The 71,864-nt window shown below is 51.9% G+C and overlaps 2 protein-coding genes and 7 non-coding genes across 10 annotated transcripts; 8 read left to right on the top strand and 1 right to left on the bottom strand.

Moving 5' to 3' along the window:
- Positions 1 to 20,502: 20,502 nt before the first annotated feature.
- On the bottom strand, positions 20,503 to 31,319 carry MED22 (mediator complex subunit 22). Of its 2 annotated transcripts, none has more exons than XM_032980759.2 (4): positions 30,724 to 31,319; positions 29,211 to 29,291; positions 24,165 to 24,370; positions 20,503 to 20,737 (listed from the first exon to the last, which is right to left on the bottom strand). In XM_032980759.2, exons 1-4 carry the CDS (start codon positions 30,838 to 30,840, stop codon positions 20,518 to 20,520), a joined length of 624 nt encoding a protein of 207 aa, XP_032836650.2. In that variant the 5' UTR covers positions 30,841 to 31,319; the 3' UTR covers positions 20,503 to 20,517. The 2 variants fall into 2 exon arrangements, with proteins under 2 accessions (XP_032836650.2, XP_032836652.2); XM_032980761.2 differs by having other exon boundaries at positions 20,503 to 20,734.
- Positions 31,320 to 31,605: 286 nt separating this feature from the next.
- Positions 31,606 to 42,591, top strand: RPL7A (ribosomal protein L7a). The gene is made up of 8 exons (XM_032980758.2): positions 31,606 to 31,697; positions 34,913 to 35,039; positions 35,609 to 35,758; positions 37,268 to 37,408; positions 38,643 to 38,722; positions 39,901 to 40,031; positions 41,801 to 41,870; positions 42,400 to 42,591. The coding sequence occupies exons 1-8, from the start codon at positions 31,695 to 31,697 to the stop codon at positions 42,502 to 42,504; spliced, it is 807 nt and encodes a 268-aa protein (XP_032836649.1). The 5' UTR covers positions 31,606 to 31,694; the 3' UTR covers positions 42,505 to 42,591.
- On the top strand, positions 34,133 to 34,207 carry LOC116958242 (small nucleolar RNA SNORD24). The gene has a single exon (XR_004405328.2). It is a non-coding gene; the product is annotated as a small nucleolar RNA SNORD24 (small nucleolar RNA).
- On the top strand, positions 34,675 to 34,741 carry LOC116958246 (small nucleolar RNA SNORD36). Its single transcript, XR_004405332.1, has one exon. It is a non-coding gene; the product is annotated as a small nucleolar RNA SNORD36 (small nucleolar RNA).
- LOC116958244 (small nucleolar RNA SNORD36) lies at positions 35,378 to 35,459 on the top strand. The gene has a single exon (XR_004405330.1). It is a non-coding gene; the product is annotated as a small nucleolar RNA SNORD36 (small nucleolar RNA).
- Positions 36,495 to 36,569, top strand: LOC116958247 (small nucleolar RNA SNORD24). The gene has a single exon (XR_004405333.1). It is a non-coding gene; the product is annotated as a small nucleolar RNA SNORD24 (small nucleolar RNA).
- On the top strand, positions 38,335 to 38,411 carry LOC116958243 (small nucleolar RNA SNORD24). Its single transcript, XR_004405329.1, has one exon. It is a non-coding gene; the product is annotated as a small nucleolar RNA SNORD24 (small nucleolar RNA).
- Positions 38,867 to 38,945, top strand: LOC116958241 (small nucleolar RNA SNORD36). Its single transcript, XR_004405327.1, has one exon. It is a non-coding gene; the product is annotated as a small nucleolar RNA SNORD36 (small nucleolar RNA).
- LOC116958245 (small nucleolar RNA SNORD36) lies at positions 40,254 to 40,321 on the top strand. Its single transcript, XR_004405331.1, has one exon. It is a non-coding gene; the product is annotated as a small nucleolar RNA SNORD36 (small nucleolar RNA).
- Positions 42,592 to 71,864: the final 29,273 nt, after the last annotated feature.

Below are 71,864 nucleotides of genomic sequence, written 5' to 3'. Positions count from 1 at the left end.
TGTAGGTTTACTCTCCAACACACCACTGTGTGTGAGTGTGTTGGAGAGTGAATGTTGTGGGTTTACTCTCCAACACATCGCTCTGTGTGAGTGTGTTGGAGAGTGAATGTTGTGGGTTTACTCTCCAACACACCACTGTGTGTGAGTGTGTTGGAGGGTGAATGTTGTGGGTTTACTCTCCAACACACCACTCTGTGTGTTGGAGAGTGAATGTTGTGGGTTTACTCTCCAACACACCGCTGTGTGAGTGTGTGTTGGAGAGTGAATGTTGTGGGTTTACTCTCCAACATACCGCTGTGTGAGTGTGTTGGAGAGTGAATGTTGTGGGTTTACTCTCCAACACACCGCTGTGTGAGTGTGTTGGAGAGTGAATGTTGTGGGTTTACTCTCCAACACATCGCTCTGTGTGAGTGTGTTGGAGAGTGAATGTTGTAGGTTTACTCTCCAACACACCACTGTGTGTGAGTGTGTTGGAGAGTGAATGTTGTGCGTTTACTCTCCAACACACCTGTGTGTGAGTGTGTTGGAGAGTGAATGTTGTGGGTTTACTCTCCAACACATCGCTCTGTGTGAGTGTGTTGGAGAGTGAATGTTGTGGGTTTACTCTCCAACACATCGCTCTGTGTGAGTGTGTTGGAGAGTGAATGTTGTGGGTTTACTCTCCAACACACCACTGTGTGTGAGTGTGTTGGAGGGTGAATGTTGTGGGTTTACTCTCCAACACACCACTGTGTGTGAGTGTGTTGGAGGGTGAATGTTGTGGGTTTACTCTCCAACACACCACTGTGTGTGAGTGTGTTGGAGAGTGAATGTTGTGGGTTTACTCTCCAACACACCACTGTGTGTGAGTGTGTTGGAGAGTGAATGTTGTGGGTTTACTCTCCAACACACCGCTGCGAGTGTGTTGGAGAGTGAATGTTGTGGGTTTACTCTCCAACACACCTCTGTGTGTGAGTGTGTTGGAGGGTGAATGTTGTGGGTTTACTCTCCAACACACCACTGTGTGTGAGTGTGTTGGAGAGTGAATGTTGTGGGTTTACTCTCCAACACACCGCTGCGAGAGTGTTGGAGAGTGAATGTTGTGGGTTTACTCTTCAACACACCGCTGTGTGAGTGTGTTGGAGAGTGAATGTTGTGGGTTTACTCTCCAACACACCGCTGTGTGAGTGTGTTGGAGAGTGAATGTTGTGGGTTTACTCTCCAACACATCGCTCTGTGTGAGTGTGTTGGAGAGTGAATGTTGTAGGTTTACTCTCCAACACACCACTGTGTGTGAGTGTGTTGGAGGGTGAATGTTGTGGGTTTACTCTCCAACACACCACTGTGTGTGAGTGTGTTGGAGAGTGAATGTTGTGGGTTTACTCTCCAACACACCACTGTGTGTGTGTTGGAGGGTGAATGTTGTGGGATTACTCTCCAACACACCTCTGTGTGTGAGTGTGTTGGAGGGTGAATGTTGTGGGTTTACTCTCCAACACACCACTGTGTGTGAGTGTGTTGGAGAGTGAATGTTGTGGGTTTACTCTCCAACACACCGCTGCGAGTGTGTTGGAGAGTGAATGTTGTGGGTTTACTCTTCAACACACCTCTGTGTGTGAGTGTGTTGGAGAGTGAATGTTGTGGGTTTACTCTCCAACACACCGCTGTGTGAGTGTGTGTTGGAGAGTGAATGTTGTGGGTTTACTCTCCAACATACCGCTGTGTGAGTGTGTTGGAGAGTGAATGTTGTGGGTTTACTCTACAACACACCGCTGTGTGAGTGTGTTGGAGAGTGAATGTTGTGGGTTTACTCTCCAACACATCGCTCTGTGTGAGTGTGTTGGAGAGTGAATGTTGTAGGTTTACTCTCCAACACACCACTGTGTGTGAGTGTGTTGGAGAGTGAATGTTGTGCGTTTACTCTCCAACACACCTGTGTGTGAGTGTGTTGGAGAGTGAATGTTGTGGGTTTACTCTCCAACACATCGCTCTGTGTGAGTGTGTTGGAGAGTGAATGTTGTGGGTTTACTCTCCAACACACCACTGTGTGTGAGTGTGTTGGAGGGTGAATGTTGTGGGTTTACTCTCCAACACACCACTGTGTGTGAGTGTGTTGGAGGGTGAATGTTGTGGGTTTACTCTCCAACACACCTCTGTGTGTGAGTGTGTTGGAGGGTGAATGTTGTGGGTTTACTCTCCAACACACCACTGTGTGTGAGTGTGTTGGAGAGTGAATGTTGTGGGTTTACTCTCCAACACACCGCTGCGAGTGTGTTGGAGAGTGAATGTTGTGGGTTTACTCTTCAACACACCGCTGTGTGAGTGTGTTGGAGAGTGAATGTTGTGGGTTTACTCTCCAACACACCGCTGTGTGAGTGTTGGAGAGTGAATGTTGTGGGTTTACTCTCCAACACACCTCTGTGTGTGAGTGTGTTGGAGGGTGAATGTTGTGGGTTTACTCTCCAACACACCACTGTGTGTGAGTGTGTTGGAGAGTGAATGTTGTGGGTTTACTCTCCAACACACCGCTGCGAGTGTGTTGGAGAGTGAATGTTGTGGGTTTACTCTTCAACACACCGCTGTGTGAGTGTGTTGGAGAGTGAATGTTGTGGGTTTACTCTCCAACACACCGCTGTGTGAGTGTGTTGGAGAGTGAATGTTGTGGGTTTACTCTCCAACACATCGCTCTGTGTGAGTATGTTGGAGAGTGAATGTTGTAGGTTTACTCTCCAACACACCACTGTGTGTGAGTGTGTTGGAAAGTGAATGTTGTGGGTTTACTCTCCAACACATCGCTCTGTGTGAGTGTGTTGGAGAGTGAATGTTGTGGGTTAACTCTCCAACACACCACTGTGTGTGAGTGTGTTGGAGGGTGAATGTTGTGGGTTTACTCTCCAACACACCACTGTGTGTGTGTGTTGGAGGGTGAATGTTGTGGGTTTACTCTCCAACACACCACTCTGTGTGTTGGAGAGTGAATGTTGTGGGTTTACTCTCCAACACACCGCTGTGTGAGTGTGTGTTGGAGAGTGAATGTTGTGGGTTTACTCTCCAACATACCGCTGTGTGAGTGTGTTGGAGAGTGAATGTTGTGGGTTTACTCTCCAACACACCGCTGTCTGAGTGTGTTGGAGAGTGAATGTTGTGGGTTTACTCTCCAACACATCGCTCTGTGTGAGTGTGTTGGAGAGTGAATGTTGTAGGTTTACTCTCCAACACACCACTGTGTGTGAGTGTGTTGGAGAGTGAATGTTGTGCGTTTACTCTCCAACACACCTGTGTGTGAGTGTGTTGGAGAGTGAATGTTGTGGGTTTACTCTCCAACACATCGCTCTGTGTGAGTGTGTTGGAGAGTGAATGTTGTGGGTTTACTCTCCAACACATCGCTCTGTGTGAGTGTGTTGGAGAGTGAATGTTGTGGGTTTACTCTCCAACACACCACTGTGTGTGAGTGTGTTGGAGGGTGAATGTTGTGGGTTTACTCTCCAACACACCACTGTGTGTGAGTGTGTTGGAGGGTGAATGTTGTGGGTTTACTCTCCAACACACCACTGTGTGTGAGTGTGTTGGAGAGTGAATGTTGTGGGTTTACTCTCCAACACACCACTGTGTGTGAGTGTGTTGGAGAGTGAATGTTGTGGGTTTACTCTCCAACACACCGCTGCGAGTGTGTTGGAGAGTGAATGTTGTGGGTTAACTCTCCAACACACCACTGTGTGTGAGTGTGTTGGAGGGTGAATGTTGTGGGTTTACTCTCCAACACACCACTGTGTGTGTGTGTTGGAGGGTGAATGTTGTGGGTTTACTCTCCAACACACCACTCTGTGTGTTGGAGAGTGAATGTTGTGGGTTTACTCTCCAACACACCGCTGTGTGAGTGTGTGTTGGAGAGTGAATGTTGTGGGTTTACTCTCCAACATACCGCTGTGTGAGTGTGTTGGAGAGTGAATGTTGTGGGTTTACTCTCCAACACACCGCTGTCTGAGTGTGTTGGAGAGTGAATGTTGTGGGTTTACTCTCCAACACATCGCTCTGTGTGAGTGTGTTGGAGAGTGAATGTTGTAGGTTTACTCTCCAACACACCACTGTGTGTGAGTGTGTTGGAGAGTGAATGTTGTGCGTTTACTCTCCAACACACCTGTGTGTGAGTGTGTTGGAGAGTGAATGTTGTGGGTTTACTCTCCAACACATCGCTCTGTGTGAGTGTGTTGGAGAGTGAATGTTGTGGGTTTACTCTCCAACACATCGCTCTGTGTGAGTGTGTTGGAGAGTGAATGTTGTGGGTTTACTCTCCAACACACCACTGTGTGTGAGTGTGTTGGAGGGTGAATGTTGTGGGTTTACTCTCCAACACACCACTGTGTGTGAGTGTGTTGGAGGGTGAATGTTGTGGGTTTACTCTCCAACACACCACTGTGTGTGAGTGTGTTGGAGAGTGAATGTTGTGGGTTTACTCTCCAACACACCACTGTGTGTGAGTGTGTTGGAGAGTGAATGTTGTGGGTTTACTCTCCAACACACCGCTGCGAGTGTGTTGGAGAGTGAATGTTGTGGGTTTACTCTCCAACACACCTCTGTGTGTGAGTGTGTTGGAGGGTGAATGTTGTGGGTTTACTCTCCAACACACCACTGTGTGTGAGTGTGTTGGAGAGTGAATGTTGTGGGTTTACTCTCCAACACACCGCTGCGAGAGTGTTGCAGAGTGAATGTTGTGGGTTTACTCTTCAACACACCGCTGTGTGAGTGTGTTGGAGAGTGAATGTTGTGGGTTTACTCTCCAACACACCGCTGTGTGAGTGTGTTGGAGAGTGAATGTTGTGGGTTTACTCTCCAACACACCACTGTGTGTGAGTGTGTTGGAGAGTGAATGTTGTGGGTTTACTCTCCAACACACCGCTGTGTTGGAGAGTGAATGTTGTGGGTTTACTCTCCAACACACCACTGTGTGTGAGTGTGTTGGAGAGTGAATGTGGTGGGTTTACTCTCCAACACACCGCTGTGTTGGAGAGTGAATGTTGTGGGTTTACTCTCCAACACACCACTGTGTGTGAGTGTGTTGGAGAGTGAATGTTGTGGGTTTACTCTCCAACACACCACTGTGTGTGAGTGTGTTGGAGGGTGAATGTTGTGGGTTTACTCTCCAACACATCGCTCTGTGTGAGTGTGTTGGAGAGTGAATGTTGTGGGTTTACTCTCCAACACACCACTGTGTGTGAGTGTGTTGGAGGGTGAATGTTGTGGGTTTACTCTCCAACACACCACTGTGTGTGAGTGTGTTGGAGGGTGAATGGTGTGGGTTTACTCTCCAACACACCACTGTGTGTGAGTGTGTTGGAGAGTGAATGTTGTGGGTTTACTCTCCAACACACCACTGTGTGTGAGTGTGTTGGAGAGTGAATGTTGTGGGTTTACTCTCCAACACACCGCTGCGAGTGTGTTGGAGAGTGAATGTTGTGGGTTTACTCTCCAACACACCTCTGTGTGTGAGTGTGTTGGAGGGTGAATGTTGTAGGTTTACTCTCCAACACACCTGTGTGTGAGTGTGTTGGAGAGTGAATGTTGTGGGTTTACTCTCCAACACATCGCTCTGTGTGAGTGTGTTGGAGAGTGAATGTTGTGGGTTTACTCTCCAACACATCGCTCTGTGTGAGTGTGTTGGAGAGTGAATGTTGTGGGTTTACTCTCCAACACACCACTGTGTGTGAGTGTGTTGGAGGGTGAATGTTGTGGGTTTACTCTCCAACACACCACTGTGTGTGAGTGTGTTGGAGGGTGAATGTTGTGGGTTTACTCTCCAACACACCACTGTGTGTGAGTGTGTTGGAGAGTGAATGTTGTGGGTTTACTCTCCAACACACCACTGTGTGTGAGTGTGTTGGAGAGTGAATGTTGTGGGTTTACTCTCCAACACACCGCTGCGAGTGTGTTGGAGAGTGAATGTTGTGGGTTTACTCTCCAACACACCTCTGTGTGTGAGTGTGTTGGAGGGTGAATGTTGTGGGTTTACTCTCCAACACACCACTGTGTGTGAGTGTGTTGGAGAGTGAATGTTGTGGGTTTACTCTCCAACACACCGCTGCGAGAGTGTTGCAGAGTGAATGTTGTGGGTTTACTCTTCAACACACCGCTGTGTGAGTGTGTTGGAGAGTGAATGTTGTGGGTTTACTCTCCAACACACCGCTGTGTGAGTGTGTTGGAGAGTGAATGTTGTGGGTTTACTCTCCAACACACCACTGTGTGTGAGTGTGTTGGAGAGTGAATGTTGTGGGTTTACTCTCCAACACACCGCTGTGTTGGAGAGTGAATGTTGTGGGTTTACTCTCCAACACACCACTGTGTGTGAGTGTGTTGGAGAGTGAATGTGGTGGGTTTACTCTCCAACACACCGCTGTGTTGGAGAGTGAATGTTGTGGGTTTACTCTCCAACACACCACTGTGTGTGAGTGTGTTGGAGGGTGAATGTTGTGGGTTTACTCTCCAACACATCGCTCTGTGTGAGTGTGTTGGAGAGTGAATGTTGTGGGTTTACTCTCCAACACACCACTGTGTGTGAGTGTGTTGGAGGGTGAATGTTGTGGGTTTACTCTCCAACACACCACTGTGTGTGAGTGTGTTGGAGGGTGAATGTTGTGGGTTTACTCTCCAACACACCACTGTGTGTGAGTGTGTTGGAGAGTGAATGTTGTGGGTTTACTCTCCAACACACCACTGTGTGTGAGTGTGTTGGAGAGTGAATGTTGTGGGTTTACTCTCCAACACACCGCTGCGAGTGTGTTGGAGAGTGAATGTTGTGGGTTTACTCTCCAACACACCTCTGTGTGTGAGTGTGTTGGAGGGTGAATGTTGTAGGTTTACTCTCCAACACACCACTGTGTGTGAGTGTGTTGGAGAGTGAATGTTGTGGGGTTACTCTCCAACACACCGCTGCGAGTGTGTTGGAGAGTGAATGTTGTGGGTTTACTCTTCAACACACCGCTGTGTGAGTGTGTTGGAGAGTGAATGTTGTGGGTTTACTCTCCAACACACCGCTGTGTGAGTGTGTTGGAGAGTGAATGTTGTGGGTTTACTCTCCAACACATCGCTCTGTGTGAGTGTGTTGGAGAGTGAATGTTGTAGGTTTACTCTCCAACACACCACTGTGTGTGAGTGTGTTGGAGAGTGAATGTTGTGGGTTTACTCTCCAACACATCGCTCTGTGTGAGTGTGTTGGAGAGTGAATGTTGTGGGTTTACTCTCCAACACCCACTGTGTGTGAGTGTGTTGGAGGGTGAATGTTGTGGGTTTACTCTCCAACACACCACTATGTGTGTGTGTTGGAGGGTGAATGTCGTGGGTTTACTCTCCAACACACCACTCTGTGTGTTGGAGAGTGAATGTTGTGAGTTTACTCTCCAACACACCGCTGTGTGAGTGTGTTGGAGAGTGAATGTTGTGGGTTTACTCTCCAACACACCACTGTGTGTGTGTTGGAGAGTGAATGTTGTGGGTTTACTCTCCAACACACCGCTGTGTGTGTTGGAGAGTGAATGTTGTGGGTTTACTCTACAACACACCGCTGCGAGTGTGTTGGACAGTGAATGTTGTGGGTTTACTCTTCAACACACCTCTGTGTGTGAGTGTGTTAGAGAGTGAATGTTGTGGGTTTACTCTCCAACACACCGCTGTGTGTGTGTTGGAGAGTGAATGTTGTGGGTTTACTCTCCAACATACCGCTGTGTGAGTGTGTTGGAGAGTGAATGTTGTGGGTTTACTCTCCAACACATGGCTGTCTGTGAGTGTGTTGGAGAGTGAATGTTGTGGGTTTACTCTCCAACATACCGCTGTGTGAGTGTGTTGGAGAGTGAATGTTGTGGGTTTAATCTCCAACACACACGGCTGTGTGTGTTGGAGAGTGAATGTTGTGGGTTTACTCTTCAACACACCGCTGTCTGAGTGTGTTGGAGAGTGAATGTTGTGGGTTTACTCTCCAACACACCGCTGTGTGTGAGTGTGTTGGAGAGTGAATGTTGTGGGTTTACTCTCCAACACACCGCTGTGTTGGAGAGCGAATGTTGTGGGTTTACTCTCTAACACACCACTGTGTGTGAGTGTGTTGGAGAGTGAATGTTGTGGGTTTACTCTCTAACACACCAGTGTGTGTGAGTGTGTTGGAGAGTGAATGTTGTGGGTTTACTCTCTAACACACCACTGTGTGTGAGTGTGTTGGAGAGTGAATGTTGTGGGTTTACTCTCCAACACACCGCTGTGTTGGAGAGTGAATGTTGTGGGTTTACTCTCCAACACACCACTGTGTGTGGGTGTGTTGGAGAGTGAATGTGGTGGGTTTACTCTCCAACACACCGCTGTGTTGGAGAGTGAATGTTGTGGGTTTACTCTCCAACACACCACTGTGTGTGAGTGTGTTGGAGAGTGAATGTTGTGGGTTTACTCTCCAACACACCGCTGTGTGTGAGTGTGTTGGAGAGTGAATGTTGTGGGTTTACTCTCTAACACACCACTGTGTGTGAGTGTGTTGGAGAGTGAATGTTGTGGGTTTACTCTCCAACACACCGCTATGTGTGAGTGTGTTGGGGGGTGAATGTTGTGGGTTTACTCTCCAACACACCGCTCTGTGTGAGTGTGTTGGAGAGTGAATGTTGTGGGTTTACTCTCCAACACACCGCTGTGTTGGAGAGCGAATGTTGTGGGTTTACTCTCTAACACACCACTGTGTGTGAGTGTGTTGGAGAGTGAATGTTGTGGGTTTACTCTCTAACACACCACTGTGTGTGAGTGTGTTGGAGAGTGAATGTTGTGGGTTTACTCTCTAACACACCACTGTGTGTGAGTGTGTTGGAGAGTGAATGTTGTGGGTTTACTCTCCAACACACCGCTGTGTTGGAGAGTGAATGTTGTGGGTTTACTCTCCAACACACCACTGTGTGTGAGTGTGTTGGAGAGTGAATGTGGTGGGTTTACTCTCCAACACACCGCTGTGTTGGAGAGTGAATGTTGTGGGTTTACTCTCCAACACACCACTGTGTGTGAGTGTGTTGGAGAGTGAATGTTGTGGGTTTACTCTCCAACACACCGCTGTGTGTGAGTGTGTTGGAGAGTGAATGTTGTGGGTTTACTCTCCAACACATCGCTCTGTGTGAGTGTGTTGGAGAGTGAATGTTGTAGGTTTACTCTCCAACACACCACTGTGTGTGAGTGTGTTGGAGAGTGAATGTTGTGGGTTTACTCTCCAACACATCGCTCTGTGTGAGTGTGTTGGAGAGTGAATGTTGTGGGTTTACTCTCCAACACACCACTGTGTGTGTGTTGGAGGGTGAATGTTGTGGGTTTACTCTCCAACACACCACTATGTGTGTGTGTTGGAGGGTGAATGTTGTGGGTTTACTCTCCAACACACCACTCTGTGTGTTGGAGAGTGAATGTTGTGGGTTTACTCTCCAACACACCGCTGTGTGAGTGTGTTGGAGAGTGAATGTTGTGGGTTTACTCTCCAACACACCACTGTGTGTGTGTTGGAGAGTGAATGTTGTGGGTTTACTCTCCAACACACCGCTGTGTGTGTTGGAGAGTGAATGTTGTGGGTTTACTCTACAACACACCGCTGCGAGTGTGTTGGAGAGTGAATGTTGTGGGTTTACTCTTCAACACACCTCTGTGTGTGAGTGTGTTGGAGAGTGAATGTTGTGGGTTTACTCTCCAACACACCGCTGTGTGTGTGTTGGAGAGTGAATGTTGTGGGTTTACTCTCCAACATACCGCTGTGTGAGTGTGTTGGCGAGTGAATGTTGTGGGTTTACTCTTCAACACACCGCTGTGTGTGAGTGTGTTGGAGAGTGAATGTTGTGGGTTTACTCTCCAACACACCGCTGTCTGTGAGTGTGTTGGAGAGTGAATGTTGTGGGTTTACTCTCCAACATACCGCTGTGTGAGTGTGTTGGAGAGTGAATGTTGTGGGTTTACTCTCCAACACACACGGCTGTGTGTGTTGGAGAGTGAATGTTGTGCGTTTACTCTTTAACACACCGCTGTCTGAGTGTGTTGGAGAGTGAATGTTGTGGGTTTACTCTCCAACACACCGCTGTGTGTGAGTGTGTTGGAGAGTGAATGTTGTGGGTTTACTCTCCAACACACCGCTGTGTTGGAGAGCGAATGTTGTGGGTTTACTCTCTAACACACCACTGTGTGTGAGTGTGTTGGAGAGTGAATGTTGTGGGTTTACTCTCTAACACACCACTGTGTGTGAGTGTGTTGGAGAGTGAATGTTGTGGGTTTACTCTCTAACACACCACTGTGTGTGAGTGTGTTGGAGAGTGAATGTTGTGGGTTTACTCTCCAACACACCGCTGTGTTGGAGAGTGAATGTTGTGGGTTTACTCTCCAACACACCACTGTGTGTGGGTGTGTTGGAGAGTGAATGTGGTGGGTTTACTCTCCAACACACCGCTGTGTTGGAGAGTGAATGTTGTGGGTTTACTCTCCAACACACCACTGTGTGTGAGTGTGTTGGAGAGTGAATGTTGTGGGTTTACTCTCCAACACACCGCTATGTGTGAGTGTGTTGGGGGGTGAATGTTGTGGGTTTACTCTCCAACACACCGCTCTGTGTGAGTGTGTTGGAGAGTGAATGTTGTGGGTTTACTCTCCAACACACCGCTGTGTTGGAGAGCGAATGTTGTGGGTTTACTCTCTAACACACCACTGTGTGTGAGTGTGTTGGAGGGTGAATGTTGTGGGTTTACTCTCCAACACACCACTGTGTGTGAGTGTGTTGGAGAGTGAATGTTGTGGGTTTACTCTCCAACACACCGCTGCGAGTGTGTTGGAGAGTGAATGTTGTGGGTTTACTCTTCAACACACCGCTGTGTGAGTGTGTTGGAGAGTGAATGTTGTGGGTTTACTCTCCAACACACCGCTGTGTGTGAGTGTGTTGGAGAGTGAATGTTGTGGGTTTACTCTCCAACACATTGCTCTGTGTGAGTGTGTTGGAGAGTGAATGTTGTAGGTTTACTCTCCAACACACCACTGTGTGTGAGTGTGTTGGAGAGTGAATGTTGTGGGTTTACTCTCCAACACATCGCTCTGTGTGAGTGTGTTGGAGAGTGAATGTTGTGGGTTTACTCTCCAACACACCACTGTGTGTGTGTTGGAGGGTGAATGTTGTGGGTTTACTCTCCAACACACCACTATGTGTGTGTGTTGGAGGGTGAATGTTGTGGGTTTACTCTCCAACACACCACTCTGTGTGTTGGAGAGTGAATGTTGTGGGTTTACTCTCCAACACACCGCTGTGTGAGTGTGTTGGAGAGTGAATGTTGTGGGTTTACTCTCCAACACACCACTGTGTGTGTGTTGGAGAGTGAATGTTGTGGGTTTACTCTCCAACACACCGCTGTGTGTGTTGGAGAGTGAATGTTGTGGGTTTACTCTACAACACACCACTGCGAGTGTGTTGGAGAGTGAATGTTGTGGGTTTACTCTTCAACACACCTCTGTGTGTGAGTGTGTTGGAGAGTGAATGTTGTGGGTTTACTCTCCAACACACCGCTGTGTGTGTGTTGGAGAGTGAATGTTGTGGGTTTACTCTCCAACATACCGCTGTGTGAGTGTGTTGGAGAGTGAATGTTGTGGGTTTACTCTTCGACACACCGCTGTGTGTGAGTGTGTTGGAGAGTGAATGTTGTGGGTTTACTCTCCAACACACCGCTGTCTGTGAGTGTGTTGGAGAGTGAATGTTGTGGGTTTACTCTCCAACATACCGCTGTGTGAGTGTGTTGGAGAGTGAATGTTGTGGGTTTACTCTCCAACACACACGGCTGTGTGTGTTGGAGAGTGAATGTTGTGGGTTTACTCTTCAACACACCGCTGTCTGAGTGTGTTGGAGAGTGAATGTTGTGGGTTTACTCTCCAACACACCGCTGTGTGTGAGTGTGTTGGAGAGTGAATGTTGTGGGTTTACTCTCCAACACACCGCTGTGTTGGAGAGCGAATGTTGTGGGTTTACTCTCTAACACACCACTGTGTGTGAGTGTGTTGGAGAGTGAATGTTGTGCGTTTACTCTCTAACACACCACTGTGTGTGAGTGTGTTGGAGAGTGAATGTTGTGGGTTTACTCTCTAACACACCACTGTGTGTGAGTGTGTTGGAGAGTGAATGTTGTGGGTTTACTCTCCAACACACCGCTGTGTTGGAGAGTGAATGTTGTGGGTTTACTCTCCAACACACCACTGTGTGTGGGTGTGTTGGAGAGTGAATGTGGTGGGTTTACTCTCCAACACACCGCTGTGTTGGAGAGTGAATGTTGTGGGTTTACTCTCCAACACACCACTGTGTGAGTGTGTTGGAGAGTGAATGTTGTGGGTTTACTCTCCAACACACCGCTGTGTGTGAGTGTGTTGGAGAGTGAATGTTGTGGGTTTACTCTCTAACACACCACTGTGTGTGAGTGTGTTGGAGAGTGAATGTTGTGGGTTTACTCTCCAACACACCGCTATGTGTGAGTGTGTTGGGGGGTGAATGTTGTGGGTTTACTCTCCAACACACCGCTCTGTGTGAGTGTGTTGGAGAGTGAATGTTGTGGGTTTACTCTCCAACACACCGCTGTGTTGGAGAGCGAATGTTGTGGGTTTACTCTCTAACACACCACTGTGTGTGAGTGTGTTGGAGAGTGAATGTTGTGGGTTTACTCTCTAACACACCACTGTGTGTGAGTGTGTTGGAGAGTGAATGTTGTGGGTTTACTCTCTAACACACCACTGTGTGTGAGTGTGTTGGAGAGTGAATGTTGTGGGTTTACTCTCCAACACACCGCTGTGTTGGAGAGTGAATGTTGTGGGTTTACTCTCCAACACACCACTGTGTGTGAGTGTGTTGGAGAGTGAATGTGGTGGGTTTACTCTCCAACACACCGCTGTGTTAGAGAGTGAATGTTGTGGGTTTACTCTCCAACACACCACTGTGTGTGTGTTGGAGAGTGAATGTTGTGGGTTTACTCTCCAACACACCGCTGTGTGTGAGTGTGTTGGAGAGTGAATGTTGCGGGTTTACTCTCTAACACACCACTGTGTGTGAGTGTGTTGGAGAGTGAATGTTGTGGGTTTACTCTCCAACACACCGCTATGTGTGAGTGTGTTGGGGGGTGAATGTTGTGGGTTTACTCTCCAACACACCGCTCTGTGTGAGTGTGTTGGAGAGTGAATGTTGTGGGTTTACTCTCCAACACACCGCAATGTGTGAGTGTGTTGGAGAGTGAATGTTGTGGGTTTACTCTCCAACACACCGCTGTGTGTGTTGGAGAGTGAATGTTGTGGGTTTACTCTCCAACACACCTCTGTGTGTGAGTGTGTTGGAGAGTGAATGTTGTGGGTTTACTCTTCAACACACCGCGGTGTGAGTGTGTTGGAGAGTGAATGTTGTGGGTTTACTCTCCAACACACTGCTGTGTGAGTGTGTTGGAGAGTGAATGTTGTGGGTTTTCTCTGTAGATGTTACAGTGGGTTTACTCTCCAACACACCGCTGTGTGAGTGTGTTGGAGAGTGAATGTTGTGGGTTTACTCTTAAGCACACCACTGTGTGAGTGTGTTGGAGAGTGAATGTTGTGGGTTTACTCTCCAACACACCGCTGTGTGAGTGTGTTGGAGAGTGAATGTTGTGGGTTTACTCTCCAACACACCGCTGTGTGAGTGTGTTGGAGAGTGAATGTTGTGGGTTTACTCTCAAGCACACCGCTGTGTGAGTGTGTTGGAGAGTGAATGTTGTGGGTTTACTCTCCAACACACCGCTGTGTGTGTTGGAGAGTGAATGTTGTGGGTTTACTCTCCAACACACCGCTCTGTGTGTTGGAGAGTGAATGTTGTGGGTTTACTCTCCAACACACTGCTGTGTGAGTGTGTTGGAGAGTGAATGTTGTGGGTTTACTCTCCAACACACTGCTGTGTGAGTGTGTTGGAGAGTGAATGTTGTGGGTTTACTCTCCAACACACCGCTGTGTGAGTGTGTTGGAGAGTGAATGTTGTGGGTTTACTCTCCAACACACCGCTGTGTGAGTGTGTTGGAGAGTGAATGTTGTGGGTTTACGCTCCAACACACCGCTGTGAGTGTGTTGGAGAGTGAATGTTGTGGGTTTACTCTCCAACACACCACTGTGTGTGTGTTGGAGAGTGAATGTTGTGGGTTTACTCTCCAACACACTGCTGTGTGAGTGTGTTGGAGAGTGAATGTTGTGGGTTTACTCTCCAACACACCGCTGTGTGAGTGTGTTGGAGAGTGAATGTTGTGGGTTTATTCTCCAACACACCGCTGTGTGAGTGTGTTGGAGAGTGAATGTTGTGGGTTTACTCTCCAACACACTGCTGTGTGAGTGTGTTGGAGAGTGAATGTTGTGGGTTTACTCTCCAACACACCGCTGTGTGAGTGTGTTGGAGAGTGAATGTCGTGGGTTTACTCTCCAAGACACCGCTGTGTCTGAGTGTGTTGGAGAGTGAATGTTGTGGGTTTACTCTCCAACACACCGCTGTGTGTGTTGGAGAGTGAATGTTGTGGGTTTACTCTCCAACACACTGCTCTGTGTGTTGGAGAGTGAATGTTGTGGGTTTACTCTCCAACACACTGCTGTGTGAGTGTGTTGGAGAGTGAATGTTGTGGGTTTACTCTCCAACACACCGCTGTGTGAGTGTGTTGGAGAGTGAATGTTGTGGGTTTACTCTCCAACACACCGCTGTGAGTGTGTTGGAGAGTGAATGTTGTGGGTTTACTCTCCAACACACCGCTGTGTGAGTGTGTTGGAGAGTGAATGTTGTGGGTTTATTCTCCAACACACCGCTGTGTGAGTGTGTTGGAGAGTGAATGTCGTGGGTTTACTCTCCAAGACACCGCTGTGTCTGAGTGTGTTGGAGAGTGAATGTTGTGGGTTTACTCTCCAACACACCGCTGTGTGTGTTGGAGAGTGAATGTTGTGGGTTTACTCTCCAACACACTGCTCTGTGTGTTGGAGAGTGAATGTTGTGGGTTTACTCTCCAACACACTGCTGTGTGAGTGTGTTGGAGAGTGAATGTTGTGGGTTTACTCTCCAACACACCGCTGTGTGAGTGTGTTGGAGAGTGAATGTTGTGGGTTTACTCTCCAACACACCGCTGTGAGTGTGTTGGAGAGTGAATGTTGTGGGTTTACTCTCCAACACACCGCTGTGTGAGTGTGTTGGAGAGTGAATGTTGTGGGTTTACTCTCAAGCACACCGCTGTGTGAGTGTGTTGGAGAGTGAATGTTGTGGGTTTACTCTCCAACACACCGCTGTGTGAGTGTGTTGGAGAGTGAATGTTGTGGGTTTACTCTCCAACACACCGCTGTGTGAGTGTGTTGGAGAGTGAATGTTGTGGGTTTACTCTCCAACACACCGCTGTGAGTGTGTTGGAGAGTGAATGTTGTGGGTTTACTCTCCAACACACCGCTGTGTGAGTGTGTTGGAGAGTGAATGTTGTGGGTTTACTCTCAAGCACACCGCTGTGTGAGTGTGTTGGAGAGTGAATGTTGTGGGTTTACTCTCCAACACACCGCTGTGTGAGTGTGTTGGAGAGTGAATGTTGTGGGTTTACTCTCCAACACACCGCTGTGTGAGTGTGTTGGAGAGTGAATGTTGTGGGTTTACTCTCAAGCACACCGCTGTGTGAGTGTGTTGGAGAGTGAATGTTGTGGGTTTACTCTCCAACACACCGCTGTGTGTGTTGGAGAGTGAATGTTGTGGGTTTACTCTCCAACACACCGCTCTGTGTGTTGGAGAGTGAATGTTGTGGGTTTACTCTCCAACACACTGCTGTGTGAGTGTGTTGGAGAGTGAATGTTGTGGGTTTACTCTCCAACACACTGCTGTGTGAGTGTGTTGGAGAGTGAATGTTGTGGGTTTACTCTCCAACACACTGCTGTGTGAGTGTGTTGGAGAGTGAATGTTGTGGGTTTACTCTCCAACACACCGCTGTGTGAGTGTGTTGGAGAGTGAATGTTGTGGGTTTATTCTCCAACACACCGCTCTGTGTGAGTGTGTTGGAGAGTGAATGTTGTGGGTTTACTCTCCAACACACCGCAATGTGTGAGTGTGTTGGAGAGTGAATGTTGTGGGTTTACTCTCCAACACACTGCTCTGTGTGTTGGAGAGTGAATGTTGTGGGTTTACTCTCCAACACACTGCTGTGTGAGTGTGTTGGAGAGTGAATGTTGTGGGTTTACTCTCCAACACACCGCTGTGTGAGTGTGTTGGAGAGTGAATGTTGTGGGTTTACTCTCCAACACACCGCTGTGAGTGTGTTGGAGAGTGAATGTTGTGGGTTTACTCTCCAACACACCGCTGTGTGAGTGTGTTGGAGAGTGAATGTTGTGGGTTTACTCTCAAGCACACCGCTGTGTGAGTGTGTTGGAGAGTGAATGTTGTGGGTTTACTCTCCAACACACCGCTGTGTGAGTGTGTTGGAGAGTGAATGTTGTGGGTTTACTCTCCAACACACCGCTGTGTGAGTGTGTTGGAGAGTGAATGTTGTGGGTTTACTCTCAAGCACACCGCTGTGTGAGTGTGTTGGAGAGTGAATGTTGTGGGTTTACTCTCCAACACACCGCTGTGTGTGTTGGAGAGTGAATGTTGTGGGTTTACTCTCCAACACACCGCTCTGTGTGTTGGAGAGTGAATGTTGTGGGTTTACTCTCCAACACACTGCTGTGTGAGTGTGTTGGAGAGTGAATGTTGTGGGTTTACTCTCCAACACACTGCTGTGTGAGTGTGTTGGAGAGTGAATGTTGTGGGTTTACTCTCCAACACACCGCTGTGTGAGTGTGTTGGAGAGTGAATGTTGTGGGTTTACTCTCCAACACACCGATGTGTGTGTTGGAGAGTGAATGTTGTGGGTTCACGCTCCAACACACCGCTGTGAGTGTGTTGGAGAGTGAATGTTGTGGGTTTACTCTCCAACACACCACTGTGTGTGTGTTGGAGAGTGAATGTTGTGGGTTTACTCTCCAACACACTGCTGTGTGAGTGTGTTGGAGAGTGAATGTTGTGGGTTTACTCTCCAACACACCGCTGTGTGAGTGTGTTGGAGAGTGAATGTTGTGGGTTTATTCTCCAACACACCGCTGTGTGAGTGTGTTGGAGAGTGAATGTTGTGGGTTTACTCTCCAACACACTGCTGTGTGAGTGTGTTGGAGAGTGAATGTTGTGGGTTTACTCTCCAACACACCGCTGTGTGAGTGTGTTGGAGAGTGAATGTCGTGGGTTTACTCTCCAAGACACCGCTGTGTCTGAGTGTGTTGGAGAGTGAATGTTGTGGGTTTACTCTCCAACACACCGCTGTGTGTGTTGGAGAGTGAATGTTGTGGGTTTACTCTCCAACACACTGCTCTGTGTGTTGGAGAGTGAATGTTGTGGGTTTACTCTCCAACACACTGCTGTGTGAGTGTGTTGGAGAGTGAATGTTGTGGGTTTACTCTCCAACACACCGCTGTGTGAGTGTGTTGGAGAGTGAATGTTGTGGGTTTACTCTCCAAAACACCGCTGTGAGTGTGTTGGAGAGTGAATGTTGTGGGTTTACTCTCCAACACACCGCTGTGTGAGTGTGTTGGAGAGTGAATGTTGTGGGTTTATTCTCCAACACACCGCTGTGTGAGTGTGTTGGAGAGTGAATGTTGTGGGTTTACTCTCCAACACACTGCTGTGTGAGTGTGTTGGAGAGTGAATGTTGTGGGTTTACTCTCCAACACACCGCTGTGTGAGTGTGTTGGAGAGTGAATGTCGTGGGTTTACTCTCCAAGACACCGCTGTGTCTGAGTGTGTTGGAGAGTGAATGTTGTGGGTTTACTCTCCAACACACCGCTGTGAGTGTGTTGGAGAGTGAATGTTGTGGGTTTACTCTCCAACACACCACTGTGTGTGTGTGTTGGAGAGTGAATGTTGTGGGTTTACTCTCCAACACACTGCTGTGTGAGTGTGTTGGAGAGCGAATGTTGTGGGTTTACTCTCCAACACACCGCTGTGTGAGTGTGTTGGAGAGTGAATGTTGCGAGTTTACTCGCTCACACTTTTATCACACAAAGGCACTCGTGAACCCACAACATTTATTGACCCCTGTCGCCAAGTTTGCCTCGACCCATGGAGCCGCTTCCACTCTCCTCCCTTCACGAATCCTTTCGACGATGGGGGGGGGGGGTTAATGTGATAGGTAGGCTCAATAAGACAACAATAATAACAACAACATACATCAGCAGCAGCATCATCATCGGGAAAATCGCCTAACAATGACGACGATGATGATGATGATGGTGGTGATGTAATCACGAGCGCAACTGTGAATCTTGCAGATTTTCTCTCCCAACGCACACGACCGCTGGGGCCGAGGCAGTCAGCAATTGGCGCGTTTTGTTTTCGCGGCAAACCTTTACCGCTCGGCTGTGTCGGGTGGCGGAGGGTTTAACGACACATTTATAAGTGTACGCGATCCAGCCCCCCCCACCCCCCAAAAAAAAAAATACCTGTATTACAAATATACAGCAGGAGTCGGGATCGAACCCATGACCTCCTGTATACCGCGCGAGGTAGTTAACATCTCCTAGCCACCGTGATGATGTTGATGAGGGAGAGAGACGCAGACTTCAAATATACAGCAGGCGTCGTCAGGGTCGGGATCGAACCCACGGCCATCCTGTACACCGGGCGAGGGAGTTAACATCTCCTAGCCACCGTGATGATGTTGATGAGGGAGAGACGCAGACTTCAAATATACAGCAGGCGTCGTCAGGGTCGGGGATCGAACCCCCGGCCATCCTGTACACCAGGCGAGGTAGTTAACATCTCCTAGCCACCGTGATGATGTTGACGAGAGAGAGAGACGCAGACTCCAAATATACAGCAGCAGCAGGCGTCGTCAGGGTCGGGATCGAACCCACGGCCATCCTGTACACCGGGCGAGGGAGTTAACATCTCCTAGCCACCGTGATGATGTTGATGAGGGAGAGAGACGCAGACTTCAAATATACAGCAGGCGTCGTCAGGGTCGGGGATCGAACCCCCGGCCATCCTGTACACCAGGCGAGGTAGTTAACATCTCCTAGCCACCGTGATGATGTTGACGAGAGAGAGAGACGCAGACTCCAAATATACAGCAGCAGCAGGCGTCGTCAGGGTCGGGATCGAACCCACGGCCATCCTGTACACCGGGCGAGGGAGTTAACATCTCCTAGCCACCGTGATGCTGTTGATGAGGGAGAGAGACGCAGACTTCAAATATACAGCAGGCGTCGTCAGGGTCGGGGATCGAACCCCCGGCCATCCTGTACACCAGGCGAGGTAGTTAACATCTCCTAGCCACCGTGATGATGTTGACGAGAGAGACGCAGACTCCAAATATACAGCAGCAGCAGGCGTCGTCAGGGTCGGGATCGAACCCACGACCTCCTGTACACCGGGCGAGGTAGTTAACATCTCCTAGCCACCGTGGCGCCTACTTGTGGTGGCGCTGGGGAAGACGGAGGCCACACTTTTCGGACGCGGCAGAGTCGACTTCACGCTCGCACTTTTATTTCACAACAAAGACAGAGATCGCCCCCCGCAGCCCCTCACTGGAACCTCAACAGAACTGTCTGGGCAAGCGCTGTCAGCGAGCAGGGGCAGCGCCTATGAAGGCTACCGGCACCGTGGCACACGAGGGGGTGGGTGGCTACCGGCACTACCACGCCCGGCCGCCTTTGTCTCCCCAGTGGCGATGTTTACTACTACTACTACACACCGCTGCACCAGGTGCTCATTTGAGGCCTAGATGACCTCCGGGGGGAGGTGCCCAGGACCCTGTTCAGACAACGCTGCACTACCACGCTAACCGCTGCACTACCGCGCTAACCGCTGCACTACCGCGCTAACCGCTGCACTACCGCGCTAACCGCTGCACTACCGCGCCCCGCGTTGAACGACGTTCCATCGCAAACACCCCCCAGTGTGGTCACGCTGCCTCCAAGTAAGCCCTCCCTGCCCTTCTGTGTATCCTGCCCTTCACTACCCCACACCTATCCCTCACCGCTCTGCTCATGTCCCCTCATCCTGCCCTGCCCCTCTCTGCCTTGTCCCTCTCTCTACCCTTCCCTGTCCTGCCCCTCCCCCTGCCCTGCCCCTCTCCCTACCCCTCTCCCTACCCTTCCCTGCCCCTCTCCCTACCCTTCCCGGTCCTGCCCCTCCCCCTGCCCTGCCCCTCTCCCTACCCCTCTCCCTACCCTTCCCTGCCCCTCTCCCTACCCTTCCCTGCCCCTCGTCCTGCTCCTCTCCCTGCCCCTCGTCATGCCTTTCCCTGCCCCCTGTCCTGCCTTTCCCTGCCCCTCTCCCTGCCCCTCTCCCTGCCCCTCGTCACGCCCTTCCCTGCCCCTCTCCCTACCCTGCCCCTATCCCTGCCCCTCTCCCTGCCCTTCCCTGCCCCTCTCCCTGACCCTCTCTCTGCCCGTCCCTGCCCCTCTCCCTGCCCCTCGTCACGCCCTTCCCTGCCCTACCCCAACCCTGCCCCTCTCCCCTGCCCCTCCCCGTCACTGTGCGTGCGAGGGCCTCCCGTCCCCCAGGCTGCCGGGCCCTCCGCCGCGTGGGCCCAGGAAGGCCGCGGGAGCCGTGGCCCCGGTGGGGTCGCCCCCGCCCACCCCCCCCACGCCGCCGGGGCCCTGAGAGCCGCGATCACCGCCCGGCTCCCCTCCCCCCCCGCACTGCGGAGGGCCTCCCTCGGGGCCTGCGGGGGGCTCTGGGATCCAGCTGCTGGAGGATGGGGGTGGGGGTGAGGTGAGAAGGTGATGAGGCCAAGTTTGGTCTCTCCCACTAAACATCATCATCAGCAGCGTCATCGTCAACAGCGTCATCGTCAGCAGCGTCATCGTCAGCAGCGTCATCGTCAGCAGCGTCATCATCAGCAGCGTCATCATCAGCAACATCATTATAAGCAGTAACAACATCATCATTAGCAGAAGCAATTCATGCGCCCCGCACCTGGAGTAGAACATAGACACACACACATCACTCATACACACAGACACACACATCACTCATACACACAGACACACACATCACTCATACACACAGACACACACATCACTCATACACACAGACACACACATCGCCCCCATACATACACCCACCACATCACCCATACATACAGATGCACACATTACCCATACACAGACGCACACATCACCCATACACAGACGCACACATCACCCATACACAGATGCACACATCACCCATACACAGATGCACACATCACCCATACACAGACACACACATCACCCATACACATGACCCATACGCAGACGCACACATCACCCCTAAACAGACATCACCCATACACAGACACGCACATCACTCATACACACAGACACACACATCGCCCCCATACACCCACCACAACAACAACAACCGCCATTCGCCACTAAGTGGCGGTGACGTCACCACGACGCTTGTGCCAGGCTATGTGCACCCTGAGGCCACGTGAAGTGTCGAACGCCCGCGGGCAGGAGGTCACGGGGCAGACCCAAGTGCCACGGGTCGACTGACTAAGATGACCGAGATGACTGGCTGATGCACCACCTGTGCCCCCTACTGTGCCAACCTGCTGTGCTTTAGCCACCCGGCGCTCCGCTCGTTGTTGTGAGCGTCGCTTCTCCGCCCGCCGTTGTTTTTGGAGGGCGACTGCCTCCAACTGCCCAATAGCGTCCTTCACTAGCCTCCTCCACAGAGGCCGATCTTGACACCGCTGGTACCAGTCATCGGCAAGTCCACTCAGCTCCACGTCCTCCTGTACCACGTCACTCCATCTCTTCTCTAGCCCGTGCCGCGCCCATTTAGCCCCCTCGAGCCGGCCGAATAAAAGCTGTTTCGGCATGGGGTGGCTGGGCATGCGGGCTACATGACCCAGCCAATGCAGCCTTGCCTGCCGGAGGAGCTCACAGATGGGACCTTGCTCAGATCTTTCAAAGATTTGTGAGCTCCTCACACAATCCAGCCTGGTTAAACCCAGGATGGATCGTAGGTAGGCCAGCCTAAATGTTTCTAACCGGCGAAGATGTTCCATTAGGGGGGTCCACGTTTCGCAAGCGTAGAGAAGGGAGGGAATGACCGTGGCCGAGAAGACCTGAAGCTTAGTGTGGAGCGACAGACCAGGTAGCTTCCACACAGCGTTACGCAACCAATGAAAAGATATTGCCGCTCGACTGATTCGGAGTGAGACCTCTGCTGTTAAACTGGGGCCGGTCATAAGCACACTGCCCAGGTATGGGAAACTCTCCACTCTCTCCACAACTGCCCCATCACCGATTGGGAGTTGTGGGGGTGGAGTGTCCGATGGTACAAAATACCCAGGCAAGTGCTTAGTTTTGGTTGGGCTATTGGTAAGGCCCCATCTCTTAATGGCACGCTCCAGTCTCAGCAGCAGCGTCTCCAACTCCTCCTCTGAATGAGCAGCTATTACCAAATCATCGGCATACATAACGTGGTTGAGCAATAGGGAGCCATCCCTTGACCGCACCCGGGCATCGATCAGCCTCCCATTATATCTGTACAAAATAGAGATTCCCCCGGTACAGCTATTGACGGCTTCACGAACTACGTGGTCAAAATAGATTTAAATAATGTGGGAGCCAGAGGACATCCCTGTCACACCCCAAGGTGTACAGGGAATGGCTCTGACTCCCGGCCACGTAGTTTTACCCGGGCCCGCTCACCATCATGAAGGTCCTTAATGATCGTGAGCAGAGGGTCAGGTACTCCAAAAGCACGAAGAACAACCCAGAGCCCAGGCCTACTAATGGTATCATAGGCCTTGACCAGGTCAATCAAGCAGAGATGTAGGTCTTGCTGGAATTCCCTACACCTCTGCTGTAGCAGACGGACAGAAAATATGGCATCTGTGCAGGACCGCCCTTTCCTGAAACCGCATTGGGGCTCCGCAAGCCTCTCCTCAGCGTGCCTGGCTAGGCGATGTTGAATAATCCTTGCCAGGACCTTTCCCGGCACACTGAGGAGTGAGATGTCCCTGTAGTTGTTACAGTCTGTGCTGTCCCCCTTCTTAAAGAGGGGTACCACCAGGGCATCCTTCCAATCCTGCGGAACCCATCCAGTGGTCCAGACTTGTTATGATGTCATATAGGGCAGTCTGTGCACAAACGCCACCCTCCCTCAGCATTTCGTTTGGGAGATCATCTCTACCCGGTGCCTTTCCTGGTCTCAGACTCCGGATCGCCTTCAGTACTTCCTCAACAGATGGCACCTCAGCCAGCCACTCACAGGGGGTGACTTCTTCCAATATTCGAGGCATTGCAGCCTCAGCAGGGTCATCCCCACTTTGTGCCACGATGTTTTCCTGGCTGAGGGATTTCCCCTCCCCCAGGACCTCACAGAAATGCTCACATCACCCATACACACAGACACACACATCACCCATACACACAGACACACACATCACCCAGACACACACATCACCCATACACACAGACACACACATCACCCATACACACAGACACACACATCACCCATACACACAGACACACACATCACCCATACACACAGACACACACATCACCCATACACACAGACACACACATCACCCATACACACAGACACACTCATCACCCATACACACAGACACACACATCACCCACACACACAGACACACACATCACCCATACACACAGACACACACATCACCCATACACACAGACACACATCACCCACACACACAGACACACACATCACCCATGCACAGACACACTCATCGCCCATACACATATACCCACCACATCACTCATACACTTATACCCACCACATCACCCATACATACACCCACCACATCACTCACACACACACATATCACCCACACACACAGACACACACACACATCACCCATACACACAGACACACACATATCACCCACACACACAGACACACACACACCACCCACACACACAGACACACACACACCACCCACACACACAGACACACACACACCACCCACACACACAGACACACTCATCGCCCATACACATATACCCACAACCTCACCCATACACACACCCACCACCCACACACAGACACGCAAACACATACAGACACTCACAATCACCCCCCTACCCCGTACTTCTCCCGCTCCCCGCCGCCACCCAGCCCCCCGCCCACCACGTCCACCCCGCGGCACCTGGAGTAGAACTCCTCCTCGAGCTCGTAGAGGTCGGTGGCGATGTCGTCGCGCAGGGACACAAGCTTGCGGTCACACTCTTCGTGCGTGGTGCGCAGGTGGGCCGCACGCTGGGCCACCGCCTCGTTCACTGCAGCAAAGTCGTTGAGGATCAGGAACTGCTTCAGCTCCGACACCAGCTTCGTCAGGGACTCGCCCGCCCTCACCTGGTGGGGGGGGGGGGGGGGTGGGGGGGGTGCAGGTGGGGGGCAGGTGAGGTGGGCAGGTGGGGGTAAGGGTGGGAGGGGGGGGGGGAGTGGGTGCAAGGAGGGGGAGTTGTCGGTGAGGGAGATACATAGACTCACTACTATACACTACACTATAAACTACATACTACACGGCACCACTATTATACACTATAAACTACGTACTACACGACACCACTACTATACACTACACTATAAACTACGTACTACACAACACCACTACTATACATTACAAACTACATACTACACAACATCACTACTATACACTACACTATAAACTACGTACTACACAACACCACTACTATACACTACACTATAAACTACATACTACACAACACCACTACTATACACTATAAACTACATACTACACAACACCACTACTATACACTACACTATAAACTACATACTACACAGCACCACTACTATACACTTTAAACTACATACTACACAACACCACTACTATACACTACACACTACACAACACCACTACTATACACTTTAAACTACATACTACACAACACCACTACTATACACTACACTATAAACTAAATACTACACAACACCACTACTATACACTCCACTATAAACTACATACTACACAATACCACTACTATACACTACACTATAAACTACATACTACACAACACCACTACTATACACTACACTATAAACTACATACTACACAACACCACTACTATACACTACACTATAAACTACATACTACACAACATCACTACTGTACACTATACTATAAACTACATACTACACAACACCACTACTATACACTACACTATAAACTACATACTACACAATACCACTACTATACACTACACTATAAACTACATACTACACAACACCACTACTATACACTACACTATAAACTACATACTACACAACACCACTACTATACACTCCACTATAAACTACATACTACACAATACCACTACTATACACTACATACTACACAACACCACTACTATACACTATAAACTACATACTACACAACACCACTACTATACACTACACTATAAACTACATACTACACAACACCACTACTATACACTTTAAACTACATACTACACAACACCACTACTATACACTATAAACTACATACTACACAACACCACTACTATACACTACACTATAAACTACATACTACACAACACCACTACTATACACTTTAAACTACATACTACACAACACCACTACTATACACTTTAAACTACATACTACACAACACCACTACTATACACTTTAAACTACATACTACACAATACCACTACTATACACTATAAACTACATACTACACAACACCACTACTATGCACTACACTATAAACTACATACTACACAACACCACTACTATACACTTTAAACTACATACTACACAACACCACTACTATACACTACACTATAAACTACATACTACACAACACCACTACTATACACTTTAAACTACATACTACACAACACCACTACTATACACTACACTATAAACTACATACTACACAACACCACTACTATACACTTTAAACTACATACTACACAACACCACTACTATACACTACACTATAAACTACATACTACACAACACCACTACTATACACTTTAAACTACATACTACACAACACCACTACTATACACTACACTATAAACTACATACTACACAACACCACTACTATACACTTTAAACTACATACTACACAACACCACTACTATACACTACACTATAAACTACATACTACACAACACCACTACTATACACTTTAAACTACATACTACACAACACCACTACTATACACTACACTATAAACTACATACTACACAACACCACTACTATACACTACACTATAAACTACATACTACACAACACCACTACTATACACTACACTATAAACTACATACTACACAACACCACTACTATACACTACACTATAAACTACATACTACACAACACCACTACTATACACTACACTATAAACTACATACTACACGACACCACTACTATACACTACACTACAAACTACATACTACACAATACCACTACTAAACACTACACTATAAACTACATACTACACAACACCACTACTATACACTACACTATAAACTACATACTACACAACATCACTACTGTACACTATACTATAAACTACATACTACACGACACCACTACTATACACTATAAACTACATACTACACGACACCACTACTATACACTACACTATAAACTACGTACTACACAACACCACTACTATACACTCCACTATAAACTACGTACTACACAACACCACTACTATACACTCCACTATAAACTACATACTACACAACACCACTACTATACACTCCACTATAAACTACATACTACACAACACCACTACTATACACTACACTATAAACTACATACTACACAACACCACTACTATACATTATACTATAAACTACATACTACACAACACCACTCCTATACACTACACTATAAACTACATACTACACAACACCACTACTATACACTACACTATAAACTACATACTACACAACACCACTACTATACACTACACTATAAACTACATACTACACAACACCACTACTATACACTACACTATACACAACATACTACACAACACCACTACTATACACTATAAACTACATACTACACAACACCACTACTATACACTACACTATAAACTACATACTACACAACACCACTACTATACGCGACATGACGCAACTAGATTGAAAACTCATTTGTTTAGAACTGCTTTTTGTTGTTGTTATGACTTCGTTTGTTGTCCATCGACACCCAGATCCGCAGACTCACCACACAGAGTCCCATAGACTCAGCGACCCATAAACTCACCACACAGAGACCCATAAACTCACCACACAGAGACCCAGACTCACACAGAGACCTCGACTCACCATAGACTCAGAGACCCATAGACTCAGAGACCCATAAACTCACCATACAGAGACCCATAGACTCACCACACAGAGACCCAGACTCACACAGAGACCCAGACTCACCATAGACCCATAGACTCATCACACAGAGACACATATACTCATCACACAGAGACACAAACTCATCACACAGAGACCCATAGACTCATCACACAGAGACACATATACTCATCACACAGAGACACATATACTCATCACACAGAGACACATACTCATCACACAGAGACCCATAGACTCATCACACAGAGACCCATAGACTCATCACACAGAGACCCATAGACTCATCACACAGAGACCTATAGACTCAACACACAGAGACCCATAGACTCATCACACAGAGCACACAGAGACCCATAGACTCATCACACAGAGACACACAGACTCATCACACAGAGACACATAGACACATCACACATAGACCCATAGACTCATCACACACAGACCCAGACTCATCACACACAGACACACAGACTCATCACACAGAGACACACAGACTCATCACACACAGACCCATTGACTCATCACACACAGACCCATAGACTCATCACACAGAGACCCATAGACTCATCACACAGAGACCCATAGACTCATCACACACAGACCCATAAACTCATCACACCGAGACCCATAGACTCATAACACAGAGACACACAAACTCATCACACAGAGACACATAGACACATCACACATAAACCCATAGACTCAGCACACACAGAGACCCATAGACTCAACACACAGAGACCCATAGACTCATCACACACAGACGCACACACACACAGACTCATCACACAGAGACCCATAGACTCATCACACATTGACCCATAGACTCATCACACATAGACCCATAGACTCATCACACACAGACCCATAAACTCATCACACCTAGACCCATAGACTCATCACACAGAGACACACAGACTCATCACACAGAGACCCATAGACTCATCACACAGAGACCCATAGACACATCACACAGAGACCCATAAACTCATCACACCTAGACCCATAGACTCATCACACAGAGACACACAGACTCATCACACAGAGACACATAGACACATCACACATAGTCCCATAGACTCAGCACACACAGAGGCCCATAGACTCAACACACACAGACACACAGACTCATCACACAGAGACCCATGGACTCATCACACATAGACCCATAGACTCATCACACAGACCCAGACTCATCACACACAGACACACAGACTCATCACACAGAGACACACAGACTCATCACACAGAGACACACAGACTCATCACACACAGACCCATAGACTCATCACACACAGACCCATAGACTCATCACACAGAGACCCATAGACTCATCACACAGAGACCCATAGACTCATCACACACAGACCCATAAACTCATCACACCGAGACCCATAGACTCATAACACACAGACACACAGACTCATCACACAGAGACCCATAGACTCATCACACACAGACCCAGACTCATCACACACAGAGACACAGACTCATCACACACAGACCCATAGACTCATCACACGCAGACCCATAGTCTCATCCCACACAGAGACACAGACTCATCACACACAGACCCATAGACTCAGCACACACAGACCCATAGACTCATCACACAGAGACACACAGACTCATCACACAGAGACACACAGACTCATCACACGATGCACCCGTGGACCGTGAGTGGCCTGGGTAGGTGCTTCCAGCTCGCTGACGGCACTTGCCCCGACCCGTCCTGTTGAAGGCTACACGGGGGGTTTGGGGAGGGAGGGGCGGCACCTTTGTCTTTGGGTTAGCTGCGTGGGCCTGGGCCACGATTGGCCGGTGCCGGTGCCGCCACTCACGATGTTCGACGCGCGGACGTGCATCTCATAGTGGTCCTGCTCCGACTGCGTGGTGCGGGACACCTGGCTCTCCTCCTCCACCTGCCGGGGGGGTAGGGGTGGTGGTGGGGGGGACAAGTCAGGTATGTCGGCGCCACGGTGGCCGTCTGGAACGCTCTTCCCTTTCGATGTCAGGAAGCTCATCGAGATTGACTCTACGATACACCCGTAGACTCAGAGAGACCCACAAACTCATCACACAGAGACCCATAGACTCACCACACAGAGGCACATAGACTTACCACACAGAGACCCATAGACTCACCACACAGAGACCCATAGACTCACCACACAGAGACACAGACTCACCAAACAAATGCTCATAGACTCGTCACACAGAGACCCATAGACTCACCACACAGAGACCCATAGACTCGTCACACAGAGACCCATAGACTCGTCACACAGAGACCCATAGACTCACCACACAGAGACCCATAGACTTGTCACACACAGACCCATAGACTCACCACACAGAGACCCATAGACTCACCACACAGAGACCCATAGACTCGTCACACAGAGACCCATAGACTCACCACACAGAGACCCATAGACTCGTCACACAGAGACCCATAGACTCACCACACAGAGACCCATGGACTCACCACACAGAGACCCAGGTCTTCTCGGCCACGGTCATTCCCTCCCTTCTCTACGCTTGCGAAACGTGGACCCCCCTAATGGAACATCTTCGCCGGTTAGAAACATTTAGGCTGGCCTGCCTACAATCCATCCTGGGTTTAACCAGACTGGATTGTGTGAGGAGTTCACAAATCCTTGAAAGATCTGGGCAGGGTCCCATCGGTGAGCTCCTCCGGCAGGCTAGGCTGCGATGGCTGGGTCATGTAGCCCGCATGCCCAGCCACCGCATGCCGAAACAGCTTTTGTTTGGCCGGATTGAGGGGGCTAAGCGGGCGCGGCACGGGCTAGAGAAGAGATGGAGTGATGTGGTACAGGAGGATGTGGAGCTGAGTGGACTTGCCGATGACTGGTACCAGCGGTGTCAAGATCGGCCTCTGTGGAGGAGGCTCGTGAAGGACGCTACTGGGCAGTTGGAGGCAGTCGCCCTCCAACAACAACGGAGGGCGGAGGAGCGACGCTCACAACAACGAGCGGAGCGCCGGGTGGCTAAAGCACAGCAGGTTGGCACAGTAGGGGGCACAGGTGGTGCATCAGCCAGTCATCTCAGTCAGTCGACCCGTGGCACCTGGGTCTGCCCAGTGACCTCCTGCCAGCGGGCGTTCGACACTTCACGTGGCCTCACGGTGCACATAGCCTGGCACAAGCGTCGTGGTGACGTCACCGCCACATAGTGGCGAATGGCGGTTGTTGTTGTCTGTGTCAGTGTGTGTGTGAGCGTGTGTGTCAGTGTGTGTGTCACGGTGTGTGTGTGTGTGTCACGGTGTGTGTCAGTGTGTGTGTCACGGTGTGTGTCGCGGTGTGTGTGTGTCGGTGTGTGTGTCAGGCTCACCTTGGCCGTCTTGACGATCTCCGCGAAGTTGTCCAGGATGGAGCGGACGTCGTCCTTGAGCCGCTTATTAAACGACTGCAGCAGCGCCTCCTTGCTCTGGGGCAGCGCACGCGACATCTCGGGGCAGCAGCAGTGGAGAGAGCGCGGCTCTCCCTCAGGGCAGCAGTGGAGAGAGCGCGGCGCTGCTTCAGGGCAGCAGTGGAGTGAGCGCGGCTATCAATGAGCCTCGCGCCGCCATCTTACCTAGGGGTGGATGGGGGGCGGAAACAATGGGACCCCACCCATAATGCAATGTGCCAGGACCCTTTTTATTTTTACAATTTAATTGTTAAATATATTCATATTGTCGATTAGTCTTCTTTATCGTGATGTGAATATCCACTGATAAGGTGATCGTTCATATCCAATTTTATAAAAAGGTTTAATCGGTCAAAAATATATCGTTTTATTTTTATCAAGAACCCCAATGGTTGGAAAGCAGTCTCCCAACTCTTAACATCCACTCTCTCTCTTCTTCTGGCCTCGTCTCTATGTGAAGAATGATAAGTAGGGCCGTCGCACGAAACGCCGCCTTCACTTCGCCTTTATCAATATTGATTTGAAGTTTTTTTCATCAATGTTAAGGGGGGTGGGGGTGGAGGGGGGTTAACCGACCTAAGATGGCAGTGACGTCACCACACAGCGACCCGCACGTGGTGAGAATTCACAGTCCGGGGCCCCCCTCCCCTCCACCTTACACCCCCTCCCCCCTGCCCCTCATCCAACAACGAGAGTACCGCGTGCAATAAAAAAAATATCCGCTTCTGATTGGACAAACCCGGTCCACGTGCCCGCGCTCAGCCAATCGCAAGGGGGGTGGTTGTCGTCTCGCGCGCAGCACCCCCCTCCCTCCCCTCACACACTCCCCCCACCCTAACTACCCCCTCCCCCACCCCCTCCCTCTACCCTCTCTCTCTCTCCGCGCCGCCATCATGGTGAGTAGTCGCTGCTGTGGCGGCGCTCTCCTTCTCGTTCCCTCACGCGAAGTCAATCCGCCGGCATCCGTCCCCTTCCCGCGTGCCGCCGCCGCCGCGACGCCTCTCCCCGCACGCCCCGAGTTCTCCGCTACGTTCCCGAGTCGATATATTTTGTTTTTTTTATTTCGTGTTCGCTCACGCGGCGATGGCGGAGGAGGCCCGACACGCCTCGCCCGTTTCTCTCTTAGCTGGCGAGTGGGGTAAACTTTTTTGTTAAAATATTTTTTTTGTTTGCCCTTCTCTTGCGATCGCGTTGCCGTGGTCACCTAACATCGCGTGAGGGTAACTTAATGCGCGTGGTAACTGGTTATCCTGTTGGTGGTGTCATTGATTAACACTGCCGTGGTGAATAGGATAACTGGTGGGTTGTGATGTGAGGTAACTTACACGTGGGGTAATTGTGTGAATGGTAACGTTTGCTCTGGTAACGTGGCAGGCTTGGGTAACTGCAAATTGTGTGAAGGTAACACTGCGGTGGTGACTAGTAGGGTAACTGGTGTGATGTGAAGTGAGGTAACTTACACGTGGGGTAACTGTGAATGGTAACGTTTGCTCTGGTAATGTGGCAGGCTTTGGTAACTCCAAATTGTATGAAGGGAACACTGCGGTGGTAACTAGTAGGGTAACTGCTGTGATGTGATGAGGTAACTTACACGGGGTAACTGTGTGAAGGGTAACGTGGCAGGCTTTGGCAACTCCCAATGGTGTGAAGGTAACAGCCATGGTGAATAGTAGGGTAACTGGTGTAATGTGAGTTGAGGTAACTTCCTCGTGGGGTAACTGATGTGAAGTGAGGTAACTTACACGTGGTAACTGAATGGTAACGTTTGCTCTGGTAACGTGGCAGGCTTTGGTAACTCCCAATTGTGTGAAGGTAACACTGCCGTGGTTACTAGTAGGGTAACTGGTGTGAGGTAACTTCCACGTGGGGTAATTGTGTGAAGGGTAACGTGGCAGGCTTTGGCAACTCCCAATGGTGTGAAAGTTACACTGCCGTGGTAACTAGTAGGATTACTGATGTGAAGTGAGGTAACTTACACGTGGGGTAACTGTGAATGGTAACGTTTGCTCTGGTAACGTGGCAGGCTTTGGTAACTCCCAATGGTGTGAAGGTAACACAGCCATGGTGAATTGTAGGGTAACTGGTGTAATGTGAGGTGAGGTAACTTCCTCGTGGGGTAACTGATGTGAAGGGAGGTAACTTAGTAGGAGTCTCTGTATTTGGCCCGCGTATTTCGTGTTTTCCACAGACTTAGAAAGCTCGCAACAACTCTCGCTCTCTCCGCGGTGCATTCGTGATAGACGACGTTTCGGGCTATGGCCCTTCATATCCGCGCGCGCACAGTATTACTGATTAACGTGTTAGGGTTTTCCTTTTGTTGCGCCACTTTGCCAACCCAGCAACACAGCACTTGCCCACAACAGCCTGGATGTGGGAAGCGGTGGTGTAGTAGTGCGCTATGAATCCGGCGACCCGGGTTTGATTCCCGCTCACGGCCTAACACCACCACCGAGTGACGATTATCTGAACCGGTCCTGGGGCCCCATCCCCTAGGTCGACTCGGCCTCAAATGAGTACCCTGGTGCGCGGTGTAGTAAACATCGCCACTGGGAAGACAAAGGCGGTCGGGCGTGGTGCTGGCCACCCCACCCTCCTCGGCGTAACGTTCAGGCCTTCATAGGTGCTGCTCGCTAACAGCACTTGCCCCTGCAGCCTGTAAAGGCTTTACGCGGGGGATCTTTGTCTTTAACTTTGGATGAATTTCGATTTAAAGCTTTCGTGACTGCAAGGATTCATCTTTGGTTCTTTCGGTAAAGTCACGTAGAATGAGAATAAAATAATACATTAATAGTATTAGACAGACAGTCTCGTCCCTTCACCTGATGAAGGCCGCTTGTGTTGTGGCCGAAACGTGAGAATTTTATTGTGTTATTTTGTTGTATTAATTTATTACTTTATTCTCATTCTACTTGACTTTACCGAAAGAACCAAAGAAGATTTGTCTGGATGGCTGGGGTCATGTAGCCCGCAATGCCCTACAAACAGCTTACGTTCGTTTTAACACGTCGGCTTTTGCGACAAATATCAATGATACCGGGTTTTTTTGTGTGTTGGGTCGCGTACAAATATATAAATGCGTCCACGTTTCGCTGCCGCCTGGTGAAAGCTAGTTGTAATAACCGGCGAAACGTCGTTGCTCGGATTGTAAATGTCGTGGCTTGGCTCTCCGACCACACAACAGGCGTTGCTGTACTAGTGACGAATTGGCCACGTGACGAACCTTACTAGTTTGGCTGTGTGGTGGGTGGACTTAACGACACATTCGCACGCTATGACCCACAAAAACCTGTCTCCGCCGCCGTTTAAATCGCGAGCAAGTGGCGGAGGGCGGTGCAGATGATGCTACTGAATATTTGCTAACGGAGGTTTTGATGACGACACCATAACCACCAAGATCTCTGATGCCCGCCCGCGCCCACCAATCAAACCCCACGGCGGGGAGGCTGTTCGGCCGCCACGCTCGCCGAAACTACGGAACGAGATTTGATTGTGCCGGCCTTACTACATAGGCGTGCTGCTCGTTTGTACTCGTGCCCCCTGACTAACCTAGGCTTGGGTCGAACGGTCCCCCCTCCTCGATTCGACGGGACCCCCCCCCCCAAATCAGCGGTCAACATTGAGCCCTTGGCGAGCCGAGGCAGACCGAATAAATACTTGGAATCGCGTGCGTCAAAACTTGGCAACAAGGGGCGTTTTAAAGACTGATCAAAGAGATTTTTGCCGATTCGATTTTTTTTGTTTTACTTGTATGCTGCACAACGGTGTTACCGCCCAATACGGCCCCTCTTGTTACACACACACAGGTAACCACTAGGCGAGAATCGCGGCGTTGCGCGCGGTTCAGACGCCGGTGCAGCAGCGAGGCTGGGTGGGGAGCGATGTCATTCACCTGAATCTCCCGTGTGGATCAAACCCGATGAGCTTTTTAACCCTGAGCGCGGCCCACAAACAACGCTGCCCGCTGCCACCTCCCACACCGTGTGTCTCACTTTTTGCGGGGAAGCTCGCGCGTCTAGATGCAGCTGCTGGCGTGGCGACACCCAACAGCTTGACTGAGCCACCCTGTACCGACCCCTCCCGTCCCTTTGCCATCCCCTTCCCCCCCCCCCAGCCCAAGGGGAAGAAGGCCAAGTCGAAGGGGAAGAAGGTGGCGCCGGCGCCCTTCGCCGTCAAGAAGCATGAGGCGAAGAAGACGGTCAACCCCCTGTTTGAGAAGCGGCCCAAGAACTACTCCATCGGTAACTACGACTCCCACAACTCCGTCTCCTTTCTCCAACATCTCCCCTCTCCATTGTTCATTCCCTCCATCTCTCTGCCTCCTCTCCCCTCCATCTCTCTCCTCTCCTCCATCTTCCCTCTCCTGCTCCCATCTTCCCTCTCCTCCATCTCCACTCCTACATCTCCTCCTGCTCCATCTCCCCTCCTACATCTCCTCTCTCCTCCAGCTTCCCCCCCACCCCCCCCCCATCGTCTCTCACCTCGCTTGGTGAAAGTCTCGCCTCCTGTGCAGCAGCAGGTAGAAGAAGCCTTGGGGGGGGGGGGGTGGCCATGGGTTGTCGGTGGTGGGAGCAGGGCTGCGCGATGATGTCAAACAGAATTTCTTCACCTGAATCTCCCGTGTGGATCAAACCCAAACGAGCTTTTTAACCCTGAGCGCGCCCCACAAACAACCCCACCACCGCCGCCGCCTCCCCCACCGCGTAGGGAGTGTGCCCCCCCCGGTGTGGGGTGGTGGGGGGGGGAGAGGGGTGGCGTGCGGGGAGGCGCGTGCTGATGCAGTTTGTCCCCTCGTTTAACCGTGGTCCAGGCCAGGACATCCAGCCAAAGCGGGACCTGACGCGGTTTGTGCGCTGGCCTCGCTACGTGCGCCTGCAGCGCCAGCGAGCGATCCTCTACAAGCGTCTGAAGGTGCCCCCGGCCATCAACCAGTTCACACAGGCCCTGGACCGGCAGACGGGTAACTATCGCCATGACCACCGTCGCCGTCATCACCGTCGCCAGTGTCGTCACCGTTGCTTCACAATCATCTCCACACCATCATCGTCTTCACACCGATGTCACCACCGTTACATCGCCATCGTGACCACCGTCACGTCAACGCCGTAAAATTTTCATTCATTCTATTTATTTTTTTGAGTATTAGACTCGCCCCCACTAAAGTTCCATGGCAATATAAATCAAACTAAGGTAGTCCTATCTGTAAAATCAAGACACGCATATGTAAAAATGAGAGGACACGCTCAAGGAAAAACTAAAAGGGAAAAAAAAGATCCTTGCAGAGTCTCCTGAACAGTTTTGGTGCTCGGAGCCAATCTGAGGGGCGGTGGAAGGAGGGTACCGGATCTTAGGCGCCACACTCGAAGCCCCTACTACTACCGCCCAGCTCAGAATGACAAATTATAGGTTGAGCTAGCCGGGCCTGGCCTGAGGAGCGCACGGTATGTATCTAGCAGACGGTAGTCTGGGGGGCCAGGACCCCAAAGACGTTTTGAGCTTTGCAAGCCATTGCAACTAACTTAAATTGCTCGCGATAGCTGACTGATGGCCAGTGGAGATGACCGGGAGGATCGCATCGCACACAATGACCATGTCACCACCGTTACTTCTCCATCCTCCTCCACACCACCGTCGTATTCACAGCGGCGTCGCCAATGTCGCCTCCGTTTAAATCGCGAGCAAGTGGCGGTGGGCGGTGCAGATGATGCTACTGAATATTTGCTAACGGAGGTTTTGATGACGACACCATAACCACCAAGATCTCTGATGCCCGCCCGCGCCCACCAATCAAACCCCACGGCGGCACTAGCGGGGGAGAGAGAGGGGAGGGGGGGGCGGCCGCCGCACTACGGAACGAGATATATTGCGAGCGCGTAGTTTGTGTGTGGTGTGTGCATGTCGTGCACAGTGCGTGTGTATGAAAGTGCGTGTGTGCAGTACACGTGTGGTGTGTGCGTATGGTACGTGTGTAGTAGGCGTGCGAGTAGTGTACGCGTGCATTTCGTGTGTAGTAACTTGCCCCCAAACAGTCTCATTTAACTTCTTTGGTTCTTTCGGTAAAGTCCCCTACGGGGAGGGATTCCACACATCCTTAAGATCATTCAACAGACTTCGGGATAAGAAGGCTCAACTAATCGAGTCTCTCACCTTTCTGAAGAGATGCCGCGACTCTAAGCTTAAAGGCCGTGATCTGAACGTGGCTCTTTCACTCCAGCGCTGTCCTACCAGACAGTCTCGCCCCTTCACCTGATGAAGGCCGCTTGTGTTGTGGCCGAAACGTCGTGAGAATATTATTGTGTTATTTTATTTTATCAATTTATTATTTTATTCTCATTCTACGTGACTTTACCGAAAGAACCAAAGAAGATAAATCATTGCAGTCACGAAAGCTTTAAATCGAAAAGTCTCATTTAAATGCGACACGGGGGGGGTGGGGGGTGGGTGGGTGAATCTTTGGCGGTGCGCGCAGCCACGCAGCTGTTCAAGCTGGCCCACAAATACCGCCCGGAGACCAAGCAGGAGAAGAAGGCGCGCTTGATGGCGCGCGCCGAGCAGAAGGCCGCCGGGAAGGAGGACGTTCCCACCAAGCGACCCCCCGTGATCCGCTCGGGTACGCACCGCACGCTCGCCGCACGCGTGCGTGTACCGCACACATGCGTGTACCGCACACATGCGTGTACCGCACACATGCGTGTACCGCACGCTCCGCATGCACGCACTGCACACGGGCATTACACGCATGTACTACACGTGAACTGCACACGCACACACGCTCACACTACACACGCACTCTACGCACACACCACACGTGTACTGCAGACACGCACTACATACACGTACGTGCACTACGCACGGGTGTCGCACGCACGTACTTACACACGAACTGCACACGCACACACTACACACGCACACTACACACGTACTATACGCGCACACCACACGTGTACTGCACACACGCACTACATACACACAAACCACACAACACACACGCCACCTATGTGCAGTCCAGTCAATATTTTTGTTTGCATAGACGTGGCACCTTTGTGGTGCAAGTCTGCGACTCGAAGCGGCGTTCCCACATTAAAACTCAACGTATAAGTAGCACATTCTAAACAATGACAATAAATTAATGTGTTGACAAACTATGTTTAGTGCTCGGGGATTAGTCTTTGTTTCTGGCGAGATGTTGACTACCTCGCCTGCTGCTATGCAGGAGGTCGTGGGTTCGATCCCGACCATGACGATGCCTGCTGCTGCTGTATATTTGGAGTTTGCGGCGTCTCTCTCCGTGGTCGCGTGGATTTTCCTCCGGGTCCACTGGGGTTTTTTTTTCTTCCCCCCTCCACATTTCAAATCGTTTGGAATCTACGAGGGTTTGGCCGCTGTAAGTTTTCCACGCGATGATGAGCCACTCTCGCTGAGCTACCGTTTGTGGTCGCTATGCAGCGTAGCCTAGTGCGCCTTAACCTGGTAAAATAAAAATTAACAAAAAAAAGTTTAGCGGAGCGCGGACAAGAGTGGCCTCGGGCGCGCGGTTGCAGATGATGCCACCGAATATTTGCTAGCGGAGTCTTGATGACGACAGCCTGGTTACCACCAAGATCTCTGATGCCCGCCGCCTGCCTCCTTGCTGCCAACCGCCAGCAGCGCACCGACCGTGTGGCGTTTGGCAACCCCGCGCGCACGCACGCACTCACTCGCTCACTCGCACACGCGCGTGCCCGGCGATGGGTGCCGCCTGTAACGCCTCGCATCTCCTCGTCTCCCCCGTGTGCGCGCGTCCCTCCCGTGTGTGTCCGCGTGTCTCCCCCTCGCCCCGTGTGTGCCCTCGCGAACGCGCGCAGGAGTGAACACGGTGACGACGCTCGTTGAGAGCAAGAAGGCGCAGCTGGTGATCATCGCCCACGACGTCGACCCCATCGAGGTGACGCTCGCACGCCAGCGCCGGCGCTGTGTCTGTAGCGGGTGGGGGAAGGGGGGGGAGGAGCGGTGTTGGTGAGAGTTGAGTTTGGCCGTGTTGAGAAGGTGGGGGGGGGGGGGTTGGTGGGTCGTGGTGGGAGCAGGGCTTGCGCGATGATGTCACTCAGAATTTCTTCACCTGAATCTCCGTGTGGATCAAACCAACGAGCTTTTTAACCCTGAGCGCACCCCACAAACTCCACCACCAACAGTGCCACCACACGTGTACCCCCCCCCTTAGTCTTTACGCCCGTGTGAGGTATCAGAAGGGATTGGCGCTTAAGAGGGGAACCGGAGCTTAGAACGAGGGTGGGGTCACGTTTCAAGAGCACAGAGGGTGTGACAACTACAGCCGTGTGTGTGTCGGTCATCTTAGTCGGTCAACCCCATGGCACCTGGGTCTGTTGAGCGTTCGGCTGGTGCTGCTCGCTACTCGCTTAACAGCACTTTCCCCCAACATTCTGATTGGGCTATACGGGGGATTTTTGTCTTTGTGACACAATAAAGGTGTCAGTTTTTGTGCCAGTTAAAAGGGTAAAACCTATTCCTATATCTTGTTTCTGGCAAAGGAGGTCTCATAATGTTAATGCTCACCCCGAGCCCTCAATACTCTGATAGTGCGCTGTTTTTGAGTTGTATGCCTTTTGGCGTCTTCTGGTCCAACACCAATGGAGACTAGGCTCTAAGAAAAGCTGTTTCGGGTGTGGACCAATCAAATTCAAGGACAGTGCATATTATTATCAGAGTTGTCTTTTTTGTTTGCATTTTGACTACTTGTGTTGTGGTTATTGCAAACATGATGCCTTGAACAAAGGTGTCAGTTTTTGTGCCAGTTAAAAGGGTAAAACCTATTCCTATACCAGTAACGTAGAGTTTGGTTCCCGCTCATAGCCACCAACGCCAGTTGAGGGTTTTCCGAACCGGTCCTGGGCCCCTCCCCTAGGTCGACTCGGCCTCAAGTGAGTCCCTCGTGCGGTGTGCGTAGTGAACATCGCCGCTGGGGAGACAAAGGGGGCCGGGCGTGCTGCTGGCCCCCCGATAGGTGTACCGCTTACTCGCAGCACTTGCCCCGACAGTCTTGTTAAGTGTACACACGGGGCACCCTGGTTGATGGGGGGGGGGGGACCCTTTGTCTTTGTGCAGCTGGTGCTGTTCATGCCGGCGCTGTGCCGCAAGATGGGCGTCCCCTACTGCATCGTGAAGGGAAAGGCGCGCGTGGGGCGCCTCGTCCACCGCAAGACCTGCGCCGCCGTCGCCTTCACCCAGGTCAACCCGTGAGTCGCCCGCTCGCCCCACCCACTCGCCCAGTCACCCACTCGCCCGCTCGCCTTCACGCAGGGTCACCCGTGAGTCGCTCGCCCGCTCGCCCACCCGCTCGCGCACCCGCTTACCCACCTGCTCACCTCCATACCGCTCCTCCGCCCGTGAGTGGCTCGCCGCGGCCGGTCGTAGAAGCAGCCCCCCACCCCCCCCCCCCCCCCCCGGTTGCCGGCTCGTCGTGCTGATGAGGACTTTTGCGACCGAATCTCCATGTGGGTTCTCGAGCTTTTTAACCCTGAGCGAAGCCGTACGCACCCTGGGGGTAGGAGGGGGGGGGAGGTGATGTTCCCGTACCCCTGCTTGGTAAAATGTGTGAAAAATAGCTTCATAGCTCACCGGATTGGTCCAGGAATAAATAAATATAGATTCCGAGACGTGCGTGTGTAGAGCTGGCACCTGAACTGGTTATGTCCGATCGCAGACTGTCGTCCTCGTGTCAGTCACAGCGGGGCTGATGGGGGGGAGGGTGGTGGTAGCCCGAAACATTTTTCTTAAGCGGCAGTGGAAAATAGCCCGTGGACCCCCCTCCCCCCCCGGTACTAGCGGTGTCAAAGATCGGCCTCGGTGGTGGAAGGCGGCTAGCGAAGGACGCTGCTTACCCGGGCAGTCCTGAGGCAGTCGCCCTCCGGCAGCAAGAGCGGGAGCCCTGGGCGAGTGAATCCGCAGCGATGTTGGCACAGTAGGGGGGGGGGGAGGGGCACAGGTGGTGTGTGCATCGTCGTCCAGTCATCTGTCAGTCGACCCATGGCACCTGGGTCTGTCCAGTGACCTCCTGTTAGCAGCAAGCCATCGATACATCACGTGGCCTCGGTGCACCTAGTGTGGCACAGGCGCCGTGGTGACGTCACTGTCACTTGGTGCCGAATGGCGGTTGTATTGGTGTTGGAGTATTTGGGAGTGTTTTCTTGAGTGGTGGTGTAGTAGTTGGGAGTGTTTTCTTGAGTGGTGGTGGTGTAGTAGTTGGGAGTGTTTTCTTGAGTGGTGGTGGTGTAGTAGTTGGGAGTGTTTTCTTGAGTGGTGGTGGTGTAGTTGGGAGTGTTTTCTTGAGTGGTGGTGGTGTAGTTGGGAGTGTTTTCTTGAGTGGTGGTGTAGTTGGGAGTGTTTTCTTGAGTGGTGGTGTAGCAGTTGGGAGTGTTTTCTTGTGGTGGTGGTGGCGGTAGTTGGGAGTTTTCTTGAGTGGTGGTGTAGCAGTTGGGAGTGTTTTCTTGAGTGGTGGTGTAGCAGTTGGAGTGTTTTCTTGAGTGGTGGTGGCGGTAGTTGGGGAGTGTTTTCTTGAGTGGTGGTGGCGGGAGTGTTTTCTTGAGTGGTGGTGGCGGTAGTTGGGGAGTGTTTTCCTGAGTGGTGGTGGCGGTAGTTGGGGAGTGTTTTCCTGAGTGGTGGTGGCGGTAGTTGGGAGTTTTCTTGAGTGGTGTAGTAGTTGGGGAGTGTTTTCTTGAGTGGTGGTGGCGGTAGTTGGGGAGTGTTTTCCTGAGTGGTGGTGGTGGCGGTAGTTGGGGAGTGTTTTCCTGAGTGGTGGTGGTGGCGGTAGTTGGGGAGTGTTTTCCTGAGTGGTGGTGGTGGCGGTAGTTGGGGAGTGTTTTCCTGAGTGGTGGTGGTGGCGGTAGTTGGGGAGTGTTTTCCTGAGTGGTGGTAGTGGTAGCAGCGCTGGTGTGGGAGCAGTGGAGTGTCGTGAGTGACGGGGGGGGGGTGTGGGTTGCGTGCGTGGGTGACTGCCGTCGCGCAGGGAGGACAAGGCCGTGCTGGGCAAGCTCGTGGAAGCCATCAAGACCAACTACAACGACCGCTTCGACGAGGTGAGCACGCAGACACGGAGAGGGGGCGGACGAGGTGACGCTCGGTCGGTGGTTTACACAGACACGGAGGGGGGGCGGACGAGGTGACGCTCGGTCGGTGGTTTACACAGACACGGAGGGGGGCGGACGAGGTGACGCTCGGTCGGTGGTTTACACAGACATTGAGGGGGGTGGACGAGGTGACGCTCGGTCGGTGGTTTACACAGACACGGAGAGGGGGCGGACGAGGTGACGCTCGGTCGGTGGTTTACACAGACACGGAGAGGGGGCGGACGAGGTGACGCTCGGTCGGTGGTTTACACAGACACGGAGGGGGGCGGACGAGGTGACTACTTGGTTGGGGGCAAACAGACGAGGTAGCGAACGGTGCAAATCGCGGGGATGGGGTGGTGGGAGACAACAAACTGTGAACGCACGCACGAGCAGTTTGGCGCGGCAGACGAGATGACGCAAGGCGCGCGCGGAGGAGTCGGTGACGGATGTCGTTTTCCCCCGCACCTCCAAAACCCACCACCGCCTCCGCCGTCAGATCCGGCGCCACTGGGGTGGCGGCATCAACGGCGCCAAGTCGCTGGCGCGGATCGCCAAGCTGGAGAAGGCCAAGGCCAAGGAGCTGGCGAACAAGCTGGGCTGACGCTCGCCCGCCCCGCGCCCCGCCGACGCCACGCTCGCCCTCCCTCCCCGACCGTCCGTGAAGTCAATAAAGACAGGTTTCTCCCAACTGGCGTGCCTCCGTGTGCGTCGCTCTTGTGCCGTGAGCAGGGTGGGTTTGGTGTGGTGGTGGTGGTGGTGGTGCTGTGGTGTGGAGTGGTTGAGTGGAGTAGAGTGGAATGTGTGGAGTAGAGTGGTGCGGGCAGTGTGGAGTGGGTGGTGTTGGGAGAGTGTGGGCCGAGTGGAGTGTGTGGGCAGAGTGTGGAGTGAAGGAGAGTGGTGTGGCGTGTGCAGGCGTTGTGGAGTAGTGGAACAAGTGGTGTGGAGAGGAGAGTGTGGGCAGAGTGGAGTAGGGTGGAGTGGTTGTGGGCAGAGTGGAGTGGAGAGTGGGCAGAGTGGAGTGCAGTAGGGTGGAGTGGTTGTGGGCAGAGTGTGGAGTGAAGTCGAGTGGTGTGGCGTGTGCAGGCGTTGTGGAGCAGTGGAACAAGTGGTGTGGAGAGTGTGGGCAGAGTTTGTGGAGAGTGTGGGCAGAGTTTGTGGAGTGTGTGGGCAGAGTGTGGAGTGTGTGGGCAGAGTGTGGAGTGAAGGAGAGTGGTGTGGCGTGTACAGGCGTTGTGGAGCAGTGGAACAAGTGGTGTGGATAGTGTTTGCAGAGTGGAGTGGAGAGTGTGGGCAGAGTGTGGAGTGAAGGAGAGTGGTGTGGCGTGTGCAGGCGTTGTGGAGTAAAGTGGAGCGGGTGGAGTGTGCGGGCAGAGTGGAGGCGGAGTGGTAAGAAGCACGTGGTGCGGGTAGTGTTGACGTGGTGCGAGTGTGCGTGGTTGTCTTTGTGTGTTGCTGTGAGTGTGTGGGGCGGTGGGGCAGCGGTCAGCACACCCGCGCTACGAACCGGGCTCCGATCCTCCTCTAGATACACTCGGCCGTAAGTGGAGTAGCCGGTGCAGTAAACGTCGCCCCTGGGGAGACAAAGGCGGCCGGGCGTGGTGCTGGCCACCCCCACCCCACCGGTGTGCCGTGCCGGCCTTCATAGGCGGCTGCTAACAGCACTTGCACCAACGTCCTGTTCGAGGCTACATGGATCAGTCTGTGCGAGCGTGTGCTTTTGAGCGGTGACTTACAAAGTCGTGTTGTACTGCACTGCACCCCCCCCGCATCTATGCTCCCAAACCACCTTGAACCCTGCCACTGATCAACGTGGTTGAGGTATGGTGGAGCAACCGTGCAGATTGAGGGAGGGCATCATCCAGCAGTGGAGTGAACCACGGCTGCTGCGCGAGCCACTGAGCAGTGGGTAACGCTACAGAAACCATCCAGCAGTGGAGTGACCACGGCTGGTGGTGGTGACAGCCGCTGCGCCGTCGGTGGCTCTCGTACAGAGGTGGGATGAGTCGGAGGATGACTTGGGAGAGAGAGACAGGACGACTTGAGAGAGACAGGACGACTTGAGAGAGAGGACGACTTGGACAGAGACAGGATGACTTGAGAGAGACAGGACGACTTGAGAGAGACGGCGACTTGAGAGAGACGGCGACTTGAGAGAGGACGACTTGGAGAGCGATAGGACGACTTGAGAGAGAGGACGACTTTTAGAGAGAGGACGACTTGGGAGAGAGAGACAGTACGACTTGAGAGAGACAGGACGACTTGAGAGAGACAGGGCGACTTGAGAGAATACGACTTGGAGAGCGATAAGACGACTTGAGAGAGAGGACGACTTGAGAGAGGATGACTTTGAGAGAGAGAGGACGACTTGGAGAGGGAGGATGACTTGAGAGAGAGGACGACTTGGAGAGAGACAGGACGACTTGAGAGGACGACTTGAGAGAGAGAGGACGACTTGGAGAGAGACAGGATGACTTGAGAGAGAGGACGACTTGGAGAGAGACAGGATGACTTGAGAGAGGACCACTTGGAGAGAGAGAGAGGACGATTTGAGAGACAGGACGACTTGAGAGAGAGGACGACTTGGAGAGAGACAGGATGACTTGAGAGAGGACGACTTGAGAAAGAGGACGACTTGGAGAGAGACAGGACGATGAGAGAGAGGACGACTTGGAGAGAGAGAGGATGACTTGAGAGAGAGAGGATGACAGGACGACTTGGTGAGAGAGAGAGGACGACTTGGAGAGAGGACGACTTGGAGAGAGGACGACTTGAGAGAGAGGACGACTTGGAGAGAGAGGACGACAAAAGACGACTTGGAGAGAGAGAGGACGACTTGAAGAGAGAGAGGACGACTCGGAGAGAGAAAGAGGACGACTTGAGAGAGAGGACGACAGAAGACGACTTGAGAGAGAGAGAGGACGACTTGGAGAGAGAGAACGACTTGAGAGAGGGAGGACGACTTGGAGAGAGGACGACAGAGGACGACTTGGAGAGAGAGAGAGGACGACTCGGAGAGGGAGAGAAGACTTGGAGGGAGACAGACAGGACTACTTAAGAGAGAGGACGACTTGGAGAGAGAGAGACAGGACGACTTGAGAGAGAGGATGACTTGAGAGAGAGAGGACAACTTGAGAGAGAGAGGACGACTTGGAGAGAGAGGACGACTTGGAGAGGGAGGACGACTTGGAGAGAGAGGACGACTTGGAGAGAGAGGACGACTTGGAGAGAGAGGATGACTTGGAGAGAGAGGATGACTTGAGAGAGAGGACGACTTAGAGAGAGGACGACTTAGAGGACGACTTGAGAGAGAGGATGACTTGAGAAAGAGACAGCACGACTTTAGAGAGAGAGGACGACTTAGAGGGAGAGAGGACGACTTGGAGAGAGACCGGATGACTTAAGAGAGGACGACTTGGAGAGAGAGAGAAAGGATGACTTGAGAGAGAGGACGACTTGGAGAGAGACAGGATGACTTGAGAGGACGACTTGGAGAGAGAGACAGGACGACTTGAGAGAGAGGATGACTTTGAGAGGACGACTTGAGAGAGAGGACGACTTGGAGAGAGACCGGACGACTTGAGAGAGAGGATGACTTTGAGAGGGACAGGATGACTTGAGAGAGAGGATGACTTTGAGAGAGAGAGGACGACTTGAGAGAGGATGACTTGAGAAAGAGACAGCACGACTTGAGAGAGAGAGAGGACGACTTGAGAGAGAGGACGACTTAGAGAGAGACCGGATGACTTGAGAGAGGACGACTTGGAGAGAGAGACCGGATGACTTGAGAGAGGACGACTTGGAGAGAGAGACAGGATGACTTGAGAAAGAGGACGACTTGGAGAGAGACAGGATGACTTGAGAGGACGACTTGGAGAGAGAGAGACAGGACGACTTGAGAGAGAGGATGACTTTGAGAGAGGACGACTTGAGAGAGAGGACGACTTGGAGAGAGACAGGACGACTTGAGAGAGAGGATGACTTTGAGAGAGACAGGATGACTTGAGAGAGAGGACGACTTGAGAGAGAGGATTACTTTGAGAGAGACAGGATGACTTGAGAGAGAGGACGACTTGGAGAGAGAGAGGACGACTTGGAGAGGGTGACAGGACGACTTGAGAGAGAGGACGACTTGAGAGAGAGGACAACTTGAGAGAGAGACAGGATGACTTGAGAGAGAGAGGACTACTTGAGAGAGAGACAAGATGACTTGAGAGAGAGGACGACTTGGAGAGAGAGAGAGGACGACTTGAGAGAGAGGACGACTCGGAGAGAGAAAGGATGACAGGACGACTCGGAGAGAGGACGACTTGGAGAGAGAGAGGACGACTTGGAGAGAGGACGACTTGGAGAGAGAGAGAGGACGACTTGGAGAGAGAGGACGACTTGAGAGAGGACGACAAGACGACTTGGAGAGAGAGAGGACGACTTGGAGAGAGAGGACGACTCGGAGAGAGGACGACTTGAGAGAGAGGACGACAAGACGACTTGGAGAGAGAGAGGACGACTTGGAGAGAGGATTACGACAGAGGACGACTTGGAGAGAGGATGACGACAGAGGACGACTTGGAGAGAGGATGACGACAGAGGACGACTTGGAGAGAGAGAGGACGACGACAGAGGACGACTTGGAGAGAGAGGATGACTCGCCAGGAGGAGGAACCAGAGACGAGTGGGGAGGCAGCAGCAGCCACGCGGTTGATCCTGGCAAGGTGCCTGATGCTGATGGCTGTAACCACCAGCGAAACGTCGGACTATCCACACGCAGCAGACACCACACGCACCACACACGCACCACACACGCACCACACACGCACCACACACACACACGGCACACAACACACACCACACACACGCAGCAGACCACACACCACACACACACCACACACGCACCACACACGCACCACACACACAGCCCACACACGCAGCACACACGCGCAGCACACACGAACCGCATACACGGCACACAACACACACCACACACACGCAGCAGACCACACACACACAGCACACACCACACACACACCACACATGCAGCACACACGCAGCTCACACACACGAACCGCACACACACACCACACACGCACCACACACACACAGCACACAACACACACAGCGCATACACGCAGCAGACCACACACACAGCACACACCACACACACAGCAGACACCACACACACTACACACAGCACACACACCACACACAGCACACCACATACACCACATACACCACGCACAGCACACACCACACACAGCACAGAGTACACACAGCACACACACAGCACACACCACACACACACACCAGACACTACGAATAAAAATACAATCTACAGCGTGCCCTGGGGGCTACGTGTGAATGTGTCACTCGCTTCATGCTGCCTGTCACTCACACACTCACACTGCCTGTCACTCACACTGCCTGTCACACTGCCTGTCACACACTCAGCCTGTCACTCACACTGCCTGTCACACACACTCAGCCTGTCACACTGCCTGTCACACACAGCCTGTCACACTGCCTGTCACTCACACAGCCTGTCACACTGCCTGTCACACTGCCTGTCACTCACACAGCCTGTCACTCACAGCCTGTCACACTGCCTGTCACACAGCCTGTCACTCACACTGCCTGTCACTCACACTGCCTGTCACTCACACTGCCTGTCACTCACACTGCCTGTCACTCACACTGCCTGTCACACTGCCTGTCACTCACACTGCCTGTCACTCACACTGCCTGTCACTCACACTGCCTGTCACACCGCCTGTCACACACAGCCTGTCACACTGCCTGTCACTCACACAGCCTGTCACACTGCCTGTCACTCACACTGCCTGTCACACTGCCTGTCACTCACTGCCTGTCACACTGCCTGTCACACACACTGCCTGTCACACCGCCTGTCACACACAGCCTGTCACACTGCCTGTCACTCACACAGCCTGTCACACTGCCTGTCACTCACACAGCCTGTCACTCACAGCCTGTCACACAGCCTGTCACACACACTGCCTGTCACACTGCCTGTCACTCACACAGCCTGTCACTCACAGCCTGTCACTCACACAGCCTGTCACTCACACTGCCTGTCACTCACACTGCCTGTCACACACTCAGCCTGTCACTCACTGCCTGTCACTCACACTGCCTGTCACACTGCCTGTCACTCACACTGCCTGTCACTCACACTGCCTGTCACTCACACTGCCTGTCACACACTCAGCCTGTCACACAGCCTGTCACATTGCCTGTCACACTGCCTGTCACTCGCACAGCCTGTCACTCACACTGCCTGTCACTCACTGCCTGTCACACACTCAGCCTGTCACTCACACAGCCTGTCACACTGCCTGTCACTCACACTGCCTGTCACTCACTGCCTGTCACTCACACTGCCTATCACTCACACAGCCTGTCACACTGCCTGTCACTCACACTGCCTGTCACTCACACAGCCTGTCACACTGCCTGTCACTCACACTGCCTGTCACTCACACTGCCTGTCACTCACACTGCCTGTCACAGACACTGCCTGTCACACACTCAGCCTGTCACACTGCCTGTCACACACTCACACTGCCTGTCACACTGCCTGTCACACACACTGCCTGTCACTCACACAGCCTGTAACTCACTGCCTGTCACTCACACCGCCTGTCATTCACACTGCCTGTCACTCACACACTGCCTGTCACTCACACAGCCTGTCACTCACTGCCTGTCACTCACACAATCACACTGCCTGTCACTCACACCGCCTGTCACACACTCACACTGCCTGTAACTCACAGCCTGTCAATCACACAGCCTGTCACTCACACTGCCTGTCACTCAGCCTGTCACTCACACACTGCCTGTCACTCACACACACTGCCTGTCACCCACACACACTGCCTGTCAGTCAGCCTGTCACTCAAACTGCATGTCACACACACACTGCCTGTCACTCACACAGCCTATCACACACTCGCATTGCCTGTCACTCACACTGCCTGTCACTCACACTCAGCCTGTCACTCACACTGCCTGTCACACTCACACTGCCTGTCACACACTCACTCAGCCTGTCACTCACTGCCTATCACACACTCACACAGCCTGTCACTCACTGCCTGTCACACACTCGCACTGCCTATCACTCACACAGCCTGTTACTCACACAGCCTGTCACTCACTGCCTGTCACACACTCGCACAGCCTGTCACTCACTGCCTGTCACACACTTACACAGCCTGTCACTCACTGCCTGTCACACACTCACACTGCCTATCACTCACACAGCCTGTCACTCACAGCCTGTCACTCACAGCCTGTCAACACACAGCCTGTCACTCACTCACACAGCCTGTCACACTGCCCGCCACACTGCCTGTCACTCACACAGCCTGTCACTCACACTGCCTGTCACACTGCCTGTCACTCACACAGCCTGTCACTCACACTGCCTGTCACACAGCCGCTAACATTACCCATAGACTAACATTGCCCATAGACTAACATTGTCCATTGCCCATAGACTAACATTGCCCATAGACTAACATTGTCCATTGCCCATAGACTAACATTGCACATAGAATAACATTGCCCATAGACTAACATTGCCTTTTGGCGTCATCTGGTTGAGCACCAATTGTGTCGAGGCTCAAAAGAAAGCCGTCCCTTGGTGTGGACGAATCAGTTTCAAGGACAATGCATATATTACCATAGTATTTTTTGTTTGCATTTTGACTGCAGGTATTGTGGTTAATGCAGACATGAATCCTTGTAAAAAGGTTTTAGTTTTGTTGCCAGAAAAAAGGGGAAAACCCTATTATTATTGCCCATAAACTAACATTGCCCACAGACTTACATTGCCCATAGACTAGCATGGCCCACAGACTCACACTGCCCATAGACTAACACTGCCCATAGACTCACACTGCCCATAGACTAACACTGCCCATAGACTAACACTGCCCATAGACTAACACTGCACATAGACAAACACTGCCTATAGACTAACACTGCACATAGACTAACACTGCACATAGACTAACACTGTCCATAGACTAACGTTGCCCATAGACTCACACTGCCCATAGACTAATACTGCCCATAGACTAACATTGCCCATAGTCTAACATTGCCCATAGACTCACACTGCTCATAGAGTCACATTGCCCATAGACTAAAACTGCCCATAGAGTAACATTGCCCATAGTCTAACATTGCCCATAGACTCACACTGCCCATAGACTAACATTGCCCATAGTCTAACACTGCCTACAGACTAACAATGCCCATAGAATCATATTGCCCATATACTAACATTTGCCCATAGTCTAACACTGCCTACAGACTAACACTGCCCATAGTCTAACACTGCCTACAGTCTAACACTGCCCATAGACTAACACTGCCCATAGACTAACATTGCCCATAGTCTAGCATTGCCCATCGACTCACACTGCCCATAGAGTCACATTGCCCATAGACTAAAACTGCCCATAGACTAACATTGCCCATAGCCTAACATTGCCCATAGACTCACACTGCTCATAGAGTCACATTGCCCATAGACTAAAACTGCCCATAGAGTCACATTGCCCACAGACTAACACTACCCATAGACTAACACTACCCATAGACTAACACTACCCATAGACTAACACTACCCATAGACTAACACTGCCCATAGACTAACACTGCCCATAGACTAACACTGCCCACAGACTAACACTACCCATAGACTAACACTACCCATTGACTAACACTGCCCATAGTCTAACACTGCCTACAGACTAACAATGCCCATAGAGTCATATTGCCCATAGACTAACATTGCCCATAGTCTAACACTGCCTACAGACTAACACTGCCCATAGTCTAACACTGCCTACAGTCTAACACTGCCCATAGACTAAAACTGTCCATAGACTAACATTGCCCATAGTCTAACATTGCCCATAGACTCACACTGCCCATAGACTAACATTGCCCATAATCTAACACTGCCTACAGACTAACACTGCCAATAGAGTCACATTGCACCTAGACCAGTGGTTCTTAACCTTGTTGGAGGTACCGAACCCCACCAGTTTCATATGCGCATTCACCGAACCCCTCTTTAGTGAAAAATAAAATGTGATTTTTTTTCAAATTCAAGACATAGATATGTTTTTTACTGGTACACAAAATGAGCCGTGCATGAACATTACCTTGTTCAAAGAATAAAACCAACACAATGCATAAACTCACAACAAATTACATACCTGGAAATCAATGTGACTTCTGCTGTTGCCTTTGAGAGATCAGTTCAGATATGCGTGGCTTCACCTTGGCAAGTGCCACTCTCATGTCATTTTCACAGCAAAGTCTGTTCCTTTTCTTCGTTTTTATGTCCAGCATCCTCGAAAAGGATTGCTCACAAAGATATGTTGTAACAAATGGTATACAAAAAATCCAGGGCTTTCTTAGCAATAACTGGATACTTGTTCATTTGTCGACACCAAAACGTTGAGAGCGTTGTTGTTCTGAAGAGTTGCTGTTGAACCTGGCTCTGCTGAATTTCAATGATTTCGTCGAGGAATTCATCATTGACATCTGCTGTTTCAACAGCAAACGTGAACGGCTGTCTCACCCATGCTGGATATGACTCTCTTGTAGGGAAATATCCGTCGAGAGACTTTGCAAGCTCATCTAAGTGCGTGGCAATTGTTTGCTTCAGTTCCGTGGATACAGAAATATCTCCGATTCCAGACACATCTTCGATCTTACTTGCACAGTCGTCCAGAAGCGGGAAGTTTGCGAAGTTATTGTTCTCTGTTCGTCGTTTCCATAACGGTAGCTTTTTTTGAAAAGCCTTCAGGTGTTCTTCCGCTTCCATGATATTGACTCCACCACCCTGCATCTGCTGATTGAGATGATTGAGAGCTGCGAATATATCAGCCATGTACGCTAAATGAGAATGAACTCGGGATTTTTGAAGCAATCTGCATGGCAGTGTTGGTGCTCTTGCAAAAACAGGGCTAATTCCACACGCATGGCAAAAACACGATTCAGCACCTGTCCCCGGGATAACCACCGAATATTAGAATGGAGCAGAAGTACCTCAAATTCAGAGCCCATTTCTTTACACAGCTCACTGAAGATGCGGTGCCTCAGAGCACTTTTTCGCACATAGTTCACACATTCCACCACAGTTTTTAATACTTCTGCCATTTTTAGAGGTAAGGTTTTTGTTGCCAACGCATGCCTGTGCAGAATACAATGCGTCACAATGATGTGTGGTGCATCGGCCTTTACTAGCGCACCAAAACCAGACTTTCTTCCCAGCATGACTGGAGCTCCGTCCGTACAAACTGCAGAAACCATATCCCATGAAAGATTGTTGTCTCTGAAGAAGTCATCCACAAGCTTCTTCACATCGGCTGCCTTCGTTGTTGTTGTAAGAGGCTTACAAAATAAAAACTCTTCTTTTATCATGTCGTCTTTCACATAGCGTACAAAAACAGCAAGCTGGCTTAGATCAGAAACGTCTGTGGTTTCGTCGAGTTGAAGGCTGAATTTTGCCGGGCTTGAAATCAGATCCGCGACTACTTGAGCCAAGATGTCTTTACTCATGTCTTCTATTCTGTCACTGACGGTGTCATTTGAAAGGGGAATTTGGGATAATTTACCTTCGGCCGCTGTTCCGAGTATCAGATTCGCCATCTTTAATGCAGCTGGTTTCACAAGTGTTTCACCAATGGTGTGTGGCTTGCCCTGCTTTGCGATCAGGTAAGCAACTTCGTACGATGCTGTCAGGATCGGTTTGTTAACAGGTACAAATCCAAGAGCAGGCAGAGTGGCCCTTTCATCGAATCTGGCTCTCTTCACCCTGAATTCAGCAAGTGTTGTGTTCTTGTATTCCCCGTCTCCATGCAGCTTCAAGAAGTGTTCCTTTAGTTTTGCCGGTGCAAGACTAGAGTTGCTCAACTTGGCGTTGCAAATCATGCAGATAGGACGCTCACTCCCATCACGTTCCGTGATACATGAGAATCCATGTTGTACATATTCGTCCGACCACTTTCTTCTTTTGCCCGACATAGTTAGTATGGATAAAATATTAAAGAAATCACACGACGTACGACAACAACAGTCACACGTTGACTACTGAGTACGCACTAAATTCCCCGCAGCGCTGATTGGCCAAGCAGTGTAGCATGATCATCTGCAGCCAGTGATGGCCAAGCGGGCCGTGTGTGTCATCACAAATTTACACAATAATTCAAGTGTGTCCGGACCTCCGTGGCGGGGGCTCTGCCGAACCCCTGAGATCGACTCACCGAACCCCTGGGGTTCGATCGAACCCAGGTTAAGAACCACTGACCTAGACTAATATTGCCCATAGTCTAACACTTCCTACAGACTAACACTGCCCATAGTCCTGCCTACAGACTAACACTGCCCATAGACTAACACTGCCCATAGACTAACATTGCCCATAGACTAACACTGCCCGCAGACTAACATTGCCCATAGACTAACACTGCCCATAGACTAACACTGCCCACAGACTAACACTGCCCACAGACTAACACTGTCCACAGACTAACACTGTCCACAGACTAACACTGCCCACAGACTAACACTGTCCACAGACTAACACTGCCCACAGACTAACACTGCCCACAGACTAACACTGTCCACAGACTAACACTGCCCACAGACTAACACGGTCCACAGACTAACACTACCCATAGACTAACACTGCCCATAGACTACCACTGCCCATAGACTAACACTGCCCATAGACTCACATTGCCCACAGACTAACAATGCCCATAGACTAACACTGCCCACAGACTAACACTGCCCGTAGTCTAACACTGCCCGTAGACTAACACTGCCCACAGACTAACACTGCCCACAGACTAACACTGCCCACAGACTAACACTGCCCACAGACTAACACTGCCCACAGACTAACACTGCCCACAGACTAACACTGCCCATAGACTAACACTGCCCATAGATTAACACTGCCCATAGACTAACACTGCCCATAGACTCACATTGCCCATAGACTAACACTGCCCATAGACTAACACTGCCCACAGACTAACACTGCCCGTAGACTAACACTGCCCATAGACTAACACTGCCCGTAGACTAACACTGCCCATAGACTCACACTGCCTATAGACTAACACTGCCTGTAGACTAACACTGCCCATAGACTAACACTGCCCGTAGACTAACACTGCCCATAGACTAACACTGCCCATAGACTCACATTGCCCATAGTCTAACACTGCCCACAGACTAACACTGCCCATAGACTAACACTGCCCACAGACTAACACTGCCCATACACTAACACTGCCCACAGACTAACACTGCCCACAGACTAACACTGTCCATAGACTAACACTGCCCATAGACTAACTGCCCACAGACTAACACTACCCATAGACTAACACTGCCCATAGACTAACACTGCCCATAGACTAACTGCCCACAGACTAACACTGCCCATAGACTAACACTGCCCATAGACTAACACTGCCCGTAGACTAACACTGCCCATAGATTAACACTGCCCATAGACTAACACTGCCCATAGACTCACATTGCCCATAGTCTAACACTGCCCACAGACTAACACTGCCCATAGACTAACACTGCCTACAGACTAACACTGCCCATAGACTAACACTGCCTACAGACTAACACTGCCCACAGACTAACACTGCCCGTAGACTAACACTACCCATAGACTAACACTGCCCACAGACTAACACTGCCCACAGACTAACACTGCCCATAGACTAACACTGCCCACAGACTAACACTGCCCGTAGACTAACACTGCCCGTAGACTAACACTGCCCACAGTCTAACACTGCCCACAGACTAACACTGCCCATAGACTAACACTGCCCGTAGACTAACACTGCCCACAGACTAACAATGCCCATAGACTAACACTGCCCACAGACTAACACTGCCTGTAGACTCACACTACCCATAGACTAACACTGCCCATAGACTCACACTGCCCATAGACTAACACTGCCCATAGACTCACAATGCCCATAGACTAACACTGCCCATAGACTAACACTGCCCATAGACTAACACTGCCCATAGACTCACATTGCCCATAGACTAACACTGCCCATAGACTCACACTGCCCATAGACTAACACTGCCCATAGACTCACACTGCCCATAGACTAACACTGCCCATAGACTCACACTGCCCATAGACTAACACTGCACATAGACTAACATCTCCCATAGACTAACACTGCCCATAGACTAACACTGCCCATAGACCAACACTGCCCATAGACTAACACTGCCCACAGACTAACACTACCCATAGACTAACACTGCCTGTAGACTAACACTGCCCACATACTAACACTGCCCACAGACTAACACTGCCCGTAGACTAACACTGCCCACACCACGCCGCTAGGCCGCGCGCTGCCGGCAGGGGTCGCTGTTGCTCCTCGCTACAGCGCCACGACCACTGCCAGGTTCTCTCCACTGCTGGTGACGTCTCCCGCCCCCCCATTCACTGCCAGGTTCTCTCCACTGCTGGTGACGCCTCCCGCCCCCCCCCCCATTCACTGCCAGGTTCTCTCCACTGCTGGTGACGTCCCCCCCCCATTCACTGCCAGGTTCTCTCCACTGCTGGTGACACCTCCTGCCCACCCCCCCCCCATTCACTGCCAGGTTCTCTCCACTGCTGGTGACACCTCCTGCCCCCCCCCCCCATTCACTGCCAGGTTCTCTCCACTGCTGGTGACACCTCCTGCCCCCCCCCATTCACTGCCAGGTTCTCTCCACTGCTGGTGACACCTCCCGCCCCCCCCCCCATTCACTGCCAGGTTCTCTCCACTGCTGGTGACGCCTCCCGCCCCCCCCCCCCATTCACTGCCAGGTTCTCTCCACTGCTGGTGACACCTCCCGGCCCCCCCCCATTCACTGCCAGGTTCTCTCCACTGCTGGTGACACCTCCCGCCCCCCCCCCCCCCCCATTCACTGCCAGGTTCTCTCCACTGCTGGTGACGCCTCCCGCTCCCCCCATTCACTGCCAGGTTCTCTCCACTGCTGGTGACACCTCCCGCCCCCCCCCCCCCCCCCATTCACTGCCAGGTTCTCTCCACTGCTGGTGACACCTCCCGCCCCCCCCATTCACTGCCAGGTTCTCTCCACTGCTGGTGACACCTCCCGCCCCCCCCCCCCCCCATTCACTGCCAGGTTCTCTCCACTGCTGGTGACACCTCCCGCCCCCCACATTCACTGCCAGGTTCTCTCCACTGCTGGTGACACCTCCCCTCGACCATTCACTGCCAGGTTCTATCCACTGCTGGTGACACCTCCCGGCCCCCCACCATTCACTGCCAGGTTCTCTCCACTGCTGGTGACACCTCCCGGCCCCCCACCATTCACTGCCAGGTTCTCTCCACTGCTGGTGACGCCTCCCGCCCCCCCCCCCCCATTCACTGCCAGGTTCTCTCCACTGCTGGTGACGCCTCCCGCCCCCCCCATTCACTGCCAGGTTCTCTCCACTGCTGGTGACACCTCCCGCCCCCCACATTCACTGCCAGGTTCTCTCCACTGCTCGTGACGTCCCCCCCCCAATTCACTACCAGGTTCTCTCCACTGCTGGTGACACCTCCCTGCCCCGCCCCCATTCACTGCCAGGTTCTCTCCACTGCTGGTGACGCCTCCCTCCCCCCCCCCCCCCCCATTCACTGCCAGGTTCTCTCCACTGCTGGTGACGCCTCCCGCCCCCCCCCCCATTCACTGCTAGGTTCTCTCCACTGCTGGTGACGCCTCCCGCCCCCCCCCCATTCACTGCCAGGTTCTCTCCACTGCTGGTGACGCCTCCCGCCCCCCCATTCACTGCCAGGTTCTCTCCACTGCTGGTGACACCTCCCGCCCCCCCCCATTCACTGCCAGGTTCTCTCCACTGCTGGTGACACCTCCCTACCCCCCCCCGATTCACTGCCAGGTTCTCTACCCTTCCCACGGGTCACGTGTTCTCTGCCTTACGCCCTGAGTGTCCCTTTCCGGAGAGGAAAATGGAACGCGCTGCTGGTGGGGGGGGGGGGGGGGAGTCCCAGGGGGGGGGGTCCCAGGCCGCCCCCCCTTCCTCTTCGCTCCCCCCCTCCCCTTCCAACTTCCTCGCTTTGTCCTCCCCGTGTTGTTGTTATCACCACGCCAACGCGCGCTCGCGGAGTGTGCAGGCGGTGCAACTGCACCACCCCCCCACCACCACCTCCTCCTCTCCCCACCCTCCACTACCTCGCTGTGCCCCCCCCCCACCACCCTCCACCACCACCCCCCACCTCCTCTCCCCACCCTCCACTACCTCGCTGTGCCCCCCCCCCACCACCCTCCACCACCACCCCCCACCTCCTCTCCCCATCCTCCACTACCTCGCTGTGCCCCCCCCACCACCCCCTACCATCTCCTCTCCCCACCCTCCACCACCTCGCCGCCCCCCCACCTCCTCTCCCCACCCTCCACCACCTCGCTGCGACCCCCCCCACCACCCCCCACCACTGAGGGAGTGGGACAGGGGCCGTCCATAAATGACGTCACGCGAGTTTGGACGATTTTTTACCCCCCCCCCCCCTAGTCAGACGGCGTCACAAAAGGTCAGACCCCCCCCCTCGAATATGACGTCACAAAAAGTCAGACCCCGCCCCTCACATATGACGTCACAAAGCTCTGCCCCTCCCCCCTCAAAAAAATATAAAAATATATAACTAACGTCATTGTAGTGCGTATTTAATGTGGCGCTGCACTCTGATGTTGTAGGTGGAAAACATTTATTTAAAAAGTCTCTTTAATTAAGTAGAACGCGTTGTCTATATTTATTTATAAAGTTCCGCATCTTGATGTGACGTCACATTTCTCAAACCCCCCCTCTCCCCCTCCTCGTCACACATCGTCACAAATGTCTGACCCCCTAGGTGCGTGACGTCATTTACGGACTGCCCCACAGAGCCCAGGGTAGGGACTCCTTCCTGGTCGATGCTCACGGCACCATGAGATGGAACAGATGGAGGTTAGCCCACGCCGTCGTGGGGGGGGGGGGGGCAAAAATCCTACAAAATCGCGTGACGTCATTTATGGACGGCCCCATGAGATGGAACAGATGGAGGTTAGCCCACGCCTTCGCTGGACGTCCTCCTGAACTCAACAAGCTGAATTGTGAGGTCGTTTTTGGTGTTTTTTTTTATTGTTATTTGACCAGATTGGTTAGGGACCGTCCATAAATGACGTCACGCACCTGGGGGAGGGGGGGGGGTCAGACATTTTTGACGATGTGTGACGAGAGGGGGGGAGGTGAGAAATGTGACGTCACGTCAAAATGCGCAACTTTATAAATAAATATAGACAACACGTTCTATTTAATTAAGTAGACTTTTTTAAATAAATGTTTTCTCATGCAACATCAGAGCGCAGCGCCACATTAAATACGCACCACTACAATGACAATAGTTTAAAGCGATTTGAAGCATGTTTTATATATTTTTATGGGGGGGGGGGGGCAGAGCTTTGTGACGTCATATTCGAGGGAGGTGGGGTCTGACTTTTTGTGACGCCGCGTGACGAAGGGGGGGGAGGGGGCCAAAAATCCTACAAAATCGCGTGACGTCATTTATGGACAGCACCATGAGATGGAACAGATGGAGGTTAGCCCACGCCGTCGCTGGACGTCCTCCTGAACTCAACAAGCTGAATTGTGAGGTCGTTTTTGGTGGTTTTTTATTGTTATTTATTACTAGCTTTACTACCCGGCTTCGCCCGGGACTTGGATCCACCACGCCCAGCCGCCTTTGTCTCCCCAGTGGCGATGATTCACACACAAAACACCAGTTGCTCGTCTGAGGCTGAGTCGACCTAGGGGAGGCCCAGGACCGGTTAAAATAATCGTCACCGGTGGTGGCCGTGAGCGGGAATCGAACTCGGGTCGCCGGGTTCGTAGCTGCAGCGCGCTAACCACGACACTACCGCTCCCCCACACACAGACAGCGCGCTAACCACTACACCCCCCCCCCAAACACAGACAGCGCGCTAACCACTACACCCCCACACACACACAGAGACACACACAGACACACACACAGACAGCGCGCTAACCACTACACCCCCACACACACACAGACAGCGCGCTAACCACTACACCCCCACACACACACAGACAGCGCGCTAACCACTACACCCCCCACACACACAGACAGCGCGCTAACCACTACACCCCCACACACACACACAGACATCGCGCTAGCCACTACACCCCCCCCACACACACACAGCGAGCTAACCACTACACCCCCCCCCCCACACAGCGCGCTAACCACTACACTACCGCTCCCCCCCCCCCCCCACAAACACAGACAGCGCGCTAACCACTACACCCCCCCCCCACACACACACACAGACAGCGCGCTAACCACTACACCCCCCACACACACAGACAGCGCGCTAACCACTACACTACCGCTCCCCCCCACACACACAGACACACAGACAGCGCGCTAGCCACTACCCCCCCCCACACACACAGACAGCGCGCTAACCACTACACTACCGCTCCCCCACACACACACACAGCGCGCTAACCACTACACCCCCCACACACACACACAGACAGCGCGCTAACCACTACACTACCGCTCCCCCACACACAGCGCGCTAACCACTACACTACCGCCCCCCCCACACACACAGACAGCGCGCTAACCACTACACCCCCCCCACACACACACAGACAGCGCGCTAACCACTACACCCCCCACACACACAGACAGCGCGCTAACCACTACACCCCCCCCACACACACAGACAGCGCGCTAACCACTACACCCCCCACACACACACAGACAGCGCGCTAACCACTACACCCCCACACACACACAGACACACACACAGACAGCGCGCTAACCACTACACCCCCCCCACACACAGACAGCGCGCTAACCACTACACTACCGCCCCCCCCCACACACAGACAGCGCGCTAACCACTACACCCCCACACACACAGACAGCGCGCTAACCACTACACCCCCCCACACACACAGACAGCGCGCTAACCACTACAATGCGTAACGCTTCCACATGCGCGGGTCACGTGACAGATTTGACGTCACAGCTCACTTGCCGTGCAAAAAATAAATGCATTATTGAGCTCCCCCCCCCCAAAAAAACCCACAAAAGTGTATTTTTATAATTTTTGCATGGTGTACAGTCTGGAAAGTACCCACATGGCAAATTTCAAGTTTGTTGCATGTCTGGAAGTACACTAAACATTTTGAACAGACACACACATTCACAACTTTGCCTTTTATATATGGAGATGACACGCTTTTGTATCCTCAAATCTTGTAACTCAATTTTTACCCACTTCCCAATTCTGGTATCGACTGCAAACTCGGTATACTTATGTCATACTGATGACAACACTATATTCTATCGTAAAAAATATATATTTTAAAACAATTTTTTTTAATATGTTTCGGCTTGGCTCTAATTGTCCACGCTCAACTAACCTTGGCTGTAATTGGACCACGGTCCCCTTACGTCGTGGGCAAACTTCGGGTCCACTTCCTGGAGTCGTGGGAGTTCTTCCATTACTAGTACGGGTACATTTAATAAAAGCGTGTTTAAATTTTTTTTGAAAAATATTGCTTTATTATTTTTTAACCAGATGGTGAGAAGGCCCCGCTGAGCTGATACGTCGCTCTTAATCCCCCCCCCCCCGAGAAAAAAAACCGTCAGATTCGTTGCAACACGTTTCAGGCCGAGCGGATCTAAAGGTGCACCTGATGGTCAACTTTTGAACCGGTTGAGTTTTTAAAAAGTATTCATTTCTGCCAGACAAGGCCCCAATTGGGCTGCGATGCAGCTGTTGTTGTTGTTGTTGTCATAAGCGACAACGTGGCTATCACGAACGGTGGCATCTCAACGAAAGGGGCTGGACGCTCATCATGATAGCAGCCAATGAGGTCGTGATTGAGTGAGTGATTTGGCGCTGATTGAGTGAGTGAATGAGCCGTGATTGAGTGATTGAATGGACTCTGGTTGAGTTAATTATTGGGCAATGATTGAGTGAATGAGCCGTGATTGAGTGAGTGATTTGACGCTGATTGAGTGAGTGAATGAGCCGTGATTGAGTGATTGAATGGACTCTGGTTGAGTTAATTATTGGACGCTGATTGAGTGAGTGAATGAGCCGTGAATGAGTGATTGAATGGACTCTGGTTGAGTTAATTATTGGGCAATGATTGAGTGAGTGAATGAGTCGTGATTGAGCGAATGATTGGGCACTGATTGAGTGAGTGAATGAGCGGAGATTGAGTGAATGATTGGGCACTGATTGAGTGAGTGAATTAGTCGTGATTGAGTGAATGATTTGGCGCTGATTGAGTGAGTGAATGAACTGTAATTGAGTGAATGAATTGGCACCGATTGAGTGAGTGAATGAGCGGTGATTGAGTGAATGATTGGGCACTGATTGAGTGAGTGAATGAGCCGTGATTGAGTGAATGAATGGGCACTGATTGAGTGAATGAGCGGTGATTGAGTGAATGATCGGGCACTGATTAAGTGAGTGAACGAGCCGTGATTGAGTGAATAATTGGGCACTGATTGAGTGAGTGAATGAGTGGTGATTGAGTGAATTAATGAGGCGTGATGGAGGGAATGATGGGCACTGATTGAGTGAGTAAATGAGGAGTGATTGAGTGAATGATTGGGCACTGGTTGAGTGAATGATTGCGCACTGATTGAGTGAGTGAATGAGCTGTAATTGAGTGAATGAATGGGCACTGATTGAGTGAGTGAATGAGCCGCGATTGAGTGAATGATGGGCACTGATTGAGTGAGTAAATGAGTCGTGATTGAGTGAATGATTGGGCACTGATTGAGTGAGTGAATGAGCTGTAATTGAATGAATGGGCACTGATTGAGTGAGTGATTGAGTGAATGATTGCGCACTGATTGAGTGAGTGAATGAGCTGTAGTTGAGTGAATGAATGGGCACTGATTGAGAGAGTGAATGAGCTGTAACTGAGTGAACGATTGGGCACTGATTGAGTGAGTGAATGAACTGTAATTGAGTGAATGAATGGGCACTGATTGAGTGAATGAGCGGTGATTGAGTGAATGAATGGGCACTGATTGAGTGAATGAGGCGTGATTGAGTGAATGATTGGGCACTTATTGAGTGAGTGAATGAGCGGTGATTGAGTGAATGAATGGGCACTGCTTGAGTAAGTGAATGAGCGGTGATTGAGTGAATGATTGGGCACTGATTGAGTGAATTAATGAGCCGTGATTGAGTGAATGATTGGGCACTGATTGAGTGAGTGAATGAGCGGTGATTGAGTGAATGATTGGGCACTGATTGAGTGAGTGAAAGAGCGGTGATTGAGTGAATGCATGGTCACTGATTGAGCGAATGGGAAGCATTGAATGAATGAATGAGTGGGCGGTGACGTTATGTCTGGCCACGCCGCGCATGCGCACTCGCGACCGATGAGGTCACCGCCGAAGGCGCGCGTGCGCACACGTGCGCCCGCGCCTCGCGTTCCATTGGCTGGTATTGTCACGTGACCACGCCCCTAGCCCCCTCCCTCGTGGTGGGGGGTGGGGTTGGACCGTGATGTAATGCGAAAGGGGGTGGTGGGTGACGTCACTCGTCTCCACAGCGACGGGACCGAGAGGCGGGGGCCCGGGCAACGGTTGGGAAGTGAGGGGAGGGGGCGGATGTTGACCCCCGGGGTAACCACGGCAACGAGGGACCGTGGTAAACGAACCAGAATATTCACTTTACACCGGTGAGGAGCAAACCCGATGATCTCGAAAGCTCTTTGTAAACAGAACGTGACAACAACGAACACAGTGACACAAACACCACGATAGTGGTGGTGGTGGTGATGGTGTAAAGTACAAGAGATCTAAACCAATCACCTGAACCACACGTTACTAATAACGACACGGAACTCATCCTATCAGGGCAGAGCATTCCACTGTTTCACTGCTTTTGTGGCTTTATCTTGGTGATTTCGTAAACTAAGTTGTCTTGTGGTTCATATTCTTGGTTCTTTCGGTAAAGTCAATCACCACGTAGATAGGGAAACAATAAAATAATGAAAATATAAAACAATACAATTTTCACGACGTTTCGACTGCAACACAAGCAATCATCATCATCATCAGGTGTGAAAACCACAGCAAGAATTTTTTTTCACACCTGATGATGATTGCTTGTTGTCTTCTTTGGTTCTTTCGGTAAAGTCACGTAGAATGAGAATGAAATAATAAATTGATAAAATAAAATAACAATAATATTCTCACGACGTTTCGGCCACAACACAAGCGGCCTTCATCAGGTGAAGGGACGAGACTGTCTGGTAGGACAGCGCTGGAGTGGTTGATCTTAAGGATGTGTGGAATCCCTCCCCGTAGAGGCGGTTAAATTTCGATTTAAAGCTTTCGTGACTGCAATGATTCATCTTCTTTGGTTCACAATCCAGCGCTGTCCTACCAGACAGTCTCGTCCCTTCACCTGATGAAGGCCGCTTGTGTTGTGGCCGAAACGTCGTGAGAATTTTATTGTGTTATTTTATTTTATCAATTTATTATTTTATTCTCATTCTACGTGACTTTACCGAAAGAACCAAAGAAGATGAATCCTTGCAGTTACGAAAGCTTTAAATCGAAATTGCTTGTTGTGTTGCAGTCGAAACGTCGTGAGAATTTTATTATTTTATATTTTGTATTATTTTATTGTTTCCCTATCTACGTGGTGGTGACTTTACCGAAAGAACCAAGAATGTGAATCCCTGCAGTCACGAAAGCTTTAAATCAAAATGAAACTGAAACTATTAAACGTGTTTGTCGTTCAGAAGCGAGCTTTCACTTTACTTTGTAGTCCGATCGTGGGGGGGGGGGGGGGGGGTTCTTGCACTGTTTGTTGTTGTGCTAAAGTTCTGAGCCCGCTTGTAAAACAAGAGCTTTATAGCTCATCGGATTTACTCCTTGCGCTGTGTAAATAAAAAAAATATATTCTGATCATTAGTAATGGGGTGTGGTTTGAGAGATAGGGGCGGGACCTTTTTTTTACCCCGGCCCCCAGTTTTTAGTGAGGTCATGAATATATAGTAGGGGAGGCGTGGTTTGAGAGATAGGGGCGGGACCTCTTTTTTTTACCCCGGCCCCCAGTTTTTAGTGAGGTCATGAATATATAGTAGGGGAGGCGTGGTTTGAGAGATAGGGGCGGGACCACTTTTTTTTTACCCCGGCCTCCAGTTTTTAGTGAGGTCATGAATATATAGTAGGGGAGGCGTGGTTTGAGAGATAGGGGCGGGACCCCTTTTTTACCCCGGCCCCCAGTTTTTAGTGAGGTCATGAATATATAGTAGGGGAGGCGTGGTTTGAGAGATAGGGGCGGGACCTCTTTTTTTTTACCCCGGCCCCCAGTTTTTAGTGAGGTCATGAATATATAGTAGGGGAGGCGTCGTTTGAGAGATAGGGACGGGACCCCTTTTTTTACCCCGGCCCCCAGTTTTTAGTGAGGTCATGAATATATAGTAGGGGAGGCGTGGTTTGAGAGATAGGGGCGGGACCACTTTTTTTTTACCCTAGCCCCCAGTTTTTAGTGAGGTCATGAATATATAGTAGGGGAGGCGTGGTTTGAGAGATAGAGGCGGGACCCCTTTGTTTACCCCGGCCCCCAATTTTTAGTGAGGTCATGAATATATAGTAGGAGAGGCGTGGTTTGAGAGATAGAGGCGGGACTCATTTTTTTACACCCCCCCCCACACCCCTCATAGGTTGAGCGAGTTCATGCATATATAGTAGGGGGAGGCGTGGCTTAAGGGATAGAGAGGCGGGACCTTTTTTCGCGCGCACCCCCCCTCCCCACCCCCTCACAGGTCGAGCGAGTTAATGCAAATGTCATAGGGGGAGGCGTGGCTTAAGGGATAGAGGGGCGGCACCTTTTAATTCTTCAAAACCCCACCCCCCGCTCACACGGTGTGGGCGTGGTTAGGGTGATAGGGGGGGCGGGCGCTTAAGCTACCCCACCCACCCACCCACCACCGCGACTCCTCCCTCCCACGTTGGGTCCGAGGCGCCGGGCTGCGTGGCCTCCGCGCGGGTGACGCCGCGGCCCCCTCGCCCCCCCCTCCCGCCCCCCGGGGCCTTCGATGCCGCGGGATTTGGGCCCTGGGCCCGCGGGCTGACGGAGAAGCCGACGCCGACCCCGACGCCGACCACGCCGACCACGCGGGAAAGTCCCGCGTCGACAATCAGCAGCAGGAGCTTCGCCTTCATCATCAGCAGCTTCGCCTTCATCAGCAGCAGGAGCAGCAGCAGCAGCAGCTTCGCCTTCATCATCAGCAGCTTCGTCTTCATCAGCAGCATCATCAGCAGCAGCAGGAGCTTCGCCTTCATCAGCATCATCAGCAGCTTCGTCTGCATCAGCATCATCAGCAGCAGCAGCTTCGCCTTCATCAGCATCATCAGCAGCTTCGTCTTCATCAGCATCATCAGCAGCTTCGTCTTCATCAGCATCATCAGCAGCTTCGTCTTCATCAGCAGCAGCATCATCAGCAGCAGCAGCTTCATCAGCATCATCATCAAGCGGGGGGAAGCTTCCATCAGCAAGGCAGCGGCGTTATCGGCTCCATCGCCATCACAACCACCAGCTTGATCAACAACCACCACCAGCACCACCAGCTTGATCAACAACCACCACCACCAGCTTGATCAACAACAACCAGCAGCAGCAGCTTGATCAACAACCACCACCACCACCACCAGCTTGATCATCAACCACCAGCAGCAGCACCACCAGCTTGATCAACCACCACCACTAGCTTGATCAACAACCACCAGCACCACCAGCAGCACCACCACCTTGATCAACAACAACCAGCAGCACCACCACCTTGATCAACAACCACCAGCACCACCAGCTTGATCAACAACCACCACCACCACCAGCGTGATCAACAACAACAACCACCAGCAGCACCACCACCAGCCTGATCAACAACAACAACAACCACCAGCAGCACCACCACCAGCCTGATCAACAACAACAACAACCAGCAGCACCACCACCACCAGCTTGATCAACAACAACAACCACCACCAGCAGCACCACCACCAGCGTGATCAACAACAACAACAACCAGCAGCACCACCACCACCAGCGTGATCAACAACAACAACCACCAGCAGCACCACCACCACCAGCGTGATCAACAACAACAACAACCAGCAGCAGCATGTCGGGGAAACTCGAGAAACAAGGTAACGGAGTCGAGGATTCCCGTTAGGCGGCACACGGAGGGGTGGTAGGGGGCACGGCTGTGTGGTGTCACTGAGTGGTGGGGGGCACGGCTGTGTGGTGTCACTGGGTGGTGGGGGGCACGGCTGTGTGGTGTCACTGAGTGGTGGGGGGCACGGCTGTGTGGTGTCACTGAGTGGTGGGGGGCACGGCTGTGTGGTGTCACTGGGTGGTGGGGGGCACGGCTGTGTGGTGTCACTGAGTGGTGGGGGGCACGGCTGTGTGGTGTCACTGGGTGGTGGGGGGCACGGCTGTGTGGTGTCACTGGGTGGTGGGGGGCACGGCTGTGTGGTGTCACTGGGTGGTGGGGGGCACGGCTGTGTGGTGTCACTGGGTGGTGGGGGGCACGGCTGTGTGGTGTCACTGGGTGGTGGGGGGCAAGGCTGTGTGGTGTCACTGGGTGGTGGGGGGCACGGCTGTGTGGTGTCACTGGGTGGTGGGGGGCACGGCTGTGTGGTGTCATTGGGGGGTGGTGGGGGGCTGTGTGGTGTCACTGGGTGGTGGTGGGGGGCACGGCTGTGTGGTGTCACTGGGTGGTGGGGGGCACGGCTGTGTGGTGTCACTGGGGGGGGTGGTGGGGGGCACGGCTGTGTGGTGTCACTGGGTGGTGGGGGGCACGGCTGTGTGGTGTCACTGGGTGGTGGGGGGGGGCACGGCTGTGTGGTGTCACTGGGTGGTGGGGGGGGCACGGCTGTGTGGTGTCACTGGGTGGTGGTGGGGGGCACGGCTGTGTGGTGTCACTGGGTGGTGGGGGGCACGGCTGTGTGGTGTCACTGGGTGGTGGTGGGGGGCACGGCTGTGTGGTGTCACTGAGTGGTGGGGGGGGCACGGCTGTGTGGTGTCACTGGGGAGTGGTGGGGGGCAAGGCTGTGGGTGTCACTGGGTGGTAGTGGGGGGCTGTGTGGTGTCACTGGGTGGTGGGGGGCACGGCTGTGTCTGGCCGCCTGTAAAGGAACTCGGAGTCCGGGCCGACGAGACAGCCGGGACAGCCGGGAGAGAGAGGCTGTGATTGTAGCTGTGAATTGTCGTGATTGTAGCTGTGATTGTAGCTGTGAATTGCTGTGATTGTAGCTGTGATTGTGAGTAATTATACTGTAGTTGTGGTTGTGAGTGTGGTTGTACTGTAGTTGTGGTTGCGAGTGTGGTTGTACTGTAGTTGTGGTTGTGAGTGTGGTTGTACTGTAGTTGTGGTTGTACTGTAGTTGTGGTTGTACTGTAGTTGTGGTTGTACTGTAGTTGTAGTTGTGAGTGTGGTTGTAGTTGTGAGTGTGGTTGTACTGTAGTTGTGATTGTGGTTGTACTGTAGTTGTGGTTGTACTGTAGTTGTGGTTGTACTGTAGTTGTGAGTGTGGTTGTACTGTAGTTGTGATTGTGGTTGTACTGTAGTTGTGGTTGTGAGTGTGGTTGTACTGTAGTTGTGGTTGTAGTTGTACTGTAGTTGTGGTTGTACTGTAGTTGTGGTTAAACTGTAGTTGTGGTTGTGGTTGTACTGTAGTTGTGGTTGTGAGTGTGGTTGTACTGTAGTTGTGGTTGTACTGTAGTTGTGGTTGTAGTTGTGGTTGTACTGTAGTTGTGGTTGTAGTTGTGGTTGTACTGTAGTTGTGGTTGTAGTTGTGGTTGTACTGTAGTTGTGGTTGTAGCTGTGGTTGTGAGTGTGGTTGTACTGTAGTTGTGAGTGTGGTTGTATTGTAGTTGTGGTTGTGAGTGTGCTTGTACTGTAGCTGTGGTTGTGAGTGTGGTTGTACTGTAGTTGTGGTTGTAGTTGTGGTTGTACTGTAGTTGTGGTTGTAGTTGTGGTTGTAGTTGTGGTTGTAGCTGTGGTTGTAGTTGTGGTTGTAGCTGTGGTTGTGAGTGTGGTAGTACTGTAGTTGTGGTTGTACTGTAGTTGTGGTTGTAGTTGTGGTTGTACTGTAGTTGTAGTTGTACTGTAGTTGTGATTGTGAGTGTGGTTGTACTGTAGTTGTAGTTGTACTGTGGTTGTGGTTGTACTGTAGTTGTGGTTGTGAGTGTGGTTGTACTGTAGTTGTGGTTGTGAGTGTGGTTGTACTGTAGTTGTGGGTGTGATTGTACTGTAGTTGTGGTTGTAATTGTGGTTGTACTGTAGTTGTGGTTGTGGTTGTACTGTAGATGTGGTTGTGAGTGTGGTTGTAGTAGTGTGGGTTGTAGTGGTGTAGTTGTAGTGGTGTGGGTGGTAGTGGCGTGGGTGGTAGTGGTGGTGTGGGTGGTGGTGGTGTGGGTGGCAGTGGTGGTGTGGGTGGCAGTGGTGGCGTGGGTGCTAGTGGTGTCGTGGGTGGTATTGGCGTGGGTGGTATTGGCGTGGGTGGTAGTGGTGGCGTGGGTGGTAGTGGCGTGGGTGGTAGTGGTGTGGATGGTAGTGGTGTGGATGGTAGTGGTGGTGTGGGTGGTAGTGGTGGTGTTGATGGTAGTGGTGTGGGTGGCAGTGGTGTGGGTGGTAGTGGTGGTGTGGGTGGTTGTGGTGGCGTGGGTGGTAGTGGTGGTGTGGGTGGTAGTGGTGGTGTGGGTGTTAGTGGTGGTGTTGGTGGTAGTGGTGTGGGTGGTGTGGGTGGCAGTGGTGGTGTGGGTAGCAGTGGTGGTGTGGGTGGTAGTGGTGGTGTGGGTGGTAGTGGTGGTGTTGGTGGTAGTGGGTGGTAGTGGTGGTGGTGTGGGTGGTAGTGGGTGGTAGTGGGTGGTAGTGGTGTGGGTGGTAGTGGTGGCGTGGGTGGTGTGGGTGGTGTGGGTGGTAGTGGTGGTGTGGGTGGCAGTGGTGGTGTGGGTGGTAGTGGTGGTGTGGGTGATAGTGGTGGTGTTGGTGGTAGTGGGTGGTAGTGGTGGTGGTGTGGGTGGAAGTGGGTGGTAGTGGGTGGTAGTGGTAGTGGGTGGTAGTGGTAGTGGTGCCGTGGGTGGTGGTGTGGTGGTAGTGGGTGGTAGTGGTGGCGTGGGTGGTGTGGGTGGTAGTGGTGGTGTTGGTGGTAGTGGTGGTTGTTGTGGAGTTATGACCTGTGGAGGATGCTATCTGAAAACCGACCACATCCCTATTACAGCTGTGGTATTATTAGCTCGGCCCAGAATGTTTCGGCCACAGCGAGCGTCTCAGTGTGAATCTCAGTGTTTAACTTCGAGCGTTGCTGTTTCCCTGTCTTTGAGTGTCCCAGTGTCCCAGTGTCTCTGTCCCAGTGTCTCTGTCCCAGTGTCCCAGTCTCCCAGTGTCCCAGTGGCCCGTGTCCCCGTGTCTTCGTGTCTCAGTGTCTCCGTGTCCCCGTGTCCTAGTGTCTCCGTGTCTCAGTGTCTCCGTGTCCCCGTGTCCTAGTGTCCCAGTGTCCCCGTGTCCCAGTGTGTCAGTGTCCCCGTGTCCCCGTGTCCCCGTGTCGCAGTGTCCCAGTGTCTCAGTGTGCCAGTGTCTCTGTCCCAGTGTCGCAGTGTCCCAGTGTCTCTGTCCCAGTGTCCCCGTGTCCCAGTGTCTCTGTCCCAGTGTCTCAGTGTCCCAGTATCTCTGTCCCAGTGTCCCAGTGTCGCAGTGTCCCAGTATCTCTGTCCCAGTGTCTCAGTGTCCCAGTATCTCAGTGTCTCCGTGTCCCAGTGTCTCAGTGTCGTAGTGTCCCTGTGTCCCTGTGTCCCAGTGTCCCAGTGTCCCAGTGTCTCAGTGTCCCAGTGTCTCAGTGTCCCAGTGTCCCAGTGTCCCCGTGTCCCCGTGACCCAGTGTCTCAGTGTCATAGTGTCCCAGTGTCTCAGTGTCCCAGTGTCTCAGTGTCCCCGTGTCCCAGTGTCTCAGTGTCCCAGTGTCCCAGTGTCCCAGTGTCATAGTGTCCCAGTGTCCCAGTGTCATAGTGTCCCAGTGTCTCAGTGTCCCAGTGTCCCAGTGTCATAGTGTCCCAGTGTCCCCGTGTCCCCGTGTCCCCGTGTCCCAGTGTCCCCGTGTCCCAGTGTCCCAGTGTCATAGTGTCCCCGTGTCCCAGTGTCCCAGTGTCATAGTGTCCCTGTGTGCCAGTGTCCCCGTGTCTCAGTGTCCCAGTGTCCCAGTGTCCCAGTGTCATAGTGTCCCAGTGTCTCAGTGTCCCAGTGACCCAGTGTCCCAGTGTCTCAGTGTCCCCGTGTCCCCGTGTCCCAGTGACCCAGTGTCTCTGTCCCAGTGTCCCCGTGTCCCAGTGTCTCTGTCCCAGTGTCCCCCTGTCCCAGTGTCTCAGTGTCCCAGTGTCTCAGTGTCCAAGTGTCTCAGTGTCCCAGTGTCCCAGTGTCTCAGTGTCCCAGTGTCCCAGTGTCCCAGTGTCTCAGTGGCTCAGTGTCCTAGTGTCCTAGTGTCTCAGTGTCTCAGTGTCCTAGTGTCTCAGTGTCTCTGTCCCAGTGTCTCAGTGTCCCAGTGTCCCAGTCTCCCAGTGTCCCAGTGTCTCATTGTCTCAGTGTCTCAGTGTCCCCGTGTCTCAGTGTCTCAGTGTCCCAGTGTCTCAGTGTCCCAGTGTCTCAGTGTCCCAGTGTCTCAGTGTCCCAGTGTCTCAGTGTCTCCGTGTCTCAGTGTCCCATTGTCTCAGTGTCTCAGTGTCTCAGTGTCCCAGTGTCCAAGTGTCTCCGTGTCTCTGTGTCTCCGTGTCTCAGTGTCTCCGTGTCTCAGTGTCCCATTGTCTCAGTGTCCCCGTGTCCCAGTGTCCCAGTGTCTCCGTGTCTCAGTGTCCCAGTGTCTCAGTGTCTCAGTGTCTCCGTGTCTCCGTGTCTCCGTGTCCCCGTGACCCAGTGTCCCAGTGTCATAGTGTCCCAGTGTCCCAGTGTCATAGTGTCCCCGTGACCCAGTGTCCCAGTGTCATAGTGTCCCAGTGTCCCAGTGTTCCCGTGACCCAGTGTCCCAGTGTCATAGTGTCCCAGTGTCTCAGTGTCCCCGTGTCCCCGTGTCCCAGTGACCCAGTGTCTCTGTCCCAGTGTCCCCGTGTCCCAGTGTCTCTGTCCCAGTGTCCCCCTGTCCCAGTGTCTCAGTGTCTCAGTGTCCCAGTGTCTCAGTGTCCAAGTGTCTCAGTGTCCCAGTGTCTCAGTGTCCCAGTGTCTCAGTGTCTCAGTGTCCTAGTGTCCTAGTGTCCTAGTGTCGCAGTGTCGCAGTGTCTCAGTGTCTCAGTGTCCCCGTGTCTCAGTGTCCCAGTGTCCCAGTGTCTCCTTGTCTCAGTGTCTCAGTGTCCCAGTGTCTCAGTTTCCCAGTGTCCCAGTGTCCCAGTGTCTCTGTCCCAGTGTCCCAGTGTCTCTGTCCCAGTGTCTCAGTATCCCAGTGTCTCAGTATCCCAGTGTCTCAGTATCCCAGTGTCTCAGTATCTCAGTGTCGCAGTGTCGCAGTGTCCCAGTGTCCCAGTGTCCCAGTATCCCAGTGTCTCAGTATCTCAGTGTCGCAGTGTCGCAGTGTCCCAGTGTCCCAGTGTCTCTGTCCCAGTGTCTCAGTGTCGCAGTGTCCCAGTCTCCCAGTGTCTCAGTGTCCCAGTGTCTCAGTGTCTCAGTGTCCCAGTGTCTCCGTGTCTCAGTGTCCCATTGTCTCAGTGTCTCAGTGTCTCAGTGTCCCAGTGTCCCAGTGTCCCAGTGTCCAAGTGTCTCAGTGTCTCCGTGTCTCAGTGTCTCAGTGTCTCCGTGTCTCCGTGTCTCAGT

This window comes from Petromyzon marinus, chromosome 74 (genome assembly GCF_048934315.1).
Source record: "Petromyzon marinus isolate PM22_M1 ecotype Great Lakes invasive population chromosome 74, UKy_Petmar_22M1.pri1.0, whole genome shotgun sequence".
NCBI classification, from domain to species: domain Eukaryota; kingdom Metazoa; phylum Chordata; class Hyperoartia; order Petromyzontiformes; family Petromyzontidae; genus Petromyzon; species Petromyzon marinus.
The sequence above is the reverse complement of the archived record's forward strand: the minus strand, read 5'-3'. Positions and strand labels throughout refer to the sequence as shown.

Coding starts and splice junctions, on each gene's coding strand:
- RPL7A (XM_032980758.2), top strand. Junction 40,032..41,800: donor GCCTTCACCCAGGTCAACCC/GTGAGTCGCCCG, acceptor GCCGTCGCGCAG/GGAGGACAAGGCCGTGCTGG. Junction 41,871..42,399: donor ACAACGACCGCTTCGACGAG/GTGAGCACGCAG, acceptor CTCCGCCGTCAG/ATCCGGCGCCACTGGGGTGG.
- MED22 (XM_032980759.2), bottom strand. CDS start 30,840: ATGTCGCGTGCGCTGCCCCAGAGCAAGGAGGCGCTGCTGCAGTCGTTT. Junction 29,292..30,723: donor AGATCGTCAAGACGGCCAAG/GTGAGCCTGACA, acceptor CCCCCCCGGCAG/GTGGAGGAGGAGAGCCAGGT. Junction 20,738..24,164: donor GAGGAGGAGTTCTACTCCAG/GTGCCGCGGGGT, acceptor CCCATCCTCCAG/CAGCTGGATCCCAGAGCCCC.